The 72,089-nt window shown below is 43.9% G+C and overlaps 1 long non-coding RNA gene across 1 annotated transcript; it reads right to left on the reverse strand.

Annotated features, from left to right (window-relative positions):
- Positions 1-2,968: 2,968 nt before the first annotated feature.
- LOC119624880 (uncharacterized) lies at positions 2,969-41,290 on the reverse strand. The gene is made up of 3 exons (XR_005241009.2): positions 41,041-41,290; positions 31,200-31,530; positions 2,969-3,306 (listed from the first exon to the last, which is right to left on the reverse strand). It is a non-coding gene; the product is annotated as an uncharacterized lncRNA (long non-coding RNA).
- Between the last annotated feature and the right edge of the window lie 30,799 nt (positions 41,291-72,089).

Here is a 72,089-nt window from a genome sequence, read left to right on the forward strand (position 1 = left end):
AATCCGTAATCCCTTCCCTGCTGACAAAGACAGCAGTAATGAGGCCAGTACTGCCAAAAATGACTTCATTGACTTGAGAACAAAGGAAATGAAATAACAGGAATTGAACTCAAAGAGTTGTAGATGATCCTGGTAATTTTTTTTTTTTTGAGACGGAGTCTCGCTGTGTCACCCAGCCTGGAGTGCAGTGACGTGATCTCGTGATCTCAGCTCACTGCAACCTCTACCTCCCAGGTTCGAGCAATTCTCCTGCTCAACTTCCCAAGTAACTGGGATTACAGCCGCACGCCACCACACCCGGCTAATTTTCTTTCTTTCTTTTTTTTTTTTTGAGACAGAGTCTTGCTCTGTAGCCCAGGCTGGAGTGCAGTGGCCGGATCTCAGCTCACTGCAAGCTCCACCTCCCGGGTTTACACCATTCTCCTGCCTCAGCCTCCGGAGTAGCTGGGACTACAGGCGCCCGCCACCTCGCCCGGCTAGATTTTTGTATTTTTAGTAGAGAAGGGGTTTCACCGTGTTAGCCAGGATGGTCTCGATCTCCTGACCTCGTGATCCGCCCGTCTCGGCCTCCCAAAGTGGTGGGATTACAGGCTTGAGCCACCGCGCCCGGCCTAATTTTCATATTTTTAGTAAAGATGGGGGTTTCACCATACTGGTCAGGCTGATCTCAAATACACTTGCCTTGTGATACACCTGTCTCAGCCTTGACCTCGTGATACACCTGCCTCAGCCTCCCAGAGTGCTGGGATTACAGGCGTGAGCCACCGTGCCCAGCCTTTTCTTTCGTTTCTTTCTTTTTTTCAAGACGGAGTCTCGCTCTTGTTGCCCAGGCTGGAGTGCAGTGGTACAATCACAGCTCACTGCAATCTCTGCCTCCCAGGTTCAAGTGATTCTCTTGCCTCAGCTTCCTAAGTAGCTGGGATTACAGGCACCCACCACCATGCCCAGCTAATTTTTGTACTTTTAGTACAAAATTGGCCAGGCTGGTCTTGAACTCCTGACGTCAGGTGATCTGCCCACCTCGGCCTCCCACAGTGCTGGGATTACAGGCGTGAACCACCGCACCCAGCCTCCTGGCCTTTTCTTTTCTTTTTTTTTTTTGAGATAGAGTCTTGCTCTGTCACCCAGGCTGGTGCCATCTTGGCTTGCTGCAACCTCCACCTCCCGGGTTCAAGCAATTCTCCCACTTAGCCTCCTGAGTAGCCGGGATTACAGGTGCCTGTCACCACGCCCTGCTAAGTTTTGTATTTTTTAGTAGAGATGGGTTTTTACCATGTTGGCCAGGCTGGTCTTGAACTTCTGACCTCAGGTGATCTGCCTGCCTCGGTCTCTCAAAGTGCTGGGATTACAGGCGTGAGCCACCATGCCTGGCCAATCCTGGTGTTCTTGATCCCAGCCCATCCTCAACTGGTCACCGGACCACAGATTCCATTTACTAACACAGACCTTCATGAGGCAGGGTTTCAACACTCATTTCCATCAAAGCAAGACTTAAAATCAATTCTATGGTAATGAACATATTTGTCTTATTTTTTAAAAGATCACACAACTTATTAAGCCAAAGGGGCAGCATTGTTTTTGTTGAAATTACTTTTGAGCAGAATTAAAATTTACTTTTTGTTCTGTTTTTCTCTATGTGCACAACTTGTATTTATTTTAATTTTAATTAACATTAAAATTAATGTATTTTAATTTATTTACATTCATTTAATTTTTAAATTTATTTTAATTTTCAAAAAGTAGTCATTAGTTTTTACTTGAAAAACCAAATTAGAAAAGCAAAACTTTTTGAATAATTTTCTAAGAGAAGGAAAAACATTTCCAAGGCAATACAATTAATCATATGCAAAGTTTTATGTATGTATTTATATGCGTTTTTCTGGGAGTAAAATCTATAGCTTTCATTAGACTCTCAGAGTGGTTCGTAACTCAAGAAATGTTCATAACTCAAGAACCACAGACATAATTGGAAATGACATCTTAGTTTTCATAATGTAAGTAAGAATCAAGATTGATTTTTGGAAATCTTTGGGTGTGAACACATGCACCCATTGATATCTACTTTCACCAATGCCAAACATCCTTCATTTCCTCTCCTACTGTCTAGGTTTTAGTACGTTTGATTTTGTCTTTTATTAGCGATTAGGGAATTTAAGCCCATTTTGTTTAGATGATCTTAGGTTGCTTTCATCTTTTTTAATTTAAATGAGTGAGTAGCAGTAAGGATAACTTTTAGGCCGGCTCATGCCTGCAATTCCAGCACTTTGGGAGGCCAAGGTGGGAGGATTACCTGAGTCCAGGAGTTTAAGACTTGTCTGGGCAACACAGTGAGATCTCTATTAAAAAAAAAAAAAAAAAAAAACTAGCCAAGCATGGTGGTGTGTGCCTTTAGTAGTAGAGGCTGAGGTGGGAGGATCTCTCTCTTTCTTTTTTTTGAGACAGAGTCTCACTCTGTCGCCAGGCTGGAATGCAGTGGCACGATCTCGGCTCACTGCAACCTCAGCTTCCCGGGTTCAAGTGATTCTCCTGCCTCAGTCTCCTGAGTAGCTGGGATTATAGGTGTGCACCACCATGCCCAGCTAATTTTTGTATTTTTAGTAGAGACGGGGTTTTGCCATGTTGGCCAGGATGGTCTAATTCCTGACCTCGTGATCTGCCCACCTCTGCCTCCCAGAATGCTAGAATTACAAGTGTGAGCCACTGCGCCTGGCTTGAGGTGGGAGGATCTCTTGAGCCAGGAGTTCAAGGCTGCTGTGAGCTGTTTGCACCACAGCACTCCAGCCTGGGTGACAGAGGTATTTCCTGTCTCTAAATAAACCAATAAAAATGAAATATAAATTTTTCGAAGACCCTGTCTTATTAAAAACAAAAAGATAACTTAAGTGGAAGCAAAACACAGATATGATGTCCAGTTCTATTCATTTTGTGATGTATTTTTAATGGAGAGTGATGGACAGAAAGACTTCCAAAAAAGCATACGGTAAAGCTTATTTATTATACAGAAAATGACCAAACAATTTTGAAGCAAGCTCAATAAAAAATTACCTGACTCATCTATTAAAAACAACTTTATTATACAAAACAGTCTTTCACAGATGAAGGCACCACTACCCACGTACTATCAAGACATGTGCTTTGAGATATTATTTTAATTGTAGGAAAGACTATTTAGTGCTGATCTAGCAACAGCTATCAGTCTGTGATCTGCATAGGCAGCATTTATCCTTGGCTTAAAATACGAAAACCCACTGGTGCACATGAAGATTTCATCCACAATCACAGCATCATTAGCATAGCCTTGTCCAACTGAGAGAAAGAATAAGAAACTACTATTAATGACAATAATAAGATTTAATGTTTTTCTTATTTATTTATTTATTTATTTATTTATTTGAGACAGAGTCTTGCTCTTGTCACCCAGGCTGGAGTGCAGTGGCACAATCTTGGCTCACTGCAACCTCCGCCTCCCAGGTTCAAGCAATTCTCCTGCCTCAGTCTCCTGAGTAACTGGGATTACAAGTGCCCGACACCATGCCCAGCTAATTTTCATATTTTTAGTAGAGATGGGGTTTTGCCATGTTGGCCAGGCTGGTCTCAAACTCCTGACTTCAGGTGATCTGCCCACCTCGGCCTCCCAAAGTGCTGGGATTGCAGGCGTGAGCCACCATGCTCAGCCAAGATGTAATGTTTCTAATTCTCCGATTTCCTTAGTTGTCTGTCCCCAGCAGCCTATCTCTGATACCACTTTTTATAACATTGCATTTCACAGACATATCACTTCCAACAAGGAAGACTTCAAGGCTCCTTCTGTCTTGTGGTTCTGCTGCCTTTTAGAGCCTGGGAGAGCTCCACTGCACTGTTTGCATCTGGTGGCAGGAGATGATTGCACCAGAGGTTTTAGGGGCCTGCCTGATATAGTTCGGATATTTATTCCCTCCAAATCTTATGTTGAAATTTGATCCTCAAGGTTGGAGCTAGGGCTTGGCAGGAAGTGTTTGGGTCATTGAGCAGATCCCTCATGAATAACTCGGTGCTGTCCTCGAGAAAATGAGTGAGTCCTTGCTTTATTCGTTCACGGGAGATCTGGTTGTTAAAAAGAGTCTGGAGGCCGGGCGCGGTGGCTCACGCCTGTAATCCCAGCACTTTGGGAGGCAGAGACGGGCGGATCACGAGGTCAGGAGATCGAGACCACCCTGGCTAACATGGTGAAACCCCGTCTCTACTAAAAATACAAAAATTAGCCGGGCGTGGTGGCGGGCGCCTGTAGCCCCAGCTACTCCGGAGGCTGAGGCAGGAGAATGGCGTAAACCCGGCAGGCGGAGCTTGCAGTGAGTTGAGATCCGGCCACTGCACTCCAGCCTGGGAGACAGAGTGAGACTCCGTCTCAAAAAAAAAAAAAAAAAAAAAAAAAGGGTCTGGGGCCAGGCATGGTGGCTCATGACTATAATCCCAGCACTTTGGGAGGCCAAGGCGCAGGAGGATCAGAGCCCAGGAATTCGAGACTAGCCTAGGCAACATAGTGCGACCCATCTCATATATATTATATGTATTATGTATATATAGGCCGGGTGCGGTGGCTCACGCCTATAGTCCCAGCACTTTGGGAGGCCAAGGCGGGCAGATCACCTGAGGTCAGGAGTTTGAGACCAACCTGGCCAACAGAGTGAAATCCCGTCTCTACTGAAAATACAAAAACTTAGCTGAGCGTGGTGACATGTGCCTGTAATCCCAGCTACAGGGATTGGGAGGCTGAGGCAGAAGAATTGCTTGAACCCGGGAGGCGGAGGTTTCAGTGAGCCAAGATTGCACCACTGCACTCCAGCCTGAGTGACAGAGTGAGACTCTGCCTCAAAAAAACAAACAAACATATATATGTGTGTGTATGTGTGTGTGTGTATATATATATATGTAGCCAGGTGTGGTGTGGTGACATGCACCTGTAGATCCAACTACTCGAGAAGCTGGGATGGGAGGATTGCTTGACCCCAGAAGGTAGAGGCTGAAGTGAGCCATGATTGTGCCATTGCACTCTAGCCAGGATGACAAAGCGAGGCTCTGTCTCTAACAAACAAAATAAAACAAAAAAGAGTCTGGGACCTCCTTCCCATTGCTCTTTCTCCCTCTCTTGCCATGTGACTTACCTATTCCTCCTTTGCCTTCCACTATGATTGAAAGCTTCTTGAGGCCCTTACCAGAAGTTGATGCTGGTGCCATGCTGCTTGTATAGACTGCAGAACCATGAGTCAAATAATCCTTCTTTCTTTATAAACTGCCAAGCCTCGGATATTCCTTTATAGCAATGCAAAATGGACTAACACAAGGCCTAAAGTTGCATACTATTCTGTTGGACAGCATACATTCTACTGGACAGGACACAGTCACATTGCCCCACTTGGATGCAAAGGAACAAGGAAACATGGCCTACTGGTGTGCCAAGGAAGTGAAAGCATAGGTGTTGGAGAACAACCAATATTTGCTTCTGCTAACCAAATATTTGTTTCATTTTTCCTTCTACACATAGAATACTGCCCCTTCCACCTGTGAAGATGAACAGTTCAAAGTCCCAGCCAGTTACTACCTTCAGCTCAAAAAGGGAGACCTACAAGGTAGGTGTTGATGTGCGTCACCTACTGTCAGGTGTGGATGTGGCTCCTTCTGTGCCAAATCAGCACTTACACCAGCCTGAGAATGAATACCCCCTTACATTTTGTGCCCGAGCCATCTCACTTGCCTCATTCTAGTACTGGCCCTGCCTCTTGCCATACTAATATAAAATGATGGAACACAGAATTGCTGCCTTTATAACTCACGTTTGGAAGAGAAAATAGAAGACACACAGCAGTCATTGGTCAAGAGAAAATGTGAAATCCTCTAGGTGTTCATGCCTTCAATTAGGTTCTAATTTTTCTCTCTAGGAGGAACTTTCTATCGCTTTCTGTGGCTCCTGCAGCCACCCTCTAGCATGGTTTTCATTCATTGCACATCATCTTCCCCGGCCACAACTGAAGTGTATATCTGGGGAATGCCCTTCTTGAGCAAGATTGGGGGCTTAAAGCTTTGAACAGTTAAAAGCAAAAAACTTGGGATCCTGGATTCAAAAACTTTGTAGGCTTCCCATCTCTTTACCTCCAGTCAGTTCCATGTGCCAGTAACCCAAAGTTTCTTCCTAGACATAGTTTTTAAGCCTGCCTTATTTTCTTTAGTTCCCTTCTGCCTCCCTCTTCCCCCACACCTCTTTCAACTTAATGGTTGCCACCTCACACTACCATACCTGGCTTAGAAGGCCACTCCCTTAATTTGATCTTTGGCACAAAGCTCATCCACTTTGTTCAACTCATAAATTTTCTTGGAACTTTGTTACTCAAAGCCTTGTTCGTTCTCATATCTTCCAGTTCAGAGTCTAAAAAAAGTTGGGGTTTCCAACTCAGCAGGACACTGAATTTCTGGACTCTATTTGTTTTTTACTTCTGCTTTAAATTGGCCAGTTTTTCCGGTGATCATCACTTTCTTGTAATAGTCTGTCCAGTGCAGTCAATAACAACCAACGCACAGTACTAATGTGCTGTTTTCTAATTTCTTCCTACAGAGCTACAGGTTCAATAGGGACAGGTGACAATTTTATCAAATTTTTTGCCAGTCTTTTTTTAATATTTATTTTTATTTTTGACACAGCGTCTCACTTTGTCAACTAGGCTGGAATGCCGTGGCACGATCTCAGCTCACAGCAACCTCCGCCTCCCGGGCTCAAACAATTCTCCTGCCTCAGCCTCTCGGGTAGCTGGGATTACAGGCACCCACCACCATGCCCAGCTAATTTTTTGTATTTTTCTTTTTTTTTTTGAGATGGAGTCCCACTCTGTCACCCAGGCTAGAAGGCAGTGGTGCGATCTTGGCTTACTGCAACCTCCGTCTCCCGGGTTCAAGCATTTCTTCTGCCTCAACCTCCCGAGTAGCTGGGATTACAAGTGCACGCCACCATGCCCGGCTAATTTTTTGTATTTTTAGTAGAGATGGGGTTTCACCATGCTGGCCAGGCTGGTCTTGAATTCCTGACCTTGTGATCCACCCACCTTGGCCTCCCAAAGTGCTGGGATTACAGGTGTGAGCCACCGCACCTGGCCTTTTGTTTTTGAAAGAGAGTCTTACTCCTTCACCCAGGCTGGAGTGCAGTTGCATGATCTCTGCTCACTGCAACCTCCGCCTCCTGGTGCAAGCAATTCTCATGTCTCACCCTCCCAAGTATCTGGGATTACAGGTGTGTGCCACCACACCCGGCTAATTTTTGTATTTTAGTAGAGACGGGGGTCTCACCATGTTGGCCAGGCTGGTCTTGAACTCCTGACCTCAGATGATCCACCCACCTCGGCCTCCCAAAGTGCTGGGATTACAGGAATGAGGTACTGCCCACAGCTTGCCACTTTATAAAACAGATGTCCAGTCACCCACTCTGCCAAATCTGTTCCCTTGCTGCCTACTAACTGAGGCACAAGTCTGTGTGTGTGTGTGTGTGTGTGTGTTTTAACAGCACTTTTGGTACTAATTTCTGTATAAGTTGGGATGAGGAATTCTGGCTACTGTTTCAAACAACCCTGAAACCTCTCTACTTTAACCCAAAAAAGTATTTCTTGCTGGCTTCACAGTCCAGGGTGGGGCTGCAGAAGTGCTCTGGCCAGGCACGGTGGCTCACATCTGTAATCCCAGCACTTTGGGAGGCCGAGGCGGGCGGATCATGAGGTCAGGAGATAGAGACCATCCTGGCTAACACAGTGAAACCCTGTTTCTACTAAAAATACAAAAAAATTAGCCGGACGTGGTGGTGGGGGCCTGTAGTCCCAGCTACTCGGGAGGCTGAGGCAGGAGAATGGAGTGAACCTGGGAGGCGGAGCTTGCAGTGAGCCGAGATCGCGCCACTGCACTCCAGCCTGGGTGACAGAGCGAGACTCCAACTCAAAAAAAAAAAAAAAAAAAAGAAGTGCTCTGCACCCCGCCCGGCAGTCACTCAGGGACCAGCCTGCTATCTGGGCCTCCGGTATGTTCCAGGGCTTCAGACTCCATCTCAGAATCCTCTGGATTTGGGGACATGTGAGAGAGACAGAATGAAGTATTTTACAATAAATTTTAAAGACCATATCTGAATGCAGCACATTTTGTCTACATTCTGTTGGCCAGGATCCTAATATACTTGGAAATTGGAAGCTGGGTAACATGCTTATTAGAACTGTGTGCGGTACAGGATTACATGGGCTGTGAGTCAGAATCCAGTGGATATGCTTGGCTTCTTTAGGGAAAAAATGCACAGATGCTTATAAAATCACAGGCATCCCTCAGAGATATTGCAGGTTCAGTTCCGGACCACCACAATAAAGCAAATATTGTAGTAAAGTGAGTCATACAAATTTTTTTGTTTCTGAGTGCATATAAAAGTTATGTTTACACTATACTGTAACCTATTAAATGTGCAATAGCATTATATTTAAAAAACAGGCCAAGCGCGATGGCTCATGCCTGTAATTCCAGCACTTTGGGAGGCTGAAGTAGGTGGATTGCTTGAGCTCAAGACTTTGAGACCAACCTGGGCAACATGGTGATACCAAAAATATGAAAATTAGCTGAGCCTGGTGGCATGCGTCTGTGGTCCCAGCTACTCAAGAAGCTGAAATGGGAGGATCACCGGAGCCAGGGAAGTTGAGGTTGCAGTGAGCTGTGATCACACCACTGCGCTCCAGCCTGGGTGACAGAATGAGACCCTGTCTCAAAAAAATAAAAATAAAAATAAACAGAAAATAAAAAATGCTGTATTTAAAAAACCCCAATGTACGTAATTTAAAAGATTTTATTTTATTTATTTTTTTGAGACAAAGTCTCACTCTTGTCCCCTAGGCTGGAGTGCAATGGTACGATCTCGGCTCACTGCAACCTCCACCTCCCGGGGTTCAAGTGATTCTCCTGCCTCAGCCCTATAGAGTAGCTGGGATTATGGGCGCCTGCCACCACGCCTGGCTAATTTTTGTATTTTTAGGAGAGACGGGGTTTCACCATGTTGGCCAGGCTGGTCTCGAACTCCTGACCTCAGGTGATCCACCCGATTACAGGCGTGAGCCACTGCACCCAGCCTAAAATATTTTATTGTTAAAAATGCTAATGATCATCTGAGCCTTCAGTGAGTTGCAGTCGTTTCGTTGGTGAAGGGTCTTGCCTTGATGTTGATGGCTGCTGACAGATTAGGGTGGTGGTTGCTGAAGTTTGGGGTGGCTGGGGCAATTTCTTAAAATAAGACAATAATGAAGTCTGCCACATTGACTCTTCCTTTCACAAAGGATTTCTCTGTATCATGCGATACTGTTAGATAGCATTTTACCCACAGTAGAACTTCTTTCAAAATTGGAGTCAGTTGACTCTGGGCACACTGCCTGGGAGTTAGCTGTGCTCTGTAAGGAGCAGCCAAAAAAGAAAAACAAAAAAAAGGAAGCAATCCTCTCAAACCCTGCCCGTCCTTTATCAGCTCAGAAGGTGGAATATTCTAAATCGTTTGTTGCTGTTTCAACAATGTTCACAGCATCTTCACACCAGGAGTAGCTTCCATCTCAAGAAACCATTTTTTTTTTTTTTTTTTTTTTTTTTTGAGACAGACTCTTGCTCTTGTCACCCAGGCTGGAGTGCAGTGGCGCGATCTCGGCTCACTGCAAGCTCCGCCTCCCGGGTTCACGCCATTCTCCTGCCTCAGCCTCCCGAGTAGCTGGGACTACAGGCCCCCGCCACCACGCCTGGCTAATTTTTTGTATTTTTAGTAGAGACGGGTTTCGCCTTGTTAGCCAGGATGGTCTCGATCTACCAACCTCGTGATCCGCCCGCCTCAGCCTCCCAAAGTGCAGGGATTACAGGCGTGAGCCAGCGCACCTGGCCCCTTTCCAGAAGGTTTTCAATTTACTTTCCCAGAGTCATCAGAGGAATCACTCTATGGCAACTATAGCCTTATGAAATGTATTCCTTAAAGAGTAAGACTTGAAAGTCAAAATTACTCCTTGACCCATGGACTCTCAGAATGGACGTTATGCTAGCAGGCATGGAGACAACATTGATTTCCTTGTACATCTTCACTAGAGTTCTTGAGCAGTAACATTTTGAAAGGATTTTTTTTTTTTTTTTTTCCCCTAAACAGTACGTCTCAACAGTGGGCTTAAAATATTCAATAAACCATGCTGTAAACAGATATGCCATCCTGCAGGTTTTGTTGTTCCATTTATACAGCATAGGCAAAGTAGATTTAGCATAATTCTGAGGGGCCCTGGGATTTTTAGAACAGTCAATGAGCACCAGCTTCAAATTAAAGTCACCAGTGGCATTAGCCCTTAATAAGAGAGTAAGCCTGTCCTTTGAAGCTTTGAAGCCAGGCATTGCCTACTCTTCTCTAGCTATGAAAGTCCTAGATTGCATCTTCTTCTAATAGAAGGCTGTTTTGTATACACTGAAAATCTGTTGTTTAGTGTAGCCATCTTCATTAATGAGCTTAGCTAGATCTTCTGGATAACTTGCTGCAGCTTCTCCATCAGCACTTGCTGCTTCACCTTGTACTTTTAGGTTATGGAGATGGCTTCTTTCTTTAAACCTCAAGGACCAACCTCTGCTAGCTTCAAACATTTCTTCTACAGAGTCCTCACCTCTCAGCCTTCATAGGACTGAAGTGAGTTAAGGCCTTTATCCGGATTAGGTTTTGGCTTAAGGGAGTGTTGTGGCAAATTTGATCTTTTTTTTTTTTTTTTTTTTGAGACAGTTTCACTCCGTCACCCAGGCTGGAGTGCAGTGGCACTATCTTGGCTCACTGCAGCTTCTACCTCCCGGGTTGAAGTGATTCTCCTGTCTCAGCCTCCTGAATAGCTGGGATTACAGGCATGAGCCACTGTGCCTGGCTAGTTTTTTTATTTTTAGTAGAGACAGGGTTTTACCATGTTGGCCAGGCTTGTCTCGAACTCCTGATCTCAAGTGATCTACCTGCCTCAGCCTTCCAAAGTACTGGGATTATAGGCATGAGACACTGCACCTGGCCTGGATTTGTTCTTCCATTCAGACCACTCTTTCTCCGTATCAGCAATAAGTCTGTTTAGTTTTCATGCCACTCATGTGTTCACTGGAGTAGCACTTTTAATTTCCCTCAAGAACTTTCCCTGTGCATTCACAACTTGGTCAACTGTTTGGTATAAGAGACTCGGCTTTCATCCTACCTCGGCTTTCAACGTGGCTTCTTCACTAAGCCTAATCATTTCCAGCTTTTGATTTAAAATGAGAGACATGCAATTCTTCCTTTTACTTTAACACTTACAGGCCATTGTAGGATTATTCATTGACCTAATTTCAATATTGCTTTGTCTCAGTGAATAGGGAAGCCTAAGAAAAAAGACAGAGGTGGGGAATGGCAGGTCAGTGGAGCAGTCAGAACGCACATGTTATTAAGTTTTTCGTCTTATATGGGTACAGTTTGTAGTGCCCCAAAACAATTATTTAGGTTGGTGAAAAAATAATTGCAGTTCTTGCTATTACTTTTAATGTCAAAAACTGCAATTACTACAATTGTAACATTAAAGATCACTGATCCCAAATCACCATAACAGATATAATAATGAGAAAATCTGAAATATGAGAATTGCCAAAATGTGACACAGACATGAAGTGAGCACTTCTTGTTGGACAAATGGCACTGATAGACTTGCTTAAAGCAGGTTAGGAGGCTAAGGTGGGCAGATCACCAGACGTTAGGAGTTCGAGACTAGTCTGGCCAACATGGTGAAATCCCGTCTCTACAAAACATGAACAAACATTAGCCAGGCGATGTGGTGTGCACCTGTAATCCCAGCTACTCGTGAGAAGTGCAGTAAAGTGGCAGGCAATAAAATGATTTTCTCATAGACATGTGTGGTTCAGTTTTTTTTCTTAGCTGTGTTCCTGAGCAGCTGCAGATTGCTGAGCCTAGAGAAGTGAGAGGTTGTGAACTGGTAAACTTTTACTTTATTTTATTTTAAGATAGGCTCTTGCTCTTTTGCCCAGGCTGAAGTTCAGTGGTGCAATCATAGCTTACTGCAACCTCAAACTCCTGGGCTCAAGAGACCCTTCGGCCTCAGCCTCTGGAGTAGCTGGCTTTACAGGTGTGTGCCACCACACCTGGATAATATTTTAAAAATCTTTTTTAGAGATGGGGTCTTGCTAGATTGCCCAGGCTGGAGTAAACTTTTATTTTAAAGCAGAGAAGCCTCAGCAGACAATTTTTTATTTTGGTAAACTTAAGAGACAGCTACTTAGTTCTTAGTCCCTGGTGCCATGGCAAGTGGGTATTTGAAAATTCTGAACCTTTTAATGTTGTTTTTTCAGATGGGTTATCACACTGTATGCTTACAACTGACCCAGACTTTTTTTTTTTTTTTTTTTTTTTTTGAGACAGAGTCTTGCTCTGTCGCCCAGGCTGGAGTGCGGTGGTGCTATCTTGGCTCACTGTAACCTCCACCTCTCGGGTTCAAGTGATTCTTGTGCCTCAGCCTCCTGAGTAGCTGGGATCACAGGTGTGTACCACCATCCCTGGATAATTATTTGTATTTTTAGTAGAGACAGGGTTTCACTATGTTGGCCAGGCTGGTCTCAAACTCCTGACCTCAAGTGATCAGCCTGCCTTGGCCTCCCAAAGTGCTGGGATAACAGGAGTGAGCCACTGTGCCTGGCCCTGACTCAGATTTAAAATAAATCATCCTGTATTCATGGATTTATTTTTCCAATTTTGGAGGGAAATTATAAGAAGGGTGGATTAGTCACTCAAATCTCTGCTAAATTCAAGAAGACTGGAGCTTCCTACAGTTTAGATCTGGCTCCCTGGCAGATTGCCTGTGATTCGCTTTAACATTTATATTTCTCTTGCCAAGGGCATGCTATTTTCCTGGAATTGTGGTCTCTTTGCCATGATATTTATTCTGTATTTATCCCACAGACTCCATGGCCGAGTTAATCACTGATGTAGCCTGAACTGAACCCAAAGCCTGCCGGTGATTCTGATCACACACTTGGAGCCGCTAGAGAAGAAAAGCCATCCTTATGGGCTCTACTCTTATAGACAGATACAGTCATCAAATGGAAAAATCCTCAACGTCCTTGTTAATGGCAGCATGTGAAGGTAAATCAGGGGTTGGTCACCCATAGACTTCATTATGAATTCTTATTATTGTTAATCTCTGAGACAGAAATTATTTGCCTCCAGGCCAAGCACAGTGGCTTATGCCTGTAATCCCAGCATTTTGGGCGGCCAAAGTGGGAGGATTACTTCAGGCCAGGAGTTCAAAACCAGCCTGGGCAATAAATATAGTGAGAGCCTATTTCTACAAAATAATTTTAAAAATTAAAAAAAAAAAAAAAAAAAAAAAGAGGTCAGGTGCAGTGACTCACTCCTGTAATCCCAGCACTTTGGGAGGCCAAGGTGGGTGGATCACCTGAGTTCAGGAGTTCGAAACCAGCCTGGGCACATGGTGAAACCCCATCTCTACTAAAAATTAAAAAAACTTTAGCTGGGCATGGTGACACATGTCTGTGATCCCAGCTACTTGGGAGGCTAAAAGCAAGAAATTTGGAAGGGGTCTGGGTCCCTGATGAATCCAGAGCTCCCATTCCAGTTCTGAACTGCCCTTCCAGATTTTTATGTAATAGAGAAATGAATTACTATCCTGTTTAAGCCATCCTGTTTAAGCCACTGTCACTGTGATCTTCCTGTCACTTGCAGCTGAGTGGAATCCTAAATGATAAAGGCCTCCATCTTTAGAATGAATATTCTGGATCAAGTAATCTTTTCTCTTTCTCTTCCCTTCTTTTCTTTGTCTTTCTAAGTCTGAATGCACATGTGATTGGAATGAGGAGGTCAGGTCTTTCGATTGCTGACCTTTTGCTGGCTGAGATCTCCTTAAAACTCTGACTTCTTCTCTCACCACTTAGCCATTGTTGAGAATCAAAAATCAGTTCTACCCATAAAATGTCCTGGCAAACCTGGTAGACATTCTCCAAATATCTGTGTGGACAAAGCTTGAGGATGTGACTAAAATATCATCAAAATTAAAGTTAATTATACATTTCCCATCACCTAAGAAAAGTAGGAATTATAAATCCCAGTTGGTGGATGTGAATTTGGCTGCTAGCAATAGTGATGAGTGTAGATTCTGGGGATAGTTAGTGAAGACATAAAACTTGGCAACTAAAGTCGTGGAGACAAACTCCTGCTTGAGACATGGGCGACCCGCACTCAAAACAACAGCGACCACTCAGATCTTCCTCTGACTGGAAACTGGTAATTATCCCTTATTTTAAATAGTTGATTTAAAAAACATCAAGCAGCCAGGCGTGGTGGCTCACGCCTGTAATCCCAACACTTTGGAAGGCCAATGCAGGTGGATCACTTGAGGTCAGGAGTTCGAGACCAGCCTGGCCAACATGGTGAAACCCTGTCTCTACTAAAATACAAAAATTAGCCAGGCGTGGTATTGCATGCCTGTAATCTCAGCTACTTGGGAGGCCAAGGCAGGAGAATCGCTTGAACCTGGGAGGCGGAGGTTGCAGTGAGCCAAGATCATGCCACTGCACACCAGCTTGGGTGACAGAGCGAGACTTCATCTGAAATAAATAAATTAATTAATTTAATTAAATAAAAAACATCAAACCAAATAAATGGCTGCAGGAGATTCCTGGCCCCCAGAATTACCAAGAATAACACCCAGAAGAGTCAGCTCAAATGCTCAGCAACCTTGGATGGTTCTCTCTGGTTTGCCCCAGAGTATGGGTTTTGTCTGTTTTTCAAGATGGCCAACTAGGGACATCCGGTTCTGGGAAGATGAAATAGACATATTTCTCCCAGTTTTCCCACTGAGTATAACTAAAAACCCTGAAAATTATATAAAAACAAACATAAGAAACCTGGAGAGATGGAGAGAAGAAAACAGACCAACTAAGGACATTGAGTCCCAGGGAACAGCATGGTGGTGAATCCCTGGGTTTTCCTTTTGACTCTGGTCCTCACCCCTGCAAATGCTACCAAATGGTGAGTAGGAGGCTAGATGTCCCATCTCATGAGGCTGTAATGTAAACTGTGAATGTAAAATGCATATGTAGAACCTACTGCCAGGGTGGCATGAGAGACGGCAGAATAGAGGGCCAAGAATTTCATCCCTAATAGGAGATAATGACCCCCACCCCCACAACCCCACTTTATGGAATCTGTGGAGACCATGTGAGGGTCCTGGACTTCTACCACTAACTCACAGTAATGACCCCCCCCGCCAACAGCCTTTCCACTGGAGTGGTGGCAGAAGAGCCCTAGCGGAGGATCAGGACTTTCACCATTGCCTGGCAATAACAAGGTCACTCTGCACCTTGTGGCCTCAGTGGCCACACGTAGTGTAGTAACCAGGTGTCCCTACCTCTACCAGCCAGGAAAGTATCAGTGCAGGCCTATTGGAAGGCTGGAACTCTCATTCCCACCTAGCAATAATAATAAGCACCCTTTCCTCTATCAGATATAAACAGAGCCGACTGAGAGATCTAGATTTCTACCTCCATTTAGCAGTAATGAGGCAGCACTCCTTCTTCCCTTGCCAGAATAATGTCACAGAAAGCCACTAGAAACAGAAGGTATTGATAAGATCCAAAGTCTCATAACTCCGCCAAATTCCAAGTTTAAATAAAAAATCGTTCATTATGAATGATACCAAAACCATGAAGATCTCAAATTGAATGGAAAAAAAAATCAGTGGATGCCAACACCAAGATGACAGAGATGTTAGAATGACCTTGCAAGGATTTTAAAGTAGCCATTATAAAAATACCTCAATGAGCAATTAAGAACAAGCTTGAAACAAACAAAGCAGCAAACAAAAACACTCAGCAAAGAAATAGAAAGCCTCAGCAAAGAAGTGGAAGATATAAAGTAGAACCAAATTAAAACTTTAGATGTGAAAAATACAATAACAGAAATTATAAACTCAATGAATGAGCTCATCAGCAAAATAGAAGGCACAGAGGAACAAATCAGTAAACTTGAAGATGGAATGATAGACATTACCCAGTCTGAACAGAGAGATAACAGACTTTAAAAAAAATGAACAGAATTGCAAGGACTTGTGGGACTATAACGAAAGGGCTAATATTTGTGTCACTGAATTCCTGGAAGAAGAAAAGAAAGAGGGCAATGCTGAAAAGTATTGGAAGAAATAATGGTGAAAACTTTCCAAGTTTGGCAGAAGACATAAGCTACAGATTCCAGAAGATGAGTAAAACCCAAACAGAATAAAACAACAACAACAAAAAATCCAGGCCAACACACTTCATAATCAAATTTCTAAAAACCGAAGATGAAGAAAAAATCTTGAGAGCAGCAAGAAAAGAACAACATCTCACTTACAGAGGGAAAGAAATCAATGTTAATGACAGTGGATTTTCCATCAGAAACCATAGATGCTGGAAGGAAGTGGCACAACATTTTTCTAGTGCTGAAAGAAAAGAACTGCCAATCAAGAATCTTGTACACAGTGAAAATATCCTTCAGGAAACAAGGGGAAGTCAAGGCATCCTCAAATAAAGGAAAACTAAAACCGTGTCATCAACAGACATGTTTTAAATAAGGAAAGGGAGTTCTTGAAAAAAAAAAGAAAACGATAAAAGAAGTAATCTTGGAATATCTGGGAAGAAGAAAACACATGGTAATCAAAAATATGGGTAAATATAATAGACTTTTCTTTCCTAAATTGTGTTTGATGGTTGAAGCAGAAATTATAACACTGTTTGATGAGGTTCTAAATGTATGTATAGGAAAAACTTAAGACAATTATATTAGAAATAGGGAAAAGTAAAGGAGCATAAAAGGAGGTAAAGTTTCTACCCTTCATTCAAACTGGCAAAATGAAAACTGTAAGAAGTTATGTATATATAATAAAGAGCAACCGCTGAAAAAAGATTTGCAAGGAGATAGACTAGAAAACACTGGAAATAGGCTGGATGTGGTGGCTCATGCCTGTGATCCCAGCACTTTGAGAGGCCATGGTGAGAGGATCACCTGAGGCCAGGAGCTTGAGACAAGCCTGGGCAACACAGTGAGACTCCATATCTTAAAAAAAAAAAAAAAAAAAATTAGCTTGGTTTGGTGGTTTGCACTTGTGGTCCCAGCTATTCCGGAGGCTGAGGCAGGAGGATCACCAGAGCCAAATGAGAGAAGTTGAAGGTTACAGTGAGCCATGATCACACCACTGCACTCTAGTCTGGGTGACAGAGTGAGACCTTTTTTCTAAAACAAACAAACAAGATAAATCAAAATGGAATTCTAGTAAATATTTAAGTAACGCACAAGAAAGTAGGAAAAAGAAAACAGAGAAATAAATTTTAAAAACCAGAAAGAACAAACAGAAAACAAAAAGTAAAATGGCAAACTTAGGCCGGGTATGATGGCTCATGCTTGTAATCCCAGCACTTTGGGAGGCAGAGGTAGGTGGATTGCTTGACGTCAAGAGTTCAAGATCAGCCTTGCCAACATGACCTCTACTAAAAATACAAAAATTAGCCAGGCATGATGGTGCATGCCTGTAGTCCCAGCTACTCAGGAGGCTGAGGCAGGAGAATCGGTTGAACCCAGGAGGCGGAGGTTGCAGTGAACTGAGATTACATCACTGTACTCCAGCCTGGGCAACAGAGTGAGACTCCATCTCAAAAATAAATAAATAATAAAAATAAAAGAGCAAAAACGTGACCCAACTATATGCTGTATACAAGAACCTCTCTTCAAATATAACAACACAGGCAGGTGGAAAGTAAAAGGATGAAATATCAAAAAGATTAATCAAAGGAAAGCAGAAATGGCTATATTAATATTAGATAAAGTAGACTTTAGAGAAAAGAAAATTACTAGGGACATAGAAGGACATTATATAATAAAAGATTTAATCCTCCAATAACACACAGCAGTGTGTATGCACCAAACAACTGAGCTGCAAAAATATATGAGGCAAAAACTAATAGAACTGTGCTACACTTTGAACGTTTGTTCCTTACAAATCTCATGTTCATATTTAATCCCCATTGTTGGAGGTGGGACCTGGTGGGAGGTGTTTGATCATAGGGTAGGATTCCTCATGAATAGCTTAGCAGCATCCCCTTGGTGATGAGTGAGTTCTCACTCTGAGTTCATGCAAGATCTGGTGTTTAAAAGTGTGTGGCACCTTCCTCCCCATCCCTCTCTCCTGCTCCGTCTCTCACCATGTGATATGCCTGCTCCCTCTTGGCCTTCTACCATGACTGTAAGCCTCCTGAAGCCCTCACCAGAGGCAGATGCTGGCAGCATGCTTCCTATACAGCCTACAGAACTATGAGCCAACTAAACCTCTTTTCTTTATAAATTACCCAGTCTCAGATACTCCTTATAGCAATGCAAAAACAGCCTAACACAACTGAAAAGAGAAACAGACAAATTTATAATTATGGCTGGAGGTTTCTACACCTCGCTTTCAATAATTGCTTAGAACAAGTGGACAGAAAATCAGAAGATTGTAAGAAGGCTTAACATCATCATCAACCAACAGATTCTAATTAAACTTTATAGAGCACTCCACTTAACAGCAGCAGAATACACATTCTTTGCAAGTACCCATGGGACACGTACCAAGATAGATTACATCCTGGGCCATGAAACAAACTTCAGAAAATTTTAAATCATTGAAAACATAGAGTGTGTTCTCTGACCAGTGGAATCAAATTAGAAATCAATAAAAGAAAGATGATGAGTACAACTACAAACACTTGAAAAATAAACAACACACTTTGAAGTAATCTATGAGTCAGAGGAAGTCTCAAGGTGAATGAAAAATGCGTTGAACTGAATGAAAATAAATCAAAATTTGTGGGATACAGCTAAAGCAGTGCCAAGAAGGAAATCTAGAATTTTGGGGCTCAAGCGATCCTCTTGCTTCACCCTCCAAAGTAACCAAGCCAGCAGTTTGGCAGTTAAAACAACCAACCAACCATGCAGCTACCATGTGATGTAGCAATTGCACTTGTGGGCATTTAACTCAGAGAAATGGAAATTTATGTTCACAGAAAACTAACTATACATAAATATTTATAGAAGCTTTGTTCATTACTGCTAAAAATTGGAAACAACCTAGATGTCCTTCTATAGATGAATGATTAAACTTTGGTACATCTGTATCATGGAATACTACTCAGCAATAAAAGGAAGCCAACTACTGATACACATATTGATGACATGTGTGAAGCTCTAGAGGATCATGCTGAGTGAAAAAAGTCAATCCACAAAGGTTACATACTATATAATTCCATTTAGATAGCATTCCCCCCACATTTTTTTTTTTTTTTTTTTTTTTGACATAGAGTTTCGCTTTTATCGTCCAGGCTGGAGTACAATGGCATGATCTCAGCTCACCACAACCTCCGCCTCCTGGGTTCAAGCGATTCTCCTGCCTTAGCCTGCCTTGGCAGGCTGGTCTTGAACTCCAACTCCCAATCTCAGGTGATCCTCCCACTTCAGCCTCCCAAAGTGCTGGGATTACAGGCGTGAGCCACCGTGCCTGGCTTTTTTTTTTTTTTCGAAATGGCGTCTTGCTGTCGCCCAGGCTGGAGTACAGTGGCCTCTCAGCTCACTGCAACCTCCACCTCCAGAGTTCAAGCAAGTCTTGTGCTTCAGCCACCAAGTAGCTGGGACGACAGGCAGACCACCACGCCCGGCTAATTTTTGTATTTTTAGTAGAGACAAGGTTTTGCCATGTTGGCCAGGCTGGTCTCGAACTCCTGGCCTCAGGTGATCCACCCACCTCGGCCTCCCAAAGTGCTGGGATTACAGGAGTGAGCCACCATTTCCAGTATACTCTTGAAATGACAAAGTTATAGAAACGGAGAATAGATTAGTGGTTGCCAGGGATTACGGAATGATAGGAAGAAAGGCCCATCGCTATGAAAGGGCTTCATGATAATCCTTGTGATGGAAATGTTCTGTATCTTGACTGTATCAATGTCAATATCCTGGTTGTGATCCAGTTTTGCAACATGTTACCACTGAGGGAAACTGGATAAAAGATACACAGGATTTCTCTATCCTTCTTTCCCTTCCTTCCCTTCCTTCCCTCCTTCCTTTTTTTCCACACCCAGGAAAGACCTGAGCATCTATTTCTTTCTTTCTTTTTTTTTTTTGAGTCAGGGTCTCGCTGGGTTGCCCAGCCTGGAGTGCAGTGGTGCAGTCTTGGCTCACTACAGCCTCCCCAATTCTGGGCTCAAATGATTCTCCCACCTCAACCTCAGGAGTACTTGGAATTACAGGTATGCGCCACCACATCCGGCTTACTTTTTTGTTTTTAATTTTCTTTCAGTTTAGTTTTGTATTTTTTGTAGAGACAGGGTTTCGCCATGTTGCCCAGGCTGGTCTCAGACTTCTGAACTCAAGCCATCTGCCTGCCTCACCTCCCAAAGTTTTGGGATTATAGGCATGAGCCACCGCACCTGCCCTGAGAATATATTTCTTTTAATTGCATATGAGTCTACAGTTATCCCAAAACAAAATTATTTATTTATTTATTTTTTACTTTTTTTGAGATGGAGTCTTGCTCTGTCAACCAGGCTAGAGTATAGTGGGATGATCTCAGCTCACTGCAACCTCTGCCTCCTGGGTTCAAGTGATTCTCCTGAGTAGCTGGGATTACAGCTGCGCGCCATCACGCCTGGCTAATTTTTGTATTTTTAGTAGAGACCGGGTTTCACCACGTTGGCCAGGCTGGTCTTGAACTTCTGACCTCAGGTGATCCACCCTCCTCGGCCTCCCAAAGTGCTAGGATTATAGGCATGAGTCACTGTGTCCAGCCCAAAACATATTTTTTTTTTCTTTTTAGACGGAGTCTCTATCACCCAGGCTGGAGTGCAGTGGCACGATCTCGGCTTACCGCAACCTCTGCCTGCCAGGTTCAGGTGATTCTCCTGTCTTAGCGTCCGGAGTAGCTGGGACTACAGGCACATGCCGCCACACCCAGCTAATTTTTGTATTTTTAGCAGAGATGAGATTTCTCCATGTTGGCCAGGCTGGTCTTGATCTCCAATCTCAGGTAATCGGCTCTTCTCGGCCTCTCAAAGTGCTAGGATTACAGGCTTGAGCCACCACTCCTGGCCCAAAACATAAATTTAATTAAGCACAGTGGCTTACGCCTGTAATCCTAGCACTTTGGGAGACCAAGACAGGCAGATCACCTGAGGTCGGGAGTTCAAGACCAGCCTGGCCAACATGGAGAAACCCCGTCTCTACTAAAAATACAAAATTAGCCAGGTATGGTGGTGCATGCCTGTAATCCCAGATACTCGGAAGGCTGAGGCACAAGAATCACTTGAAATCAGGAGGAGAGGTTACAGGGAGCCGAGATTACGCCATTGCACTCCAGCTTAGGTGACAAGGGTGAAACTCCATCTCAAACAAAAAAGAAAAAACAAACCAAAAAACACCTGAAAACTTGAGGCCGGGCGCAGTGGATCAAACCTGTAATCCCAGCACTGTGGGAGGCCAAGGTGGGTGGATCACCTGAGGTCAGGAGTTTGAGACCAGCCTGGCCAACATGGTGAAACCACTTCTCTACTAAAAATACAAAAATTAGCCAGCCGTGGTGCTGCGAGCCTGTCGTCCCAGCTACTTGGGAGACTGAGTCAGGAGAATCGCTTGAATCTGGGAGGCAGAGGTTGCAGTGAGCTGAGATCGCACAACTGAACTCCAGCTTGGGTGACAGAACGAGACTTCACCTCAAAAAAGGAATTAAAAAAAAAAAAAAAAAAAACTTGAAAACTTGGACCAGCCCAATTGCTCACACCTATAATCCCAGCATTTTAGGAAGTGGAGGCAGGAAGATCCCTTGAGCCCAAGAGTTTGAGACCAGCCTGGGCAACATACAGAGACCTTGTCTCTATAAAAAATGAACAAAATTAGCCAGACTTGGTGGTATGTGCCTGTAGTCCCAGCTACTCAGGAGGCTGAGGTGGGAGGATGGCTTAAGCCCGGGAGACAGAGGTTGCAGTGAGCCGAGATGGTGCCACTGCACTCCAGCTTAGGTGACAGAGGGAGACCCTGTCTCAAAAATGACAACAACAACAAATAAAACAACAACAGCAACAAAACAAAACAAAAAACCCAGAAAAGTCCTTATCTGATTACAGATGTATTAATTTATTAGATGTTCTATGCAAAAGGCAGCCAGGTTTTACTTAGATTTATAAAAAAATCGAAGTCTGGGGTTTTCAGGTCAGTACTTAATATGAGGAACCAGAGGTCTTAGGTATAACTATTTCACTATAAGCCACTCCATACACACATAAAGTGGTGGTCTTAAAAGCTTTTTCTTGGGCCGTGACTCAATTAGGTCCAAGTTAAGTTGCATGAGCCCTGACGAGTTATTCTCATAAGCACTGACACCATAACCCACCTTGAGAGGCGGGGGGGTTCTCTTCAGAATTTGTTAATAATATCTAGTCAGCAAAAAATGGTTTTGTTTTGGCCTCCCCTCCTTTAGCTTGACTTAGAGTATAATGTTATCTTTCTTATTCTGGCTCAACTAGATGCATAACTTTCTAGTGTGAAAGAATGAAAAGATAAGCATTGTTTTCTATGCAGACTACACATGAACATTTGTTACCATATAGGAGTAGCCATAACAGGCATTTTTATGACCCAAAAGAACAACTTCAGGTCAACTATTCAAAAGCCAAGTTCACTGTTTTTGTTTTGTTTTGTTTTTGTTTTTGTTTTGAGACTGAGTCTCTCTCTGTCGCCCAGGCTGGAGTGCATTGGCATGATCTTGGCTCACTGCGACCTCTACCTCCTGGGTTCAAGCGATTCTCTTGCCTCACTGCCTGAGTAGCTGGGATTACAGGGACCTGCCACCATGCCTGGCTAATTTTTTATGTTTTTGGTAGAGATGGGGTTTCACCATGTTGGCCAGGCTGGTCTCAAACTCCTGACCTCAAGTGATCTGCTCACCTCAGCCTCCCAAAGTGCTGGGATTATAGGTGTGAGTCACTGCATCCGGCCGCAGTTTCACTGTTTTGAGCAGATATCCCATAATATTTTCCTAGTTTGCCCCAAATAAGCCCCTAAGACCAGTAAACTCACTCATGGTCTGTGACTTGGGTAGAAAATGAAGAGGGGCATGCACTGTCCACCTGGAGACAAGGGGGTGTGCCTCTCCAGGGAAGGCAGGCAGACTGGTTCTCAGGGGGCCTCAGGCGGCACCTGTCACCTTCAGCAATTTTCCATCGTCCGCTGGGTGGTCTTTGGTCTTACAGGCTAAGAAACCTAGTTTTGCCAGTTATACTCACCAGGCATGTGAGATTAGATAGAAAAGCAAAACTTGATACATTAATTTACTGAGAGGCACTTCCCATATTTGCTTTCATCAATGCTTTGAGACTACAAAGAAGTCTCTAAGAACCAGAAAATGAGGGTGCCCACTGAGACTTAAGCTACAAAATCAAAACATAATGGATGCCGTAGACTGAGATACCTGCATGGCCACAGGCAGCCCATTCTCTCCCTGTAGTCAAGTTGTGTGGGAAGCAAAATCATAAACTGAATAACAATTAAATTCATTTACAATGTCAAAGATAATTGTTATGAAGATGGGAATACATGGCATCCATATTCTCCATACAGAATTTCTCTGCAGGGAGACTGACATGAGGAGCCAGAGTAATCAGGAGATTGCTTATCAACATGGAATGAAAACAAGAAGAGTCAGATTAATTGAATTTTTTTTTTTTTTTTTTTGGCAGTGAGTTGTTACACACTTGTTAGCAGACTGCCACCATCCTGCTAGATTAATTGAATCTGTAATGGTATCAGGCACACATAGTGTGATACACGCTGCTCACATTAGGGAAAGTCTTGTCTACGGGATCTAAACATTAATATTCCCTTGGTGACAATCTCCTGTTTCTAGCCCCACATTGGGAATGGCCTTTCTAGGCAAAAAAACAGTCAAGATTCAAAAGCTGTTGGCTGAAATTTCTGCTCCCCTAGGCAGTGCTTGGCTGTGCTTTGCACAGTTTTCCTCCAGGCTCTTTCTAGGTAGCCAAGTCCTGCCTGGGTGTCATTCTCTTTCTTTAAAGGCGATTTTGCATGTTTGTACTTTAACCCACTGTGGGTTTTTGTTTGTTTTTTGAGAAGGGGTCTCACTCTGTCACATCAGCTGGAGTGCAGTGGCGGGATCTTGGCTCAATGCAATCTCCACCTCCCCAGCTCAAGCACTCTTCCCACTTAGCCTCCAGAGTAGATGCGACTACAGGCATGCACCATCATGCCCAGCTAGTTTTTGTATTTTTTGTAGAGATGGGGTTTTGCCATGTTGGCCAGGCTGGTCTTGAACTTCTGGGCTTAAAGTGATTCGCCTGTCTTGGCCTCCCAAATTGCTGGGATTATAGGCCACTGCGCCTGGCCAACCCATTATTTTTGATTTTATAGTTTAGTTCTCAGAGGATCATCTCATTCTAATCTCTTGGGATGCTGCTTGGTAGCCTACAAACAATGACAAGCAAATATCTTGCAACTTATTTATCTTGGAAGCCGGCCCAAGAAGCTGTGCAGCTGAAATCAATAAAGATTTTTTCTTTTATTGACCCACGTAGTCATTGGTATACCTGCTCTAAAACCTTCAAGGTCAAAATGACTTCTGTATTGTTACAGGGGTGGAGGCTTTGGGCTTTCTTCCATAGTCCATGTCAGATGAGGCTCCTACTCTCAGTACGGTGTAAATAAACAAAATAACACAACATTGAGCCTGCACATGTCAGTAGCTCACTAAACTGAATGTTACTTCAAACAGATTGACATGTAGTATTTATTTATTTATTTAGAGACAGGATCTTGCTGTGTCACTCAGGCTGGAGTGCAGTGGCACAAACATGGCTTACTGCAGCCTCAACCTCCTGGGCTCAAGTAATCCTTCAGCTGTAGCCTCCCAAGGTGCTGAGACTACAGGTATGTACCACCACACCTGGCTAGTTTTTATTTTATAAGAACTGATATATGTATATGAAAATAGTTTTTATTTGCCCCTTTGAAGAATCTGTATTTGTCTCTTTTCTACCAGTTGATTTTGAATGTTATACTTTTGCCATAGGGTGACATGGGGTGACAAAGCATTCATCTACCAGAAAGAAGTATGAACTCCTTTCTTGTGGCTTGGTTCATAAGCGTAATCTGTTTATGCTGCTGACAAGAATTCCCCTTTTTAGCTTTGACATTGCTAGTGAAAAGTGCCCACATTTACTATGGAATTTTAAGCACTAAAGCATTAAACCTCTCTAAGTGGCATGATGATGGATCTTTGCTTGTTTTACATCTTTAGTGAGCAGACAGCCTTGTTCAGGGGCTTATCTTTGGTGGTGATAAGGATATACACTGGTTTCTTCACCTGGGTTCCCTAGTTCGAGTCAGGTTGAATGATGACTTACATTTGCTGCCACACCCTTTATTAGTTGTCATCAGATGAAGGAATCTGAACCAGGAATTCAAGTCTAGGCACCTTCATTGCCAGCAGGCAGGCGAGCCTGGAACTGAATTAGGGAGAGCCTCAGAGCAAGTGTTTCCCGAACAGGACTGGCCTCCTGGGGCACAACCATTTTGAGAGCATGGAGTCCTGAACTGTATACATTTACAACATACACATGCCAGGCAGAGACCCGTGCTGCAAATAAAATCCAAGGCTTTGATATATGCAACACCATTCCCACTCACCCACTCCCATCCCTCCCAGATGCTTTTTTTTTTTTTTTCTTTTTTAGGGTCTCACTCTGTTGCCCAGGCTGGAGTGCAGCCTTGAACTCCTGGGCTCAGGATCTTCCTGCTTTAGCCCCTTGTGTAGCTGGGACTACAAGTGTCAGCCACCGCACCTGGCTAATTTTTTTATCTTGAATTTTTTTAGAGACAGGGTTTTGCTCTGTTGCCCAGGCTGGCCTTGAACTCCTAGGCTAAAACAATCCTCCTGCCTCAGCCTCCCAGAGTGCTGGGATTCCAGGTATGACCCACTGTGCCCAGCCTCCCAGATTCTCATTTATGGGTCTCTGCTGAGACAACAGACTGTTACTGTTACAATATATTGTAAAGGCAATGCATATAGAATTTCTTATCTCGTTATGACCTTTATATATTTCTTTGAAATTCATCAATCTAAAAATCACTGCATTTCCTGGAAAGTTATCTCTTGGAAAGTTACCTCACTATAGTAGCCAATGAATCGTCAGTTTACCTAATATATTAGACCAGTTGGCTCTCAGTAGAAAGGTATCAATGCAGTTATGATGTCTTTCTTTTCAACTATCACTAATCTATCTCATGGCCTTGCAAAAATAATTTGGCTTTTTTGTTCTGAGGAATTTCCCTCCTGCCTACATCACTGCATGATGTGGAGTTATGATAAAAGTAATACCAACCGCCATCATCATCACCACAATCATAGTTGATGTTTAATTTTATGTGTCAACTTGACTGGGCTGAGGAGTACCCAGACTGCTAGTAAAACATGATTTCTATCAGGCGCTGTGGCTCATGCCTGTAATCCCAGCACTTTGGGAGGCCGAGGCAGGTGGATCACCTGAGGTCAGGAGTTTGAGACAAGCCTGGCCAACATGGAGAAACCTCGTCTCTACTAAAAATACAAAATTAGTTGGGCATGGTGGTGCAAGCCTGTAATCCCAGCTACTCAGGAGGTTGAGGCGGGAGAATTGCTTGAACCTGGGAGGCAGAGGTTGTGGTGAGCCAAGATCGTACCATTGCACTCCAGCCTGGGCAACAAGAGCAAAACTCTGTCTCAAAAACAAACAAACAAACAAAAACCATGATTTCTGAACATGTCTATGAGGGTGTTTCCAGAAGAGATTAGCATTTGAATTGGTGGCCTGAGTAAAGATCTGCCCTCCCGAATTGGGTGAGCATCATCCAATTCATTGAGGACCTGAATAGAATAAAAAGGCAGAGGAAGGGTGAATATGCTCTCTGTTTGATCTGGGATTTCAGTTCTCCTGGTTTTGGGGCCTTTGGACTCAGACCAATACTTAAACCATCCCTGGGCTCAAGCCTTCTGATTGGTTTTGCTGGTTCTCCAACTTGCAGATGGCAAATTGTGGGACTTCATTCTATAGTTCTGTGAGCCAATTCCTGTAATTAATCTCTCTCTCTCTCTCTCTCTTTCTCTCTCCACATACATATATATCTCCTGGAAAATTACATCACTGAGTCATTTTTACTCCTGGGCTTTTAGCTGTAGTAGCCAACTAATTGTCAGTTACATATATGGTCAGATATCTATTTATCACTTATCAATATTCTATTGGTTCTAGTTCCCTGTAAAACTCTAATACAAATACATTTCAATGTTTTAAGCACTGTTCTAAGTACTTTACATATATTAATACATTTAATCCTCACAGTCTCATGAAGTAGAAACTATTGTTATCTCCATTTTATAATGAGGAAACTGAGGGACAGAGAGGTTAGCTAACTTGCCTAAGGTTATACGTGTATCAAAAGATAGGTATATAACTGCTTTTAAAAAATAGTTTGTTTTTAGACTATAAAAATGATACATATAGTTTTTATAGAGTTCTTATTATACAGATAATTATAATTCTTCCAAACATCTCTTTATGTATCTAGGGATATGTTGATTCATTATTATCACTTAACATAAATGAAATTAAGCACACAATACTTTTCTATAATCTGCCTTTCTCTCTTTTCTTTCTTTCTCTCTCTCCTCCCTCCCTTCCTTCCTTCTTTCCTTCCTTTTGACTTTGTTTTCTAAGCTGATCTCTTTTCTTTTCTTTTTTTCTTTTTTTTTTTTTAAGATGGAGTCTTGCTCTGTTGCCCAGGCTGGAGTACAGCGGTACAATCTCGGCTCATTGCAACCTCCACCTCCTGGGTTCAAACAATTCTCCTGCCTTGGCCTCCCGAGTACCTGGAATTACAGGTGCATGGCACCACACTCAGCTAATTTTTGTATGTTTAGTAGAGATGGGGTTTCACCATGTTGGCCAGGCTGGTCTTGAACTCCTGACCTCAAGTGATCCACCGTATTGGCCTCCCAAAATGCTGGGATTACAGGCGTAAACCACTGTGCCTGGCCCAGGCTGGTCTTGAACTCCTGGCATTAAGCGATCTTCCCACCTCAGTTTCCCAAAGTGCTAGGATTACTGGCATGAGCCACAATGCCCAGCCTGCAATCTACTTTTTCTCCTCCATTAGATGATCCAGTATAGGTAGACATCAACAGCCCTTTTAACACTCTCTGGTTATTAGAATGACTAGGGCTGAGGGGAACCTCCCAGCTGCATCAGAAGGGTGGACTTGAGATCAGTGTTTCTAGTCCATGACGGATTCTTTATAGCAAGTTTGATTTTAGTCTGATTTTTAATGTAGCTCTCCTTGAGAATGCCACAAAAATCTTTTCTGGAATGCAAGCCAGGAAGGGCTGCTGGTCACCGATTCTGAACTGAGAGCCTGATCTTCTTCTCCAGCTCTCTGGAGAACTGGCACCAAGCTCTGGGCTGACCACTGGTTTGGTGACATCTGAGGTCATGTGCTAGCTGGCACCAGGGAAACCCAGCATGCAGACATATACCCTCAGAGGTGAAGCTGAGCCAAGAGCTATCCCTGGGCTGTTATTTCAGCAGTACCATGGCATGTGATGAGCTAGTGAGGAAAGAAGTTGAAACCACTCCAGGAAACCAGATAAGTTTTGTGATGAGGGCTCCCATGCACCACACTAGGCAACACTACTCACACCACTGTCTATATGGATGATACCTCTGAGTTGTGCAGTACACAGCATGAGTAGTCCTAAGTGATGTGCCCATGGTGGATCAGCTGAGGCTGGGCCTGCAGGGCAGAGTTACATCCTGTGGCCAGTTGATAGAAGATAAATAATGCTCATAATAATGACTATGAGTAGCAACGGAACCTCCAATGTGCCACACACTCTATTTTTTAGAGATGGGGTCTTACTCTGTTGCCCAGGTTGGTCTTAGACTCAACCCTTGAATTCGAGCAATCCTCCTGCCTCAGCCTCCTGGGGTAGTTGGGATTACAGGCATGCGCTACCATGCCCAGCTGAAACATTCTACAGCTCTAGGTGTTTGATATGTATCATCTCATTGGGGTTTTCCAGCAACCCATGAGGGAAGTATTAGTATTATCATCTCATCATCCCATTTTACAGATTAGAAGCAGCCAACAGAAAATGTCATTAACTTGTTCAAAGTTTCAGAGATAGTAACTGGCAGAGCAAGGGCCTGCACCCTGGCACTCTGAGTTGAAGTTCTGTATGTCTACCCACTTTCCATGCTGCCTCCAGGGAAATGAGGCAGATATTTAAGACTCCCAACATGTATCTTTTCTTTTCTGGTGAAATCCTCCTGGCTTATTCAAGCTAAGGAAAATGGTAGAGTATAGTGGTTCAGACCCAGATATGTCCCTTGAAAACGGTGTGGCTGCAGCAAGTAACTTACCTTACCTGAGCCCTGGTTCCCTCCTCTGTCTCATGAAGCTAGTGCTTCTTCCCTCGTGGTGTGTGGTGAGGAGTTACAGTGGGCTGGCACACACACAGGAAACACTCAATATGTGATAGTTATGGAGAGGTATAAGGGTAGGGCAATAAACCCTAAGGGGCCAATCGGTTTTCAACAGCAGTCTCTTACTGGGGCAAAAACAACTATGGACTGAACCACACTTTTTTTTTTCTTTTTTCTTTTCTTTTCTTTTTCTTTTTTTTTTTTTTTGAGACCAAGTTTCACTCTTGCTACCCAGGCTGGAGTGCAATAGTGCGATCTCGGCTCACTGCAACCTCCGCCTCCTGGGTTCAAGAGATTCTCCTGCCTCAGCCTCCCGCATAGCTGGGATTACAGGCACGCACCACTGCACCCGGCTAATTTTTGTATTTTTAGTAGAGAGGGTGTTTCGCCATGTTGGCCAGCCTCGTCTCAAACTCCTGACCTCAAGTGATCTGCCTGCCTCAGCCTCCCAAAGTGCTGGGATTACAGGCATGAGCCACCGTGCCCAGCCCGAACCACACTTTAATCCCTGAAGTGTAACAGTTACAGGAAACCAAAAAGCAGCTAAGCCATAGAAAGAGGAGGGAATAAAGACATTAAAATTGAATCACAGCTCTTAACGTTTGTTTTTGTTTTGTTTTGTTTTGTTTTGAGACAGGGTCTCGCTCCATCTCACTCCTGGGTAGCTGGGATTACATTCAGGCATACGCCTGTAAAGATGGGTCTTCATCTTTAAAATGAGGACCCTGATTTTTTTTTTTTTTTTTTTTTGAGATGGAGTTTCGCTCTTGTTGCCCGGGCTGGAGTGGAATGGCACAATCTCGGCTCACTGCAACCTCCGCCTCGTGGATTCAAGTGATTCTCCTGCCTCAGCCTCCCAAGTAGCTGGGATTACAGGCATGCACCACCACACCCGTCTAATTTTGTATTTTTAGTAGAGATGGGCTTTCTCCATGTTGGTCAGGCTGGTCTCAAACTCCTGACCTCAGGTGATCCACCCACCTTGGCCTCCCAAAGTGCTGGGATTATAGGTGTGAGCCACGACGCCCGGCCGAGGACCCTGATTTTAAGAGGGTCAGCAGCAGATCAGCTCCACCAGGAAGAGAGGGAATGGGGACTAGCACCTATTGAGCTGCTGATATGTCCCACACTCTTTTTTTAAAAATGTAGTGTAATTTTTTTTAGAGGATAATTTTGTTTTTAGTTGCCCAGGCTGTAGTGCGGTGGCACAATCACAGTTTACTGCAGCCTTGACCTCCTGTGCTCAAGCAATCCTCCCACCTCAGCCTACTGAGTAACTGGGACTACTGGCATGCACCACCATGCCAGGCTAATTTTTTGATATTTTGTAGAGACAGTGTCTCACTATGATGCCCAGGCTTGTCTCAAACTCCTGGGCTTAAGCAATCCTCCCACTTCGGCCTCCCAAAGTGCTAGGATTACAGGCATGAGCCACCACACCAGGCTCTTAAGGTTTCTAACCAAAGTGTACCTGTAACTGGTACACTTCAGAGATTAAGAGCGTGGCTTTGACCAACAAATCCTGTTGTCTGTGACATGCCTCCCGCAGGCCCCGTCAGCCCGGGCATCTGGTTCGGGCTGCCTGTGCTCCTTACCTGTGTGGGTACTCTGGCTCCAGCCTGCTAGCTACTTCCAGGGCCTCACCCCAGCCTGGGGCGCTGGCCTCAACCCTGGTGTGTGGCTCCTGCTTGGCATTCTTGAAACTGAGCAGGATTTGACTTCAGTAATCCAGTGACTGAGCTTAGCAAATAGGCTCTAGGTCTCCGCTCTCCTTGAACCTCCAGCTTCTGTGTATTCCTGGATCTGGATCGGCCCTTCCACTTGCTTTCTCATTTAATTGTTAGTCTTTGCCTTGGTTGAAGCCTGGTCTTGCTCCCTAGTCCTGAAGGAGCTCTTTTCTAGGGCGCTTGTGGTAGCCTGAGTACTCTAGAAAAAAGCAGAGGTAAAACTTACGCACGAATTCTTTATTGAGGGACATAATCCTAGGGCAGCAGGAATGAGCAGAGGGACTGGAGGCCAGGAAGGAAGGAAAGCAAGCACAGAGTAGGGTATTTCTTTTTCTTTTAAACGTTTTTTTTTTTTTAAGATAGAATTTTTGCTGTACTGCCCAGGCTGGAGTGTAATGGTGCCATCTCAGCTTACTGTAACCTCTGCCTCCTGGGTTCAAGTGATTCTCCTGCCTCAGCCTCCCGAGTAGCTGGAATTAACAGGCGTCTGCCACCACACCTGGCTAATTTTTGTATTTTGGGTAGAGACGAGGTTTTGCCATGCTGCCCAGGCTGGTCTCAAACTCCTGACCTCAGGTGATCCACCTGCCTCAGCCTCCCAAAGTGCTAGGATTACAGGTGTGAGCCACTAGGCCCGGCTTATTTTAAATTTTTTTTTAGAGATGGGTTTCCCCCTGTCACCCAGGCTGGAGGGCAGTGGTGCAATCAGAGCTTACTGCAGCCTGGAACTGCTGGGCTCAAGTGATCCTCCCGCTTCAACCTTCTGAGTAAGTGAAACTATAGCCTTGGACTCAGGCCTTGGACTCAAGCAATCCTCCCAGGTGCAGGCCACCACAACTGGCTTTTTAAAAAAAATTTGTAGCTGGGTATGGTGGCTCACACCTGTAATCCCAGCCTTTGGGAGGCTGAGTTGGGTGGATCATGAGGTCAGGCTAGCTTGGCCAAGATGGTGAAACTCTGTCTCTACTAAAAATTAGCTGGGCATGGTGGTGGGTACTTGTAATCCCAGCTACTTGGGAGGCTCAGGAGGAGAACTGTTTGAACCCAGGAGGCGGAGGTTGCAGTGAGCCGAGATCAGGCCACTGCACTCCAGCCTGGGCGACAGAGTGAGACTCTATCTCAAAAAATAATAATAATATATTTTTTTTTTGTAGAGATGGGGTCTCGCTCTGTCGCCCAGGCTGGTCTCGAACTCCCAGCCTCAAGTGATCCTCCCACCTCAGCCTCCCAAAGCACTGGGATTACCGGCACAAGCCACTGCACCCTGCCAACCCTACCTTCCTGAGAAACCCAGCAAGCCATTTGGTCAGACAGGACATCCTGGGCCAAACTGTTGAAGGGAGAAATAAGAAGGAATGTTTCTGCCAGCTCTGTCTTGTCTCTTGGATCTCACTGGTTAAAATTCCCCCTTACCCTGGGTCAGGTCTCATGCCTCATAGGACTTCCTCTGAGTCCAGGTTTTAGGAGTTCAGGCCTGATACAGGCAGCTCCGGAGCAAGCCCTCCCCTTAGGGAAGGCACAGACAGCTTGTGCAGTCAGAGATGATGTGATGGTGGCAGCAGGCAAGACTGTCCATGCAGGAAGCAGCCCTGGGCCCAGGAGGCAGTTGGAGCTGGGAAGAATGGGAGAGGCCCATCAATCAGGTCTCTGACAGCCCCTACCTCCAACAACTCTGGCCTGAGCAGTATGTCACATAAGCCTAAGCCTCAGATCTGGCCCTCCCAACTGTGCTAGGCTGACCAATGTCCCCCAAAGTTCACGTCCACCCAGAAACTCAGGATGTGACCTTATTTGGAAATAGGGTCTTTGTAGACATAGTTAGTTGAAAGGGGATTATACTAGATTAGGGTGGGCCCTATGTCCAATATGACTGGTGTCCTCATAAGAAGAGAGGACACAGGTCGGGCGTGGTGACTCATGCCTGTAATCCCAGCACTTTGGGAGGCCGAGTGGGGCGAATCATGAGGTCAGGAGATGGAGACCATCCTGGCTAATGTAGTGAAACTCCATCTCTACTAAAAATATAAAAACAAAATTAGCTGGGCATGGTGGCGGGCGCCTGTAGTCCCAGCTACTCAGGAGGCTGAGGTGGGAGGATAGCATGAACCCAGGAAGCGGAGCTTGCAGTAAGCTGAGATTGCACCACCGCACTTCAGCCTGGGCGACAGAGTGAGACTCCATCTCAAAAAAAAAAAAAAAGAAAAAGAAAAGACAGAGAGAGACACACAAACACACACACACAGACACATACACATACACAATCGCACACACAGATACACAAACACGCACAGGGAAGATGGCCATATGATGATGGAAGGGGAATTTGGAGTGATGTATCTACAAGCTAAGGAATGCCAGCGATTTCCAGAAGCCACCAGAAGTTGGAAGAGGCAAGGCAGGCTTCTTCCTTAGAACTTTCAGGGGGAGCATGGACCTGCCGACACTTTGATCTTAGACTTCTGACCTCCGGAATTATGAAGGAATAGACTTCTGTTACTTTAAGGTACCCAGTTTGTGGTAGTTTGTTACAGCAGTCCAAGGAAACGAATGCTTTTCCAAGTATAAAAGCTGATCCCTTGCAGAAAACTTGTAGCTCTTAGTATCATAGTTGATAATAACAGTAAGAGCACTGGTTGAGCACTTACACAGCAGCCTCTGTTCTTAGTATTTACAGGTAGCAACTGATCCTGTCCTTACAGTAACACCCCAGGGTCCTCATTTTAAAGATAAAGACTCAGAGGGATGGTGTGTACAACCACGCCAGCTGACTCCACCAAGAAGGGAAAGGATGGGGACTAAAGTTTATTGAGTTGCTATGTCCCAGCCTCTCTTCTTTTTAAAATTTAATTTAATATAAATTTATTTTCTTTTTTTTTTTTTAGGCTCAGGGTCTCATTCTGTCACCCAGGCTGAAGTGCAGTGGTGAAATTATGGCTCATCGTAACCCTGAACTCTGGGGCTCAAGTGATCCTCTCGCTTCAGCCTCCCAAGTAGCTAGGGCTACAGATGGGCACCACCATGCCCAGCTAATTTATTTTTATTTTTTTGTAGAGATGGGGGGGTACTGCTATGTTGCCCAGGCTGGTCTTGAACTACTGGCCTCAAGTGATCCTCCTTTCTCAGCCTCCTGTGTAGCTGGGACTACAGGCACATACCACCATGCATGGCTAATTTTAAAACTGTTTCTTTGTAGAGATGGGGTCTTGCTATGTTGCCCAGTCTAGTCTCAAACTCCTGGGGTCAAGCAATCCTCTTGCCTTGGCCTCCCAAAGCACTGGGATTACAGGTATAAGCCACTGTGCCCGACCGCAGGCTCCTAACATTTCACTTACATTGATGGTAGGGAGAAAAAAGTTGTTTTACTGAAAGCTGGAGACAGAATTCCTCTTGGGGAGATGTTATATTGGGATTGAGCCTTTGGGAAGAAAGGTGCAGCTCCTCTTCTCCCTTCACTCCCCTTGCTTGAACAGCGGGAGGAGTGGATTTGGGTTGTGAGGGGCAGATGTCTTGACAGAGAAGGGATGGCAACTGAGAGGCAGAGGGAACTTGGCGGCTTGAGGGAAGGCTACTGTCCGCTTGAAGAGAAGGGTAGAATGTGCTGGCAATGACTGAGGAATTGTGAAGAACAAGGATATAACATATTGATTCTGATATTTCTCTTTGTGCTCCCCTGAATTATAATTTTCCTCCATAGTCCTGAACCCTCAGAAGACATCTGAGCCACCACGCCTGGCCATTTTGGGGAGGGCAGGCATGGGACCGTGGCCTCAGCAGGGCAGAGAGTTCTTGAAAGTGGGCAGCTCAGAGAAGATCTGAGATGAAAGCAGTGATCCCTGGAAGAATAGATGTTGTCAGAGGAGACAAGGAGAAATGGTGGCCCTGTGAGAACCCTTAAGATAAGAGGAGGCTGCTGGATTTCTCCCTGCAAGAGGAATGGGAGTTTGCTTAACTTTTATTTAATGGTAAAGGACTGGGTGACCCTAGCAGCTTGGAGGATTTGGGGTTAAACAGACATCTGAATCAGATTAAGACATCTGATTCTTCAGTTACACATTTCCTCCTTTGATCTTTACAACAATCACATGAGAGAGGCCTCACTCCCCACTCAGCACTCCGTGGGGACACGGTCTTTGTCTCTCTCATCACTGTTGTGTTCTCAGCACCTAGAACACGCCATGACTCAGAGAAGGTGCTCGGTAAATATTTGTTACATTAATGAAAGAATTATCCCTATTTTACAAATGAGGAAACTGAAGGATGGGAATGCAAATAACTTTCCCATAGTCACACAGAGCAAGGTGGTTGTGACCTCGAAATGCACACTTTCTCCTACATAGGACCCCTTGTACCTCTGGGGTTCTCAATGGAGGTTTGAAAAATTTTGTTGATTCTTCAGCAAAATCTTGTTGAAGCATCAAGTTAGGGAAAGTGGTAAAGAGTAGAAGTGCCTACATGAGAAAATGGATTCCTAGGCTGATTTTTTTTTTTTTTTGAAACGGAGTTTCATTTTTGTTGCCCAGTCTGGAGTGCAGTGGCGCAACCTCAGTTCACTGCAACTTCCGCCTCCCACATTCAAGTGATTCTCCTTCCTCAGCCTCCCAAGTAGCTGGGATTACAGGCATGCACCACCACACCCGGTTAGTTTTTGTAGTTTCAGTAGAGACAGGGTTTCGCTGTGTTGGGTAGGCTAGTCTCAAACTCCTGACCTCAGCTGATCCACCCGCCTCGGCTTCCCAAAGTGTTGGGATTACAGGCGTGAGCCACCGCGTCCGGCCCTAGGCTGATTTTTGAAGGAGAAAAATCTCTGAGGCACACACACTCATTATGTGACTAAATGTCTTCTGGGTCTGTCAGTGTTTGTTAGTGTGGGTAAAACTGCAGCACTTCTAGCACATTTTAAGAAATGTTTTAAATGTCATCTTCTGACTTAAATTAAAAAAAGTACAACCCCCCCATTATCCATCATTCTTTCCACCTTCACCCAAAATAATCATGGTTAATATTTAGGTATATTTTCTTATAGTTTTTTCTATTTAGTATTCTTTTAAGAGAAGTGGTTATCTATATAGATAAGTTCACAATATTTATCATAAACATATTTCCCAGTATCATTAAAAAATTCTCAACAAATGTAAAGTTTAATGGCTTTATAATAGTTCACTATATGGTTATTTCCAAAGTTATATAGTCACTGCTATGGTCTCAATGTCTGTGTGTGCCCAAAATTTATATATTTAAAACTACTCTGCAATGCGATAGTATTAGAAGGTGGGGCCTTTGGGGGATAATTAGGTCGTGAGAGTGGAGCTAGTATGGAATTTGTGCTCTCAAAGAGACTCCTTTCCCTTTCCCCCACGTGAGGACACAGTGGAGAAGGCGTCATCTATGAACCAGAGAGTTAGCTCTTGCCAGATGCTCTGTCTGCCATGCCCTTGATCTTGGACTTCCCAGACTTCAGAGCTGTGAGCAGTAGATTTCTATGGTTTATAAGCTACCCAGTTTGTGATATTTTTGCTATAGCAGCCTGAAAAGACTAAGCTATCACAATAGTCTCTTAAAGCAATTAAAGAGATTGTCTGGGACAGCCTGGGCAACATAGTGAAACCCCACCTTTACAAAAAATATTTTAAAAATAGCTGGGTATGGTAGGGTGGACCTGGAATCCCAGCTACTCGGCAGATTGAGGTAGGAGGATCACCTGAGCTTGGGAGGTCAAGGCTTTAGTGAGCCCTGATCGTGCCACTGCACTCCAGGCTGGGTGACGGAGTGAGACCCTGTCTTTAAAAAAATAGTTTGTCTGGGAACCAATGAATAGATTTCTTCCAAAAGTTCAAGTAGCCCCTGCAGTATGCGGTGATGGCATTAATAAAAGGACATTCCTTTTTTTTTTTTTTTTTTTTTTTGAGATATGGGCCTCATTCTGTCACCTAGGCTGGAGTGCAGTGGCACAAGCATGGCTTACAGCAGCCTTGACCTCCCAGCGTCAAGCAATCCTCCCACCTCAGCCCCCCAGTAACTGGGACTACATGTATGTACCACCACTCCTGGCTAATTCTGATTTTTTTTTTTGGTAGAGACAGGATATCCCTATGTTGCCCAGGCTAGTCTTGAACTCCTGGGCTCAAGTGATCCTCCAGCCTCTGCCTCCCAAAGTGCTGGGATTACGGGCATGAGCTGCTGTATCCTGCCCAGAACATCCCTCTTGTTTTCATTTTAAATTTAACTATTTTAAATTAATTCCTGCCTTTGGTAACAAATAAACAAAACAACTAGCAAACTTCAAAGTATTAAAATATATATATACACACATATATATACACACATATACATATATATATGTATGTATAAAAGAAAAAGGTCATTCCTCTCTCCCCAAATTTCCCTCCCTAGAGGTGACACTACTGCCAGTTTCTTGGGCATTCTTCCAAAGATGTTCTGTGCATACGCAAACATGTATGTCATAGTCATCCCCAGTTTCTTTTCCCACAATGATACCGTACTTGGTACACTGCTTTCATCTTGCTTTGAGCACTTAATGGAGATAGATAGAGAGCGTGGTCTAGTGGTTAAGAGCACAAGGCTTGGGAACCAGACTTCCTGGGTTTAAATTCAAGTACCACTATTTTTTTTTTTTTTTTTTTTTTTTTGAGGCGGAGTCTTGCTCTGTCGCCCAGGCTGGAGTGCAGTGGCACTATCTCGGCTCACTGCAAGCTCCGCCTCCTGGGTTCACGCCATTCTCCTGCCTCAGCCTCCCGAGTAGCTGGGACTACAGGCGCCTGCCACCACGCCCGGCTAATTTTTTTGTATTTTTAGTAGAGATGGGGTTTCACCGTGTTAGTCAGGATGGTCTCGATCTCCTGACCTCGTGATCCACCCACCTCGGCCTCCCAAAGTGCTGGGATTACAGGCTTGAGCCACCGCGCCCGGCCAAGTACCACTATTAACTAGCCATGCATTTTTGGTCAAATGACCTCATTTCTTTGTGCTGCAATTTCCTTTTCTTGCATGGTGTTTTCTGTCTCCCAAAAAAGATATGTTAAAGTCCTTATCTTCTGTATCTTAGAAGGTGACTTTATTTGGAAATAGGGTCTTTGCAGAAGTAATCAAATTAAAATGAGGTCATTAGGGTGAGCCCTAATCCAATATGACTGGTGTCCTTAGAAAAAGGGGAATTTGTACCAGATACACAGACATGCACACTGGGAGAATACCATGTGAATGCTGGATTTATGCTGCCACAAGACAAGGAATGTCTGCGGCTACTCAAAGCTAGATGAAGCAAGAAAGGATCCTTTGCCTACAGGTTGGAGTGGGCGTGAGCCTGCCAACACCTTCATTTCTGACTCTAGCCTGTAGAACTGTGAGACAATACCATTCTGTTGTTCTAAGCCACCCAGTTACCCAGTGTATTGTACTTTGTGACAGCAATCCTAGGAAACCAATATACACACATTAAATGAACTAGAATAGGCCCAGAATCTAAGACTATGCCTGATAGTCATGAAATACTATGTAAGTGTTAGCTGTTATTATTACATAGATATACATAATCCTTTTTTTTTTTTTTTTTTTTTTTTTTTTTTTTTTTGAGATAGGGTCTTGCTCTGTCACCCAGGCTGCAGGGCAGTGATGTGATCTCAGTTCACTGCAACTTCCACCTCGTGGGTTCAAGCAGTCCTCCCATTTCAGCTTCCTGATTAGCTGGGGCTACAGGTGTGAGCCATCATGCCTGGCTAATTTTTCTATTTTTTGTAGAGAGGGGTTTTGCCACATTGCCCAAGCTGGTCTCGAACTCCTGGGCTCAGGTGATCTGCTTGCCTCAGGCTCCCAAAGTGCTGGTATTACAGGCATGAGCCACTGCGCTGGACTTGCCTCGTTCTCTGTAACAACTGCATAATATTTTCTTTGTGGCTTTGGCAAAATTTATCACTTAGTTTTATTATTATCAAAATAATACATTGTTAAAAAATTTAATACTACTAAAAGGCTTGCAATGAAAAATAGCAGCATCTTCCCCCATTCTTGTTCAACCCCCCAGTCTCACTTCCCAAAGGCAAATGTTTTCAGTTACTCAGGTCCTCCTTCTGCTATTTGTCTCTATCTTTCTAAATGCTGTACTTATGCTGCCACGTCCTGATTTATCAGTTTCACAAACTCTCTTCTCTCTCCCTATTATGATAGATGAGGATTTTGGTTTATGACACCCCACATCCTGCACACACACACAGACACACACACCCTTTTGTCATCTTCACAGTATGATTATATAACTATTTTTAGTTATGTAATAGGTTGTTAAAATAGAATTTTAAGTCTTTGAGATCCAACTGAGCCTCTAAAGCTGAGAACAATAGGTGCAAAGGGCCCTACATTCTACACAGAAATTCTAGACAATCCAGGCAGGGCTTGCAAATGAGGTGTCCCCAGAGTGGCTCTTCCAGCCTTGGCCACTGACTACCTCTAGTCTATAAAAAAGAAGGCCAAGAATTAAGCAGGGGGCTGAAGGGCCAGAACGGGGGACTGCTCTGGAGAGAGTTATCAGAGTACTGCGTTTCCTACCCCATCCTCGACATGCGGTGAGAGAAAGACTCCTCACATTCATCCTAAACTAGCGGGGGTTTAGGGGGGTTTCAAGAGCATCCTCAGAGAGTCAGATAGGCATTTCCTGAAGTTTGGGAAGACTCAATATACTCAGTGACTGACTCACACCTGAAAAAAAAAATGGTGTGTGAAGGCCAGGAGCTGGCTGGAGCAGACCACCTCCCAGCAGAACAGAGAGTCAAGGTTGACCAGCTTTTCCAGGGGCTGCCGGGGTTTTCTATGGGTCAGATTGGATTCTGTGGAAAAGAGCTGCTAATGGGTTGCTTTTGAAATTCTCCACTAGGCCAGGCGGGTTCCGTGGCTCACGCCTGTAATCCCAGCACTTTGGGAGGTCAAATGGATCACTTGAGGTCAGGAGTTCGAGAGCAGCCTGGCCAACAGGATGAAACCCCGTCTCTACTAAAAATACAAAAATTAGGCCGGGGGCGGTGGCTCGCACCTGTAATCCCAGCACTTTGGGAGGCTGAGGCGGGTGGATCACAAGGTGAAGAAATCAAGACCCTCCTGGCCAACATGGTGAAGCCCTGTCTCTACTAAAAATACAAAAATTAGCTGGTGCTAATCACAGAGGTGTGGTGGCGGGCCCCTATAGTCCCAGCTACTCCAGAGGCTGAGGCAGGAGAATCGCTTGAACCTGGGAGGCAGAGGTTGCAGTGAGCTGAGATGGTGCCACTGCACTCCAGCCTGGTGACAGAGCAAGACTCCATCTCAAAAACCAACCAAACAAACAAACAAACAAAAACAAAAACAAAAATTAGCTGGGCGTGGTGGAACATGCCTGTAATCCCAGCTACTCAAGAGGCTGAGGCAAGAGAATCGCTTGAACCTTGGACACAGAGGTTGCAGTGAGCCAAGATTGCGCCACTGCACTCCAGCCTGGGTACACAGAGAGACCCTGTCTCAAACAACAACAACAACAACGACAACAACAAAAACCCACCCAACTGTACCATCTGGAAGGGCGGAAAGTGACCCCAACCAAGAGTGAGCCACCAGAAGCCAGGTGCCAAGGGGACAGTTGTCAGTGGCCAGCCCAATGAGGCATCTCCCAGGTCAAGGGAAGTACATCTAAAACATCCCCAGTGACGGGGCTGGTCCCATGACTCACCCTTGGACAGCTGATACACCAAGAGGGCACACATGCAGATGACAACCATGCAGGCCAAGAGCTCTCCTCCTCCTCACGGCTATCTTTTTCATGTCTGCCTCTAACCCTAGAGGAGCCAGAGGCAACACAGTGAGCAAGATGGGACATAGTGACATTGGCCCTGAACTGAGGGTTGCCAGATTTAGCACATAAAAATAACTCGATGCCTAGTTTAATTTGAATTTTAGATACACAATAAATGCTTTTTGAGTATAAGTATATCCCATGCCATATTTGGGACATAATTGTATTAAAAGTACTTGTTGCTTTCTTGAATTCAGGTTTAACTGAGCATCCTATATTTTATTTGGCTGCTCTGCTCACTCTTCTTGCCCACTGCAAACTTCAAGCCTGTGTCAGGCCCAAGCTGCAGGAGAAAGCTATACATTGGATAAGAGCTTGGTATGCTGATATTAGACTAAATTGGACTTTGGGTTACCTTGGGGGAAAAAGAGACTATTCATTTAATAACCCAAGAGTACTCAGAAAAGCTACAAAGATTGCTGTTTCATCCATGGAGCTGAAAAGGTGAGATGAAAAGGTTTGTGCTGGAACATCTCAAGTCCATTTTGTTCAGAAAGCCAGTGATAGGTATATTAAGTTCAGCACTTAGGGTATTAATATCACATAAATATTATTTGTTGCTGAGCCAAGTTGGGAATCAGATTGCATTCCTTATACAACTTTTTATTTTTTCTGAGTTAACAATTGCCTGGTTTAAGCATTTTCCATTTTTAAAAGCCATTTGTGTTTCTTTTTCTGTGAACTGCTTATTCATGTCCTCTGTGGGGTTGTGGAGCTTTCTCTTACTAATTTATAAAAGTTTATTTATACACTAAAAATTAATGTAAAAGAAAGCTCTTTTATTAGGGAACTGGAAATTGCAAGTAAGATAGGATAAGTGGATCTTTTCTGACACGTGTGTTGGGAAACTTAGATTTCACTGTGCCCAGCTGTTAATATCTAGAACTGCTCTTCTAAAACAAACTTTCTCAAATCTATAGTTTCTTTAAATATTCCTTTAATGCTTATATGCTCATTTCTTGGTTAAAAATTTCCCAAGAAGAATGTGTACAATTAAGACACAGCTCGTCAGCATTTTTCTCATTTAAACATGATCATTCATCGTTGGGACTTATTTCCATGAAATTAACCCATACCAGGAAAATAGCTGCAATTATCACCTCACTGATATGGTGAGAAATTTCTCTTGAGAAACTACTGCTATGTGGTAATAATATTGTTACAGCAAGGGTCACAAAGATTAAAATCATGAATCTTTTTTCTTACTCTGTTTGTGGTTTTGTAATTCTGATCTAATAACAAATGTTATTGTAATGTTCAGGCTCTGATTAGAATATCAGGACCTTTTAATTGTTGGTGAGATTTAGTCTCTAAGGTTTCTCTGAAGTAACGGGAATCATATGATAAGGTAAATGTAACATTTTGGATTACTGCCACTGCATGTAAATTTTCATTGTAAACGATGGCAAACCACTCAGCTAATTTTTGCATATAATTCTTTTTAAAGAATCCCTTCATTGTGAAGGGAAAGAAAACATTCCCAAAACAAATACACTAAAATATGAATTCAGAAATGAATTGAGGAGAACAATAGACAGGAAAATTGCATTTCAGATGAGCTGTCAGTCAAATCTCATATTTGTTGATAATTTCTCAGAAGAGTCCAGGGTGGGCTTCATTTCTAATTTTTATTTATAAATTCAGTTTTAAGATTGCAACGAGGCATGGTGATTCTCCTGTTTCATTATCTAATTATTTTTCTAGAATGAACAACATGTAGGAAGGGCTAGATTCCAGAATCCCATGGTCCTAGAATAAAAAATCTTTGCATGTCTTGCAGATGCCAGCTCTGTTTAGTCTTGGCGAAATCACCCTCAGCATATGTAACATCTTGCACTCCTGTTCTCATTTTATCTCTATTCAGTGGGAAACTAGCTTTTTGGGCACCTCTGTCTTGAAAATTGACAGATGTTTCCTCCCTTTATTCCTCTGCAGGACACAAGTTTATCTATCAGGCCCAGCGTTTCTTTAGCAGAGTGGTGGTGAGATAAAAATCTGATCAGTATACCAATCAGTCAATCAATCAAATGTACTCCAGGATATCCAAGGCATTGTGGAGGGAGAATGTGGCTGTTTACTGAGGGACAGTCATATTCCTGGCACAACGTTAGGTGTTTTCACTGTGTAGCTTATCGTTTTAGTGATGGGGTCTCACTCTGTCACCCAGGCTGGAGTGCAGGGGCACAAGCATAATAGCTCACTGAAAGCTAGAAACCCTGGGCTCAAGTGATCCACCTGCTCCAGCCTTCTGAGTAGCTGGGACTATGGGTGTGCACCACCACACCTGGCTAATTAAAAACAAATTTTTAAGAGATAAGGTCTCTCTATGTTGCCCAGGCTGGTCTCTAATACATGGCCTCAAGTGATTCTCCCACTTCAGCCTCCAAGTCACTGGGATTATAGATACAAGCCACTGCACCGGCCATGTGTGCAGTTTACTTGAACTCTTGCAATAATTTCCTCAAGGTAGATGAGGAATCTGAAGGTCAGAAAGTTGGAGTTACTTTGTGAAGGCCTCTAGCTGGTAAATGTCAGCATTTGTCCACTGCTCCCTGCCTCACACTCTCATATTCAGCTGTAGGCAGTTCTTCAGCTGGTTTCATCCAAGTGTCTCTGGTTAGTTTGAGACACAAAAGTAATCATACTTTGAATAACCTTTGTGCAAGTTTCATGGAGCTGATGAAAGTGATGTCGTAGAATTGCTAGAATCATAAGCAAACATGGAGTTAATCAGATAACAATTAAAGAGGAAGAAATTGACAAGAATGAGAACATAATAGGATCTTCAAAAGAGAAGCATTTGACAACTGTAGGTTAAGGGAGGTCATTGAGAAAAAACTAAGTACTTCAACATATTTGTCAACTGTGCTACTGGACAAGTTTTTAGAAAAAGTAGACCTCAAATCCTAAATCAACACTAACTTTGGTTTTTGTTCTAAATATTAAAGCAGACTTACAGTTGCAACCTAAATTTTATTATATATATAACAACATAGAATGTTGTTGTTATTATTATTATTATTGAGATGGAGTCTTGCTCTGTTGCCCAGGTTGGAGTGCAGTGGCACCATCTCGGCTCACTGCAACCTCTGCCTACCGGGTTCAAGTGATTCTGGTGCCTCAGTCTCCTGAGTAACTGGGACTAAAGGCACCTGCTACCACGCCCAGGTAATTTTTGTATTTTTAGTAGAGACAAAGTTTCACCATTTTGGCCAGGCTGGTCTGGAACTTGTGACCTCAAGTGATCTGCCTGCCTCGGCCTCCCAAAGTGGTGGGATTACAGGCATGAGCCACCATGCCCAGCCTACATAGAATATTATTCTGATCAATTTTTTCCCTATCTTATATGAAATTTTTGTGTGAGAATCTCTTTGTCTCTTTCTGAAGTCAAACAGTGACTGAGAGACCTCCTATTCTTTGTCATGCTGTTTCGTGCTTCTGAACCCGTGTCTGTGGTGTTCTGATTGCCTGCGGGAACTTCTCTCGTTCTGCAGGAAAACACCTCTTGGCTGCTCTCAGCCTTCAATATCACCTCTTACATGAGAGTTTCCTTTAACCTTTCCTGCCCATTAGCTGTTCTCCTACTGTGTTCCTGTAACACTTGGCACACATCTCCGTAGCTGCTCCCTGCTGCATGTAATGATTAGTTGACATGCATCTTTCCCTCTGGGCTATAACCACCTCTTCAAAAGCAAGCTCATCTCTCATCCACTCTGTCACCCAGGCTGAGTTCAGTGGTGCAATCACGGCTCACTGCAGCCATGACCCCCAGCTCAAGCCATCCTCCCACCTTAGCCTCCTCAGTAGCTGGGACTACCGGTGTGCCACCACACCTGCCTTATTTTTTGTACTTTTTGTAAAGATGGTGTTCTGCCATGTTGCCCAGGCTTATCTAAAACATCTGGACTCAAGAAATCCACCCACCTCAGCTTCTTTGCTGAAATTACGGGAGTGAGACACTGTACCCAGCCTGTTTTTATTTTTTAAATTAAAAAAAATTTTTTTTAGAGACAGGGTCTCACTCTGTCACTCAGATTAGACTGCAGTGGCACAATCATGGCTTATCACAAAACCTTGAACTCCTGGGCTCAATTTATAACAATAATTATATTATTGTTTAATAATCTTTTAAGTTCCAATGGAAGTGGTACATATTCCACCCAGCCTTCCCATTTTCCTGAAGCTGCAACAAATCACTCAGAATGCTCAACCTTCATGTCTCAGGACCTTTTTTTTTTTTTTTTTGACAGAGGGTCTTGCTCTGTTGCCAAGTACATTTTATTGATTGAATGACTGGTACACTGATCAGATTTTTATCTTATCAAAGCTCTATGTTGGAGTGCAGTGGCACAATCTCGGCTCACTGCAGCCTCCACCTTCCAGGATCAAGAGATCCTCCCACTTCAGCCTCCTGAGTAGGTGGGACCACAGGCATGCACCACCACACCTGGCTAATTTTTTGTATTTTTTTTTTTTTTTGTAGAGATGGGGGTCTGATGGGGTGGGGGTTTCACTTTGTTGCCTGGGCTGGTGTCGAACCCCTGGGCTCAAGGGATCCTCCCACCTCAGCTTCCCAAAGTGCTGAGATTACAGGTGTGAGCCTCTGCACCCAGCCGGCTTCTCATGCCTTTTAACTGTGGTTTTTACCTCCTGTCTAGATGACTGCTTCTTGAGTTCAGAGACATATTTTGTTCATCTTTATGTCTTTCAGTGCCTTGTGTGTAGAAAGTGCTCAAGAGACTTAACACATTGTTGGTCAGCTTTGGTTGTCTTAATGACCAATCCATCACCTTACAATTTACTGCCAAAGTTATATGTTTGATTCTGACATCTCTGATTTGGTTGGAGTTTCCAGTGCCACAGCTTCTGCTTTTTTCACTGCAATGTCTGTGCATGCTGATGACAGATTAATAAAATTGGATGTCCCAGCCATTGAAATTCCCTTTTGCCTCCCTCCCAACCCTCTTCCAGAGTCTTATTCCCATTCAGTCTCATGACAGAATTTCACAGGTAACTCTGCTGTCTGCAGCTCAAAGAAGCCACTCTTAGTGACAATGAGCTGACCATTAAAATGGGTTGCAATTCAGAAAGGATTGCACAGCTATCCCAATTGCTGGGGATTTTAGAATTCTGCTTAGGTTATTGATAGGTTTATGTCCAAATGCACTCTAATTGAGGAATCTCTGATGAATTCATTCAACATTCTTTTAGCAAATATTTAGCACCTAGTGTCTGCCACCTGCCATGCCACAAGCTAGAGATGGACCAGGAGACGGGACAGACACAGTTCCTGTCATCTTAAAGCTTAGTTTAGTGGGGATGAGAAGATGCAGAATGTAGGTGCTGGGAGTTATAACCGAAAAGGGCAGGGTGCTCTGGGAGGATGTTGGAGGGGTCTTTACCAGTGACAGAGGCGAGATAAGGAAATGATCGTGAAGCTAAGGCTAGAGTAGGAATTAACTAGATGTGTGTGTTTGGGGCATGGGGCTGGGGACTGGTTTGACAAGAGAGTCCCAGGAAGAGTGACCGTGAGTGGGGATAACATGAAGGGGCACACAGGATGCTCTGGAAGAAGTATACCATGCCCTGAGATGGCTCTAATTCTGCAAAGAAATTCATGATTATTTGCATTGCGCCTGTATGGAAAAACAAAAGAATATAATCTAAATGTGAATTAAGCATCAGAGGAAATAACCTCTTCTGATTATACTAGGTCAGGATAATGAGAAGAGATGATGTGTCCACAGGTTTCGTATTAATTTCTTATTTTCAGTATTTATTCATTTCACACTTATCACATGTCAAGTGGTGGTAAGAATTCTATTAAGAAACCCATTGAGTGCCCCAAATAGACTAGAAATGGTACATAATGAATGGAAGTTCATGATCTTTCTATCTTCAGAAGATTTTTGTTCCAACAGAACTCACAACTTATTGATAGACATAGTAATTATGAGTAGAGTATCAGATTTTGGTTTCCAGGGCAGTGTGTCCAAAATGTGACATTTCAGAAGCCCTAGTAGTTCGTATTAAAAATGTATATCCATTACCCCCCTTCAGCTACCCAGTCATGGGAGGCGAAGACTTGGGTGCATTTAAGATTCTGCTGCCGTGGCTGAGGGAGACGTTGCTGTTGGAGGCGTCATGGGCATTAATGCTGCTTTACAAGAGGTGCTGACCACTCTCATCACAATGGCCTAGCACATGTAATTCTGAAAGCTGCCAGTCTTAGACAAGTGCCACGTCCACCTCTGTGTGCTTGCATCCCATCGTGATGGCCTGTGGATATCAAGTTGGTGGAGGCCCTCCGTGCTGAACACCAAATCCACCTAAATAAGCTGGTGACATCAAAAAACTGAGACTGGGTGGGCCTCGGTGAAATTGACAGAGAGGGAAAGCCCAGTAATGTGGTTGGTTGCAGTTCTGGGGTAGTTAAGGGCTACAGCAAAGAATCTAAGGCCAAGAATGTCATCAAGGAGTACTGTACTTCCAAGGCAAGAGATGAACAAATAAAAAACTCGGCTCTTGTTTTTGTTTTTTTTTTAAAAGCAGGCTGGGCGCAAGTGGTTCACCCCTATAACCCTAGCACTTTGGGAAGGCCAGGTGGGCAGATCACTTGAGTTTAGGAGTTGGAAACCAGCCTGACCAACACGGTGAAACCCCATCTTTACCAAAAAAGTACAAAAAGAATTAGTCGGGCATGGTGGTGTGTGCCTGTAGTCCTAGCTACTTGGGAGGCTGAGGTGGGAGGATAGATTGAGCCCAGGAGGCGAAGGATGCAGTGAGCTGAGATTGTGCCACTGCATTCCAGGCTGGGTGACAGAATGAGACCTTGTCTTTAAAATAATAGTAATAATAAAGCATATTCACAAGCCTGCCATGGACCTACTTAATCGGAATGCCCACCATGGGATCTACAGGACTAGCAACTCTCTGGGGGTTCTATTGCACACTTAACTTTGAGAACCTCCATCCTATTGAAGGGCCTCTGAGTGCTTCATGGCAGCCTGGAGCCGAGCTGGCTACATAAGAACTGCCTGGAGTTTTGTTTCTAATTATTAACTAAACTTTACACTTTATTTGGGTTTCACTAGTTTTTCTACTAATATTCTTTTCTTGTTCCAGTGTCCCATCTGGAGTACCATAACACATTTAGTCATCATGTTCCTTTGGTCTCCTCTGATCTGTGACAGTTTCATGGATTTTTTTTTGTTTTTCATAACCTTGATAGTTTTTGTTTTGTTTTGTTTTTTGAGATGGAGTTTCACTCTTGTCACCCAAGCTGAAGTACAATGGAGCGTTCTTGGCTCATTGCAATCTCTGCCTCCCAGGTTCAAGCGATTCTCCTGCCTCAGCCTTCTCAGTAGCTGGGACTACAGGCGTGCGCCACCATGCCCAGCTAATTTTTTGTATTTTTAGTAGAGATGGGGTTTTGCCATGTTGACCAGGCTGGTCTCGAACTCCCGACCTCCGGTGATGCACCTGGTTTGGCCTCCCAAAGTGCTGGGATTACAGGCGTGAGCCACTGTACCTGGCCCTTGATAGTTTTGAAAAGTACTTTTTGAGCCAGGCGCAGTGGCTCACGCCTGTAATCCCAGCACTTTGGGAGGCCAAGGCGGGCGGATCACCTGAGGTTGGGAGTTCGAGACCACCCTGACCAACATGGAGAAGCCCTGTCTCTACTAAAAATACAAAATTAGCCAGGTGTGATGGCACATGCCTGTAATCCCAGCTGCTCGGGAGGCTGAGGCAGGAGAATTGCTTGAACCCAGGAGGCTGAGGCCTTGCTGTGAGCCGGATATTGTGCCACTGCACTCCAGCCTGGGCAACAAGAGCGAAACTCTGTCTCAAAAAATAAAAATAAAAAAAAGAAAAAGAAAAGTACTTTTTGGGTATCTTGTACAATGTCCTTCCATTTGAGTTTATCTGATATCTTTCTCATGATCAGACTGAGGTTATGGATTTAGGGAAGAATACTGCAGAGGTGGAGGTGAAGTAGCCTTCTTATCACATCATATCAAAGGTGGACACTATCAACATAACTTATCAACTTTGATTGCCAATCTTTGGCTAACTGGCCAGGGAAAAGATTGCCAGTTTTCTCCATTCTAAAATTATTCCCCTAGCAATCCCTTCCCACAACACTGTATTCTTTGGAAGAGAGTCACAGAGTGAAACCCACAGTCAAGGTGGAGGTGAGAATTAAGCCTTCCCTTCTGGAGAAGGGAATATCTACATAAAGTATTTGGAATTCTTGGAATTCTTCTGTAAGGGAGATGTGCCTCTTCTTCCCCCTTTATTTATTCAATGATTTACGTATACCAATATGGGCTCACAGATATTTATTTTATATTCTGGGTTATAATTCACCACTATGTTATTTATTTTATTGCTCAAAATGTCCAGCTTTGGCCATGGAAAGCTCTTTCAGATTGGCTCCTGTGTCCCTCGAACATGCCGCGTCCTTTTGGTTTTGTGATGCTTCGTTCTTTTTGGCACTATAAGATGCTCTGGGATCAACTTGTATATTCCCTTCCCAGTCCTAGAATCAACCATTTCCCCAAGTGGAGTTTTTTGTTCGTTTTTTTAACAAACATATATTTTTGCCTCCTACTCCCAAATGGTCTAGAAAAATCCAAGAATATGATTTTTAAATTATTATTATTCAATGAAATAACACATGCTCATGGTAAAAATAAATTCAAACAATGCAAAGGGACTATCAATGCTAAAAGTAAGAGCATGTCAGTCTTCCTGCTTAAAGGCAACCTATTGCCATAAATGGTCTACACATATTTCTGAATACATATATATGTACATATGTCCATATCACCCATATTTTCACAGAAATGAAAGTACACTACCAACACTGTATTGAACCTTATTTTCACTTAACAACACATCTTGGAGATTGTTACATGATCACAGATCAACATTGTCTTTGTCTGTTTGTGCTGCTATAACAAAATACTCAAGACTGTAATTTTTGTTTTGTTTTTTTTTTTTTTTTTTTTTTTTGAGATGGAGTCTCACTCTGTTGCCCAGGTTGGAGTGCAGTGTCATGATCTTGGCTCACTGCAACCTCTGCCTCCCGGGTTCAAGTGATTCTCCTGCCTCAGTGTCCTGAGTAGCTGGGACTACAGGCATGCGCCACCACACCCAGCTAATTTTTGTATTTTTAGTAGAGATGGGGTTTCACCATGTTGGCCAGGATGACCATGATCTCTTGACTTCGTGACCCACCTGCCTTAGCCTCTGAAAGTGCTAAGATTACAGGCATGAGCCACCACACCCGGCCATGGCCCCACTTTTTAATACTATTACATGAGCCCTTAAATTTCAACACATGAATTTTAGGGAATACATTTAGACCATAGCAGACATCATCCTTTTCTGCAGTGGCATAGAGATTCAGTGGCTAGCCATGGTGTAGTTTATTTCACCCCTTGCTTATTCATACACATTTAGGTTGCCTATGGGTTGTGCCATTATGAGCAATGCTGCTATGAACTTCCTGTAGATGCATTTTTATACATGCATTAGGATATCACTGCAGTGAACTCAGATCAGCAAAATCATTGGGTCAAATGGAATATGTCTGCAGCATTTTTTGTGTTTTATTGTTTTTAGTCCTTTAGCTTTCTCTGACCAAGGAATATGCCTGTAGTACTTTTTGTTTTGTTTTGTTGCTTTTATTTCTTTAGCTATCTCTGACCAAGGAAGATGCCTGTAGCATTTTGATAGATATTGATGAACTGCCATGCAAAAAGGTTATGTCAACATCTACTCCCACGTGAAGCGTGTCCTTTCTCCACATTCTTCACAACACAGTGCATAGCTGAATTTATTTTAACTTTTGTCTGGGAGGTGAAAAATGGTACCTCAACATTTTAAATGTCTGTGACTTTAATGATGAGTGATAACTATTATATTTTTATCTGTTTATGAATAATTTGAACCTTTATGAGTATGTAAACTGCCTATTCATACCTTTTGTCCTTTTTCTTTATTGGATTAACAGACTATTCTTGTGGATTTTGTAAGCACTCTTTATGTATTAAGGAAACATATATACCCTTGCCTTCTGCGTTGTACATATTTTTTCAGAATATGCATTTTAAAAATGCTTCTCATAGAGAGTGAAATAATAGACATTGGAGACTTGAAAAGTTGGGAATGGGGGGGCAGAATGAGAAATTATATAATGGATACAATGTACATTATTAGGGTGATGGTTACACAAAAGCCCAGACTTCACCACTATGCAATATATCCATGTCACAAAACTCGTGCCCCCTAAATCTATTTTAAAAAATAAATACATTTTAAAAAGTGTTTCCCAGGTGACTCTAATGACAGCCAGGTTGAGGAACCACTGCTAGGGAATTGCATGTTAATCAGGGTTAATATGTCCCATGTGTGGGCCACCTCCAGCTGTAGGTAAAGGGAACAGCTACTGAGCAGGTGTGGTCTGAAGATTACAAAACTCCCTGTCTGAAATCTTCACAGCTACTTGAGTAGAGATTCCCAGCATTAAACCCACCTTTGAGGGGTGAGGCAGTGCTACCAGAGAGGTTAGCAGCACTGACCCATGATTGTGCAGTGGCAGGACTGCCTCTTCTCCCATGTCCTTGAGTTTAGGTACAGAAGACTAGGATGACAGAGGGAGACTTTTGGCATAATACCATAAGACATAGCCACAGCCTTGTTAACGAAGCTGAGCGAAAGTTCCGATTCTCTTGTAAGCACCACATCCTTAGGGCAGACAAGGCAGAGGCCTCTCTTCCCCTTCTCTGTCTTTCACACCCCAGGTCCTGAAGCTTCATACTATCAAGATGGAAAGGAACAATGCACAGCTCAGCAGAAGACAGGAACCAAAAGAGAGGCTGTGTGGGGGAAAGGGACAGGACAGAATGTCCAGGGGAAAAGGCTCTTCCTCCAAAGGGAAGGAGCTGCCACCTGGATGCTGGAGGGTCACAGTGAAGCCCTTGTTAGTGAGAAACCCAAGAAGGGTAAGCTGCTGAGAGAGGAGCAGATGAGCAACTCCAGACTCTTGGCCCCTTTGTGGTCTATCGGGTGGGAATATTCAACTGAACGTGAAAGGGCTGTTTTATACATAACTCTGGACTCCATGTATGTTTCACTGGCTAACTATAGGACCATCTGCTCCATCCCCTTCCTCCCATGATGATTGTGTAGAGAGGGTTGTGTTTGAGCCTACATTCTGGGATCAGACCCAAACTGAGGAATGAGGACATTTTAGATGAAATGCATAGACCAGTGGTTTTCCAAGTGTGGTCTTAGGACCAGCAGCATCAGCATCACCTGGGAACTCATTAGAGATGCAAATTCTGGGCCGTCACACCAGAGTGACAGAATTAGAAACTCAGGGTGGGGGTGCTAGCAGTCCAGGTTTTAATAAACCCTCCAGGTGATTCTAAAGCTCAAGTTTGAGAACCACAGCTCTAGAAAGGAGTCACTGACGTCTGCCATGGCTTCCAAATTTAACAGAATGCAGCCTGTAAGCAAAATGAAGGCAAGAGGAGCATATCCACTCTGGATAGTCTCTTTGGGGTAGAGATGTTTTCACCAGAGAGCTGGCACCCGAGTGCTGTGTGCATTTGCCGCAAAGGTTTCCGAACAAGAACTCCTGCAGGAGATTCCAGGGGAGGCCCAGGAGCCAAAGCCTGTCTACAGACAAGAAATTTTTAAAGATCCACCCCCATCTGCAGAGGTGGAATTTTTAAAGAGAGTTACATTGCTATAGGAATGGAGGCGTTAATTTTTCTTATTTTGCCTGGCGCAGTGGCTCATGCTTGTAATCTCAGCATTTTGTGAGGCTGAGGTGGGAGGATTGCTTGAGCCCAGGAGTTTGAGACCAGCCTGGGCAACATAGCGAGATCCCATCTCTACAAAAAATAAAAAAAAAAAAATTAGCAGGGCATGGTGGTGCACACCTGCAGTCCCAGTTACTTGGGAGGCTGAGGCGGGAGGATTGCTTGAGCCTGGGAGTTCTAGGCCACAGTGAGCTGTGATTGTGCCAGTACATTTGAGACTGGGTGACAAAGCAAGACTCTGTCTCAAAAAAATTTTTTTAATTGTTTCAACATAAGTGGAGTGAGGCCCTGTGTTAGTGTCCCATGGCCCCTCACTTCTCTGGATTTGAATTGAGCTCATTGTGCTTTAACACCACTCTGGTTACCCAATCCCCACACAATTCCCCCTGGCAAAGTTTAACAGGTTAAAAACAACAACAACAATAATTATCTATATCTATATCTTGACAACTGGATCATTATTTCAACTTTAATGAGTCAGCAAGTAACCTTAATGAGTACCATGCTGTGATTTATTGCCAAGTCACTTTTTTTCAAATATTTTTTGTATAAAATATTTCATATTGTATAAATCTTGTATAAATATTGTATTATATTGTGTAAATATTGTATAAAACATTTAAGGCTACATCTGACTTTGGGTCTTTGGAAGTGATTAAGTTTCCTCTAAATGTCAAATGCATCCCCTAGTGTTTTGGTCACAGCCCTGACAACAAGCATGCTTGACAAGAAGCTCGGTGCTCTGGGGATGCTGGCAGTTCATCACTCCAACTCAACAGATTTTTGCATCAACTAGAAAAGATGCAGCAGACCTAAATATTATCAGAATTGTTTTAAAATTTAAAATTAAGGCCGGGCACTGTGACTCATGCCTGTAATCCCAGCACTTTGGGAGGCCGAGATGGGCAGATCATCTGAGGTCAGGAGTTCAAGACCAGTCTGGTCAACATAGTAAAACCCCTTCTCTACTAAAAATACAAAAATTAACTTGGCATGGTGGCGTGCAACTATAATCTCAGCTGCTTCGGAGGCTGAGGTAGGAGAATTGCTTGAACCCAGGAGGTGGAGGTTGCAGTGAGTTGAGATTGCGCCACTGCACTCCAGCCTGGGCCACAGAGTGAGATTCCATATAAAAAAAATTAAATGTTCTCTATTTTTCTTTATTTGACAGAAAGAAATTAGCAAACTCCAAATACCAAAATGGTTTTTCAAATGACATATCCTGTCTCCAGACCAAAATGATTAAAAAAAAAAAAATGTTTAGAGCCAGGAATGCTGGCTCACACCTGTAATCTCAGCATTTTGGGAGGCTGAGGTGGGAGGATTGCTTGAGGTTAGGAGTTTGAGACCAGTTTGGCCAACATAGTGACATGCCCCCCTTTTTTTTTTTTGAGACTGTGTCTGGCTCTGTCGCCCAGGTTGGAGTGCAGTGGCAACATCTCGGCTCACTGCAACCTCTTCCTCCAGGTTCAAGCGATTCTCCTGCCTCAGCCTCCCAAGTAGCTGGGATTACAGGCACCGCCCACCAGGCCCAGATAATTTTTGTATTTTTAGGAGAGACAGGGTTTCACCATGTTGGCCAGGCTGGTCTCGAACTTCTGTCCTCAGGTGATCTGCCCGCCTCGGCCTCCCAAAGTGCTGGGATTACAGGTGTGAGTCACCGCGCCTGGCCAAGACTCTCATCTTTACAAAAAAAAATGATCCGGGTATGGTGGTGCATGCCTGTAGAGCTAGCTACTGGGGAGGCTTAGGCAGGAGGATTGCTTGAGTCAAGGAGTTTGAGGTTGCAGTGAGCTATAATTATACTACTGTACTCCAGCCTGGCTGACAGAGTGAGACACTGTCTCTAAATAAATAAATAAATAAGTAAAATTTAGTTTAAAAAACTATCTTAATCCCAGCCTAAATTTGGCAGGGAAAAGAGGACTGCTTGGGCGCTAGATGGGGAGACTCTGTCCCCATTAGGGGGGTTGGGTGAATCCCCAAGGCCTTCCAGCAAGGAATGTTGGAGGCTGGCCGTGCCCTGAACAAGCGGCTCATCCTGACCAAAGTCTGCCCACCGCATGGTCCCTGCAGGGAGAGCAAACAGAGCAGTCCTTCTGCAAGACCAAACATGTTTCTCTAAATTTCCTGCTCCAGGCTGAGGGAAGCTCATTCCAAGGACCCGAATGCTGGCATTTACACTGGCAGAAGCTGGGCTTCCTAAGTCTCAAGTTTCCCAGAATGATCTGACTTGTTTACATTACAGTTCAGGAGGCAAACTGAGAGCTCGTGAGAAGCTGTGCTTATTTTTTTAGGGCTTCAGCAGTTACACACACACATGTGCACGTGCACACACACACACACACACAGATTGAGAGTCCGAACCTTCTTTCTTCCAAGATAATGTTGTATTTATGTTTTATTTTAACAAGCCTTCTTGGTCTCTCTGTTATGCATTTCTACTTAACTGTTCTAAAGGTCAGAACAAGCCAACCACATGATATTCTGCAGCAATGCATACTCTTCACCTAAGGGCTACAACACCCCTGAAATTATATGCCAAACTGCGTATGTGCATTTCCCCCCCTTAGAGTCGAGAGGACACAGCTTCCATCAAAGGGTCAAAAAGGGCTGTAGGTGTTTAAAAGCCTCAGCCAACTGTTGGAATTTCAATGCCATGGCAATGATTAATTTCTGTTGTCAGCCAGAGGATGTTGCTAAAGGATCACAGCCAAAGCTTTTCACCAGTCCCTTCCTGCCCAGCACAACATACACATGTATCCCAAACCAGATCACAGAAGCCATATTTTTGTTTTCCGAGAAAATACTACTTTTTAAGATAGAAAAGTGTCCTTATACCCCAACCATCATCCTGAATTCAATTATTAATATATGTCCTTCAAAACTCTAAACTTGTTTGTATTTGAAAGAAAGAAAAATTACGGATAAAAATTAAGTCCTCTTGGTTCCCAAATTCCCCTTCCCAAAAGTAACTGCAATGAATTTAGCATGTATCCCTTCAGCCCGTTGCTCAAAACTTGTACAGACATGTAGTTCTGAATAACATTACAGTATTGCTTTTACATCTTATTTATTTATTTTTGAGATGGAGTCTTGCTCTGTCGCCCAGGCTGGAGTGCAGTGGCATAATATCGGCTCACTGTAGCCTCTGTTTGCTTGATTCCAGTGATTCTTCTGCCTCAGTCTCCCAAGTAGCTGGGATTACAGGCATGTGCCACCACGCCCAGTTAATTTTTGTATTTTCAGTAGAGACGGGGTTTCACCATGTTGGCCAGGCTGGTCTCAAACTCCTGACCTCAAGTGATCCACCCACCTTGGCCTCCCAAAGTGCTGAAATTATAGGCGTGAGCCACTGTGCCCTGTCGCTTTTATATTAAATGGTATCATATTGATTGCATTTTTCTTCATTCAATATTATACTTTTGAAATCTGTCCATATTGATACACAAAAATCTTGCTCATGCCTTTGCATTTGCCAATTTGCATTTTAACATTTAAATGCATCAAATTTTATTTATTCACCATTAATGGATACTCAGGTTGCTTTAATTTCTTGATTTTGTAAATAATGCAGCAATGCATTTCTTTGGACATATCTCCTTATGAGACACAAGGAGACACATCTCCTTGTCCAGAGTAGAGACCTAGAGGTGCTGGGCCACAGGGCATATGCACCTTCTGCCAAATGGGTCTCCAAGGTAGACTGTAGCAATTTTCACTGCTTCAGCATCACATGGAATTCTGTCCAATCAGGCTAAGATGGGAAATTACCTAGTCCGAGACCTCCTGCCTCCTTCCACCTTTCTGTGTTCAGGAGCCTACTTCTCTGAACGCAGAGATGAGAGCTCTCCAAATAAAAGCTTTTGTGGGGAATCTAAACTGGGTTTGATCCATGAAACATGCTCGCTTGCTGTGGTCTGCACCGTGGGGTTGTGCCGCAGCCCAACCCTTAAGCCTCTTAGCTTCTATTTTCTCCTGACTTGATAAACCAAGTGGAAACGCTTCACCCGCTCATACCTGTGTCCTAAGCTAACCCCTGAGCAGGGGGCCCAGTATTACATTGGTTTGATTTTAGATTCCCTAAGGTCGATGTTGCTGCTTGGTTTGGCTTGTCCGTTTATTACTTGAGTATTTATTGAGCACCTGGGTGAGGGGTTCAAAGGCGAACAAAACAATACTCATGGAGTCGTTACCATCTGTAGAGGCAGGCACTGGCAGCTGATCTCAACCAGTCCTTCCAACCTGCCTACGAAATAGGTACCATTATTAGCCCCATTTTACAGAAAGGGACACTGAGGCTTTGAGTTCAGAAAGATCTCACTCGCCTAGGCTTAGCTAGGATTCTAGCCCACATCTGTCCACAGATGCAGTCTGAATAACTGCCTTACTCTGCCACATTGTGTTAGAAGTTAGCTGGGGTGACAGGTCACTTTGGTTAAGAGGATCAAAGGAGAAAGGAAGGGATATTTGAAATGGGCCTAGAAGGCCGTTTTCCATTTTAAGGGAAATGAGGATGAGAAGACAGAAGATGCACATGGGCATCAGGTCGGAAAGAGCAGAATACATTTGGGGAGTGGTGGGGGAATGGATGGAGTTGAGAAAATTGTAGAAGTGGAGTAGGACATACACCAGAAAAACAAGCTGGGGTCTAATCACAGAGGGCCTTGAATGACAGATAGGGAAATGGTGAGTTATCTGAGGCTTTTGAGCTGGGGAGTGATGTGATTAGAGTCAGCAGCAAGAAAGAATGGAATTGTCGGGGAGAGCAGGGAAGCTGAGAGGCAGGGCTGGGAGGGGAGGGAGACGTGGAGGCCAGGCATGCTCAGCATCCATTCCAGCCTATGCTGGTAGCGTCAGAAACCTGAAGACTGCAGTTCATACATTTCTTTGTAGCTAGAGTTCTGGACAAGGATTCATGTAGCCCGCATGGGTGATACAGAGGCTGCTTGGTGCTGGGGTCATTTGCTTCTTCATTCAAGGACTTCCGCATGACAATGGTGGCTTTCCAGTTTTGTTTTGTTTTTTTTTTACAGAGGTAATAGGATTCCAAGAGTTAGGTGTTGTTCCTGGAAGCTCTGCTTCAAATATCTTCCCCAGATTTTTCAACAATGTGTTAGTTACCTGAACCTGAGTTCTCCTGAAACTAGCTTGAGTGGCTGTTTCTGCAAATGAACTGAGACCATTGCAACAGAACTAGTAAGGACTTCAACTTGGATGAAAAGCATCAGGGCTGGAAAACAGGAGGAATGGAAGAGCACATTTTGGAGGTAGAAATGGGCAGGTTGAGGTAGATCTTTGAATGTGGGATGGAGGAAATCATCAGAGATGATGCTGAGGCTTTACACAGGGACAATGCAAGGAGTGACAGAGTCATTAATGGGTACAAACAGTAGATTTTGAGAAGCTGCCCTTAATCTAAAGCTCTGGGGAATCAATTGCCTGCCCAGAAGCCTTTGTGTCCTGGAAGCTAAAGCTCGATGAGGACAGCTCTTTGCCAACTTATTCACCATCATAATCACTTTGGCTTGTGCTTGGCTTGTGGTAGACACTCAAGACATATTTGTTGAGGAATGAAGTTAGGGTCCAACATGCAAAAGGAATTATGGAAGCAAAATGTTTTTAGAGCAAGGGGATAGGAAATTGTGTAGGAAGGATAAAAGGGGTTGAGAAGTCAGAAAAAGACTACTAGAGGCCAGGCATGGTGGCTCATGCCTGTAATCCCAGCACTTTGGGAGGCTGAAGTGGGAGGATCGCTTGAGGCCAGGAGTTCAAGACCAACCTGGGCAACACAGTGTGACCCCATCTCTACAAAATGTATTAATACAAATGTTTTTCCAATTTTTTAAAAAGAAAAAGACTACAAGATATAACACTTAGTGACAGATAAAACAGAACTTTCTTCTTGAGACAGAGTATTACTCTATCGCCCAGGCTGGAGTGCAATGGCATAATCTCGGCTTTCTGCAACCTCTACCTCATGGGTTCAAGCAATTCTCCTGCCTCAGCATCTCGAGTACCTGGGACTACAGGCGTGCGCCACCACACCTGGCTAATTTTTGTATTTTCAGTAGACATGGGGTTTCAACATGTTGGCCAGGCTGGTTGAACTCCTGACCTCAAGTGATCTGCCCACATCAGCCTCCCAAAGTGCTGGGGTTACAGGTGTGAGCCACTGTCCTTGGCAAGACAGAACATTTTAAATGCTTTTCTAAAAATAACTTTTTAAAAACAGTTGAAGTAAACATACATACAGAAAGCATATATCATACATGTATAGCATAAAGAATAATCACAGTCAAGTAACCACCTTTCTGATTAAAGAAACCAGAATATCCCTAGCATAGCTGGAACCTCTTGAATAACCCCTCTTAGCCATTAACTACCACCACCTAAAAGAAACCACTGTTCTGTTTCTAACAGCATAGATTAGTTTTGCCTATTTTGAACTTTATATAGTTATATAGCACGTATTCATCTATATCTGACTTCTTTTACTCAAAATTATGCTTGTGAAATTCATCCATGTTGTTGCATGTAGCAGTAATTTATTCATTTTTCATTGCTGTATAGCATTCTGTAGTATGAAAGTACCAAATTTATTTATCTATTCTACTGTTGATGGAAATTTAGCTTGCTTCCTGGCTTTGAGTTTAATAAAGTTGCCATGGGCCAGGTGTGGTGACTCATGCCTGTAATCCCAGCACTTTGGGAGGCCAAGGAAGGCGGATCACCTGAGGTCAGGAATTCAAGAGCAGCTTGGCCAACATGGCAAAACCCCATCTCTACTAAAAATCCAAAATTAACCAGGCATGGTGGTGCACGCCTGTAATCCCAGCTACTCAGGAGACTGAGGCAGGAGAATCGCTTGAACCCAGGAGGTAGAGGTTGCAGTGAGCCAAGATTGCACCACTGCACTCCAGCCTGCACGACAGAGCAAGACTCCATTTCAAAATAATAATAATAAAGCTGCCATGAACATTTTTATTCAAGTGTTTGGTGTACCTATGTACACATTTATATTGGGTACATATCTAGAAGTGAAATAGCTGGAATATAAGGTGTGGAAATATTCAACTTTAGTAAATACTGTCACACTTTTCCAAAGTAGTTGAATTAATTTATATTCCACTCAACAAACATTTTACAATTATCCTACATCTTCTACAAAAAGGCTTAGTGGTTTCTGTAATCTGTTTAGCAAACCTTATCAAACCTTAAAGTCATGGAGATCATGTCACATTTTATCTTTTAAAAGATTTATTGTTTTATTTTTCACATTTGGGTCTATAAGGTCCATGATGTTCATATTTATATATGTTGTGGGGTAGGGTTCATGTTTATATATGTTGAGGTAGGATTCATGTTTATATATGTTGTAATTAGTGTATGTTCCATTTGTACATCCAGTTAGGTCAGCCACTGTTTATTTGAAATAACTTTTCTTTCTCCATTGTTCAGCAGAACCATTTCTAATATATATTACGTATCCTCATAAATGTGAATCTGATTATGGACTCTCTGTTCTGAAATTTTGACCCTACCATTTACCCAGATCCTATAACTTTTCCCTCTTAATATTCTTTATTCCTTGTTCTAAGAAATAGATATTAATGATCAGTCATTTATACAATGTGCAATGAATACTGAGATTTATAATGAATGTCATGCTGGATTATTCCATTGGGAACTGTTTCCTAGAATTTCTTTCTCTGTATGATTCTGGGTCGAGTTGGAAAAAAGTGAAGTTGTGTGAGATTTAGGAAGCAGAGATGAAGCAGGCACCATTGCGATCTAAAGATTGATGCTGATGAGAGGTGATAAGACACAGACACAGACATGCCAGCAGCTTCGTTTGCCCTGGTTCTTCCCACTCTGGGTCCAACTGTCCTTTCTCCCTGCTAACTCTGCCAACAGCAGCAACCCCAGGACTACCAGCAGATGCTGTGCTGTGAACTCAGAGGCTGCAGTCATGAAGCGCCAACAGCCTTTTGTATACTGAAGTTTGAAGCATGAGTTCCAGGCTTCCCTGCAAGCTGGGGTTAGTAAGTAACTTTTCTCAAATTCTTCATCTCCTCTTTCCAGACCTTTACCTCCCAGTTCTTCCCCAAATTGTGCAAAGTCCACTTCCTATAATAAATTCCTTATTTCATAACATATAGTGGTCCTGCTTCCCTGAATGAACCCTGACTGATACACTCATGCCGAAATGAAATAGTCAACAAATGTAAAAGTGGCAAGCCCTAAAACTGCATATGGTAAAATCTGCAATTGATGAAAAATTGACAGAAGAACTGCATATGGATATTCTTGGCTGACAACATTAGCAACATCATCACGTTGTTGTTTTGAATTTAAGATCTTGAAGCAGGCTAATTTGCTTCTGTTCTAGACTCCTTCCTCTACCCCATCCCTAGCTTCCTGGGATCTTTACCTTGTCTCTACCCCCTTGTGTATATTTCCCTCCAGGTTAGGGGTTTGTCTTGTCCTATTTGTCTTTGCACTCTTTGCCAGAAGGGAAGTAAACCCTGTGCTGTAAGTACTCAAGGAAGGACTGATTAGTTCTGGTCAGGAGAGCTCCCAAACGTCTCCATGGGGGTGCTGGCATGTGACCTGGGCCTAAGTGGGCAGGAAGAGGGAAGAAGTAACAGTAGGTAACATTTATCTCTGCGTTGTGTGCCAAATACAGTGCTAAGGGCTTTACACATTAACTTATTATCACATCAATTATGTGAAGCAAGCACTATTATATCCTCATTTTATATATGGGGAAACTGGGAATCAGAGTAATTAGAAAACTAAACCGTCATCACATTCCCCTACTAATATGCAAGCAAAGTCCAGGGGTGGGGGTTGGTTTGTCCTGGAATTTAACAGCCCTTTCTTAAGAGTGGTACTTTCAAAACTGCAATATAGGGAACTAAACTATGAGGATGCAAAGGCATACGAATGATACAATGGACTTTAGGCACTGGGGGAAAGGGTGGGAATGGGGCGAAGGATAAAAGACTACACACTGAGTACAGTGTACACTGCTTGAGTGATGGGTACACCGGAATCTCAGAAATCACCACTAAAGAACTTACCCATGTAACTAAACACCACCTGTTCCCCAAAAACCTATAGAAAAACAAATCAATCAATCAATCAATCAATAAAGGCTGGTTTGGTGGCTCATGCCTGTAATCCCAGCACTTTGGGAGGCTGAGGTGGGTAGATCACTTGAGGTCAGGAGTTCGAGACCAGCCTGGCCAACATGGTGAAACCCTGTCTCTACTAAAAATACAAAAATTAGCTGGGCATGGGGGCAGGCACCTGTAATCTCAGCTATTTGTGAGGCTGAGGCAGGAGGATTGCTTGAACCTGGGAGGTGAGGTTGCAGTAAGCTGAGATTGTACCACTGCACTCTAGCCTGGATGACAGACTGAGGCTCCATCTCAAAACAAAAAAACCAAACAAACAAAAAAGTAAAAAACAAACAAACAAAAACAAAGATGTTTTCCCAGACATGAAAAACAAACAAACAAACTGCAATATAGTCCTTGAATATGTAAGGGATGCCTGGAAAATGGGAGGAGTGTGTGCGTGTGTGTGTGTGTGTGTGTGTCGGCGGTGGTACTGATGTTTTGTGTTGTTTTCTCCTGGGAGAACGGAAAAGAGGTAAGAAGAGAAAAGGAAAAAATAGGCGATTCTGTAACCTCATAAAAGGTGGTAGAAATGGCTGAGGGATGTTTTTAAGAACACGACCAAGGAGATTATAAAGTATGACTAATGTTCACTTTTAAGTTGCCTGACTTTTGCTGGGTGTGGTAGCTCACGCTTATAGTGCCAGCTACTGGAGCGGCTGAGGAGGGAGGATCACTCGAGACCAGGAGTTTCAGATCAGCCTGGGCAACACAGCAAAACTGTCTCTAAAAAGTTGCCTGATTTTCTGCAGTGTAAAGCCCTCCATCTTCCTGAATTTTTAGTAAAAATAGAGTCTGCTGCACACGCAAAGACGTGTCAGTGTGAATTTATGGAAAATGAGGAAATGGCTGAGGCTTGCATTTGAGTTATACAAAATAGCAAGATGAGCCCTATGCTGAACTAATTCACAGAAGCAGAAGGTCAGGAACGAGAGGCAACCAGACCTCAGGTCCCCTGGGAACTTGCAGAAGTCTTACAGGAGGCACTGGGCTTTCTAGTCTGTAGAATGGTGTACTCCAGAAAATCTTCTCTGGATCCTAAGGGGCAAGAAGGCTCCAGCTGACTCTTATATTATTTAAGAAACTGGGTGTGTGTACCCAGTCTGGAGGCAGGGTCTGTGAGCTTGGAGACAGGCTAGTAGCAGATGTGACTAGAGGATGGGGGCCAAAATTGAGTGCTGTGGGGAGTTGAGAGGGGACAGATGTAGCCCTTATGCTCATGGAATTCAACAACTATTAGGAGACTCAAAAATATACAGATGAAAGGATGGGAAAGCAATGCAAGAAGGTATCTAGCTCGGCGAGGTGGCTCACACTTGTAATCCCAACACTCTGGGAAGCCGAGGTAGGAGCATTGCTTGAGCCCAGGAGTATGAGACCATCGGGGCAATATAGTGAGATCCTATCTCTAAAAAAAAAAAAAAAAAGGCCAGGTGTAGTGGCACACCTGTAGTCCCAGCTACATGGCAGAGTGAGGTGGGAGGATCACTTGAGCCCAGGAGGCTGAGGCTGCAGTAAGCCGTGATTGCACCACTGCACTCCAGCCTGAGTGAAAAAGCAAGACACTGTCTTAGGAAAAAAAAAAAAAAAAGGTATTTAATTCAAAGGGAAAGATTCATGTGGCCTCCTACTTTTGTTTTTATTTTTTAAATAAAAAACTTTTTTTAGAGACAGAGTCTTACTCTGTTGCCCAGGCTGGAGTGTAGTGGTGCAATCATAGCTCACTTCAGCCTAGAACTCTCAGACTCAGGCAATCCTCCCACCTGAGCCTCCTGAGTAGCTGTGGTGTGCCACTACAATGGGTTTTTTTTTGTTTTTTTTCAACAGAGTCAGAGTAGAGTCTCTCTATGTCGCCCAGGCTTAAACTCCTGACCTCAGGCAATCCTCCTGCTTTGGCCTCCCAAAGTTCTGGGATTACAGGTGTGAGCCACCTCACCCAGCCTAGATTCCTTCCAAAATCGACTCAACATTTAGTTATTTCGAATGGCCTTTGGGAATGAAAGCTTTTGAAAATAGTCAACAGGCTGCCTAAAAACACCAACCTTCTGAGATTAGATGATATCAGGCGCATTCAGGGTTGTATGGTGTAGACTAAAAACACCAGCCTTAACGTGCGTATACAGCATGGACAAATACACCAGCCACCTGCCATCTTCCCCCACATCCCCCCAAACCCTGCCCTGGGAACTTCCCTCTTTCAAATCCTGATCAAAATTAGTAAGGAACAAGGAAATTCAGGCCCTTTTGATCAGGAACTTCATTGTGACTTCCAAAATGTTTTGACCTTTGGAAATATTCTAGAACAAGATCCTAACTTCTCTCTCAGTGTTAATGGTCTCCTACGAATGCCCAAGTCGACAAATGTTTATTGAGCACAGACCATGTCAGGCACTGGGAGTTACAGACAGAACCAAGACCCAGCCCCACCCTTGAAGAGCACAATGACTTACTAAAATCCAGAAAAGACTTTTAAATACACAATGCCCTGGCCTCTAAACAGTCTTGAAGAAACATTCAACATTTAAGCCAAAATACTCTTTCTGGCCAGGCGCGGTGGTTCATAATCCCAGCACTTTGGGAGGCCGAGGCAGGCGGATCACCTGAGGTCAGGAGTTTGAGACCAGCCTGGCCAACATGGTGAAACCCTGTCTCTACTAAAATACAAAAATTAGCTGGGCATGGTGGTGGGCACCTGTAATCCCAGCTACTTGGGAGGCTGAGTCAGGAGAATCGCTTGAACCCGGGAGGCAGAGGTTGCAGTGAGCTGAGATTGCACCATTGCACTCCAGCCTGGGAAACAGTGAGACTCCGTCTCAAAAGAGAAGAGAAGAGAAGAGAAGAGAAGAGAAGAGAAGAGAAGAGAAGAGAAGAGAAGAGAAGAGGACTCTTCCCAGACTTAACCTTCTTTCTTTTAGTACCTTACCTTGCCAAAAGCGGGTTTTTTTGTTGTTGTTGTTGTGTTGTTAAATATTAAAATGTCAGGGATGTTCTTTCTTTTAAGAGATTGCTCAACAGGGCCTCATGTTTCTCAAAAGAGCACTTACGTACAAATTCAGTAACTTCGTGGAATAGAATGAGAGGGACTATCAAGCAGGCTTGAAGTTGACTGACGTTAAATCTACTTTTCAGACTTAATTAAGCCTGAAGCCCACAAATACCCTTACTCTCCAACCACCGTTTATTATGGAAGATAAAAGCAAATGACTTAAAATAAAGAAGAAAACCTGCAAAACAACATCCTAGCGTTTTCTCAGAAAACAGAGTCCTCCAAGGACAGTTAACAACAGAATTAATGCCAAAGAGCTAATACTCACCCTCTGTACTGCGGTAGAGTAGCTAATCACAATTTCCTCTCGCCTGAAGCCTGTTTCTGGAAAGAACGACAGGCCCTGCCCTTCCCAGGTGAGCACTCTCAGGTGGGTTGGGACTGCTGCTAGGCCACTGTTTCTTAAGATTGCCTCCTTTTCCAGGCTCAGGGAAACACCATTGCCTTTTCCTAGATAGCTGAGAATTTCCAGGGGCCTCAGGGCTGAAGCATCTTCTTCTGTGGCATAGGTAAGTTCATGGATCGCTTGCTGCCCTCAAGTGTGGTCGCTGCTCAGCACTCTGTGAACCCAGAACTAAACCTTAACTCCTTAGAGTGACCATTAAAAGCCTCTCGCACAAGGAATCTGTGTATCTGTGTGTGTGTGTGTGTGTAGAGAGAGGGAGAGAGAGCATGTGTAGCAAGCTTGATTGATGGCTTCGTAAAATGGAGGAGTCTTATAGTCCAGCAACACAACATTAAATGTTTTAGCAAGCCCTGTTCTTACAAATCTTTCTGCCACCCCACTTGTGGCCAGAAAGGTTTGATCCTACTCTCCCTCCTTGAAACTGCCTTTGCAAAAGGCAGTGAGAAACAACAGTGAGAAAATTATGACAGTGAAAGAGATCTGATCTAACCAACTCCCTCTTGCCGCTAACCTTCAAACCGCACTTGGTCATTCCTGGGTGTGGCCCAAGCTAACTTTGGGAGAAATTTAATTTGTAGCCTAAATAATAGTCCTTCCTAAAACTAAACTGCGTTTGTAAAAGTAATGAAAGACTACTAGGTTTGGAGGATGAGAGGGGTCTGCATTCTGCTGAAATGTAGGCACAGTTGAACAATTACCAGCCATTGTTCTGGAGGTCATAACATTTGTGACTTCCTCAATTACTTCTGTAAATAACATTACTATTGTAGAACTTAAGATTGACCTTTTGAGATGTCTTTTCAGACTTTTGCATTTCTGATGACCAGGTGACTCCACTGGGACCAGAGACTCAACCCTCAACAGGTCCCTTGGCCCCCACCTAGAAGTGGACTCATCATACAAGGACCGTTTCCACACCCCTATGACTGCATCCCCAACCAGTCAGGAGCAGCCACTCCCTAGCCCCTCATGCCAAACTATCTTTAGAAAATTCTAGCCTCCAGTTTTTGGGACGACCGATTTGAATAACAATAAAATTCCAGTCTCCTGTCTAGCCAGCTTTACGTGCATTAAACTCTATTACAATTCTCCTGTCTTGATCAACTGGCTGTATCTGGGCAGCAGGCAAAATGAACCAATCATGCAGTTACATCCTCTCTCCTCACTCCCCTTTTTATCTTCTTCTCTTCTTTTGACCTCAAATTCAAATTCTTCCCGTTGGATTACAACACCTTGGAACAACTTAGCACTCCTCAGCCCCTGCTCCTAAACCCAGTTCCAGCCTCCCTCTGCACCACTCATAGTGGCTTGGCTAAAGAGCCTGATTCTGTTCCTAGACAAAGGCCATCTCTCCCCCATGGGTAGTGTGGTAGTTTTTAAATATGTCTACAGATTCTTTGATACTTCTTTCAAAGGGTGACACCTATGTCTCCTCCCCTTTAGTAGGGGCTATCCTTACTGACTAAATTCCAATCGATAAAGGGCCACAGAAGTGACATGTGACTTTCCAGATGAGGGCAACAAAGACATTGTGACTCCCTCCTTAGATCACTCACCCTGGGGCAAGTCAGATGCCTTCACAAGGACTCAGAGAAGCTTCTCTCTCTCTTCCTATCCTCCATTGCTAATTCTTCCCAATAAACACCACCACACATAACTCTGGGTCAATGTGCAAAATGTGGAAGGGGTAGAGGGTGAGGTGCTGGGTCACAGCAGAGAAGTAGAGAGATAAGTCCAAGGCAATTGAGTGCAGCAGAGCAGTGCATGGGCTCCAAGCCACAACAACCTGTGTGGGAGCCCCAGTTCTGGCACAGATAGGCTTGGTATGAGGCTTGGCCCAATGTAAGTATTCTTGTGGTGATAGCAGTTATGGTGATTATTATTGGTTAAGCACATACGGTGTATCAAGCTCTATGCTAGCTGCATTACACATATTACCATATCATTTTCTTTTTTTCTTTTTGAGAAGTATTCTCACCCTGTTGCCCAGGCTGGAGTGCAGTAGTACAATCTTGGCTCACTGCAACCTCTGGCTACCAGGTTCAAGCAATTCTCCTTCCTCAGCCTTCTGAGTAGCTGGGATTACAGGCACTTGCCACCATGCCCAGCTAATTTTTGTACTCTTAGTAGAGACGGGGTTTCACCATGTTGGCCAGGCTGGTCTTGAACTCCTGACCTCAGGTGATCCACCCGCCTTGGCCTCCCTAAGTGTTGGGATGACAGGCGTAAGCCACCGAGCCGGCTGGCTGGCTTTCTTTCTTTCTCTTTCTTTCCCTTCCTTTCTTCCCTCTTTCCCTCCTTCCCTCCCTCCCTCCCTCCCTCCTTCCTTCCTTCCTTCTTTCCTTCTTTTTGAGACGGAGTATCGCTGTGTTGCCCAGGTTGGAGTACAGTGGTGCAATCTCGGCTCACTGCAAGTTCCGCCTCCTGGGTTCACACCATTCTCCTGCCTCAGCCTCCCGAGTAGCTGGGACTACAGGCACCCACCACCACGCCCAGCTAATTTTTTTGTATTTTTAGTAGAGATGGGGTTTCACCATGTTAGCCAGGATAGTCTTGATCTCCTGACCTCATGATCCACCCACCTCAGCCTCCCAAAGTGCTGGGATTACAGGCGTGAGCCACAGCCACAGCACCCAGCCTCTTTAAAAAAGAAAAAAAAAAAGAAAGAGACAGGGTCTTGCTCTGTCACTTAGGCTGGAATGCAGTGGTACAATCATAGCTCACTGCAGCCTTGATCTCTCAGGCTCAAGTGATCCTCTCGACAGCCTCCCAAGTAGCTGGGACTATGGGCATGCACTACCATGCACAGCTAATTAAAAAAAATTTTTGTAGAGATGGGGTTTCACTATGTTACCCAGGCTGGTCTCAAACTCCTGCCCTCAAGCAGTCCTTCCACCTTGGCCTCCCAAAGCACTGGGATTGCAGGTATTGTCCACCATGACCGGCCTGGCATTTCATGTTAATATTCACAGAGCAACTCAATAAGATTCATATGTTGTAGTGATAGAATAGTGTTTCCCCAAAATATATGTCCAAATTGTGACTCTAGATACCTGTGAATGTGACCTTATTTGAAAATAGGGTCTTTGCAGATATAACTGAGTTATTTATTTGGGGATGAAATTATCCTGGATTTATAGTAAATCCAATGGCTGGTATCCTTACAAGACAGAGGAAAAAAAGATTTGAGACAGGAGAGACACAGGAAAGAAGGCCACGTGAGGATAGAAGCAGAAGGTGAGATCTTTGTTGCCACAAGCTAGAGAAGGCCAGAGCTGGAAGGATCCTCCCCTTCCAGGAATCTCTTTGGAGGGAGCTTGACCTTGCTGACATCTCAGTTCTGAGCTTCTGGCCTCTAAAACTATAAGATAATACATTTCTATTGTTTTAAGCCACCCAGTTTGAGGTCATTTGTTATAGCATCCCAGGAAACAAATACGTACACATGTATATTTTTTTAGATGGCGTCTCACTCTATTGCCCAGGCTGCGGTGCACTGGTGCAATCTCAGCTCACCCCCTGGGTTTAAGCGATTCTCCTGCTTCAGCCTGGGCCTACAGGCATGCGCTACAACACCTGGCTAATTTGTGTATTTTTAGTAGAGATAGGGTTTCGTCATGTCGGTCAGGTTGGTCTCGAACTCCTGACCTCAAGTGATCCACCCGCCTTGGCCTCCTCAGGTGTTGGGATTATAGGCATGAGCCACTACATCTGGCCTGAATACGTATGTTTTTGTCCCCACTTTACAGATGAGGAAATGAAGGCTCAGAAAGACAAATTTGCCGAGTATGTTTTTATGCAAAGAGTCAATTTATGCTAGATACACATTAAGCTAGAGTGCTCATAAGATAAATGATCAGGAACCCAAACAGGAAAATTAGGACAAATGTGTAGCTTTAGGTCTCCACTGAAGAAAGGAAAATAGGTTCACATCATTTCAATGGGCAAATTCACGCAAATACCAGAACTCATTTAATTAGGTCAGGAGAAACCCTCTTGGAAGGAGAAAACTAGCAAAATAGAAGATAGAGGTAACATGTAAAACATCTCAGCAAAACTGTCTATGGAGGAGACCAGTCCAGACCAGACAGTCAGCCCCAAAGGCCGATGACCTAGACTCTTGGGAGACTTTGAGCAGATTAAATTAATAGAGCAATTAGGGGCAGAAGCAAGCTAAGCCTCTTAAAATCTGGGAATCCAAGGGGAAATTTTCAGAACAATTTGGCTTGTAGGAAGGAATCAAGTCATGCACTTTTAATTTCTCTTTGTTTGGTTTCTTTTCAACATGCTGAAATGGCAAGTCTGAAGAGCAATAAATAAACACAGGTTTCTTCTGAGATGCGAACAGCAGGGAATCATTCATTTTTAAGGTCCACCCATTTCCCAAAGAGCCCTGCCTGGTGTTTGAGCTTTAATCAACTCACGGGAACAAGTTTCTCCTAACCTACACCATTATCATCCCAGGAGGCTTCTCTTGCCTTTTGGGGGGAAGGAAAATGGGCATTTTCCATAGTTGCAAAAATAACAAATGCTCAATATACAAAATTTGGAAAATTTGAAAGGGCACCAAAAAAAGAAAAGAAAAAAATAAGCACCATAATCCCATCTCCTACTTTTGTTTTCTTTGAGACAGGGTCTCACTCTGTCACACAGGCTGAAGTGCGACCGCGCAATCACAGCTCACTGCAGATCCTCCCATCTCAGCCTCCTGAGTAGCTGGGTGCACACCACCATGTGCGGCTAATTATTTTTTGTGTTTTTTGTAGAGACAGGGTTTCACCATGTTTCCCAGCCTGGTGTTGAACTCCTGGACTCAAGTGATCCACCCCCCTCAGCTTCCCAAAGTGCTGGGATTACAGGTGTGAGAGCCACCTCGCCCAGCCCCATCTCCTACATTTTGAAATACATTCTTCTGGTAGTTTAGATACAAGGATAAACATGTAATTCAAAACCAAACTGCCTTTAGCTGCTCCTGCATGTTCATGGGAGGGCTGGTGAAACGGCCTTTGTAAAATCATGACTGAGACAGTGGAAGAGATTGAACTTAACTGACTCCATCTTGCTTCTAACCCCCAAGCTGTCCTTGTTCATTCCTGGGCATAGGCTGAACTAACTTTGGGAGATACTTAGTTTTTCTAATTTAAATAAAGACAGTAACAGCCCTTTCCCAAAGCAGACCTCCTTCTTGCCTGGGGAGTAGATTGCCTTTGTAGGACTAACATTAGCCACAAGATTAAAAATTATGGTTTAGAAGTCATGCAGCTGGAGGCTACAGGATTCTGACCCTCCCTGAACTCCTCCTAAGATCAGTGCTTTAGATATTTTGCAGACCCTGCACTTGATGGATCAGCTGGTGCCACCCAGATCAATAAACTGGCTCATCTGATCTTGTACCCCTGGCCCCCCAGGAACTGACTCAGCACAAGACAACAGCTTCGACTTCCTATGATTTCATCCTTGACCAATCGGCACTCCTGGCTCACTGGCTTCCCCCCACCCACCAAGTTATCCTTAAAAACTCGGCTCCCTGAATGCTTGGGGAGACCGATTTGAGTAACAACAACAACAAAAAAATTCCGGTCTCCTGCACAGTCGGCTCTGCGTAAATTACTCTTTCTCTATTGCAATTCCCCTGTCTTGATGAATCTGCTCAGTCTAGGCAGCGGCAAGGTGAACCCCTTGGGTGGTTACAGTGGCTGAGGACATAATTCATATTTGTGGAGAAAAACATAACATTGAATATTATTTACTATGTACCAAACACTAAGCACTTCATACATATTAACTCTAAGAAACTTCTCTACTGCCTGCAAAGTTCAAAGATATTCTTCTATATTTAACTCATTTAATTTTCAGCAACCCTACTAAATATTAGTGCTATCCCATTCTGTAGATAAATAAACTAAGGCAGGGAAAGAACTGTGCCCCAAATCGCACAGCTGGTAAGTGGTGGAGTCAGGACTTTCTCCAGAATCTGTTTCAGAAGCCTGCGCTGTGCTGTGCTCTCCGTGCGCTGTGTGCTCCGTGCTCACTGTGCGCTGTGCTGTGCGCTGTGTGCTCTGTGCTGTGCATGCTGTGTACTGTGCTGTGCGCTGTGTGCTGTGCGTGTGTGTTCTGTGCTGTGCTCCGTGCGCTGTGTGCTTTGTTGTGTGCTGTGCGCTGTGCTGTGTGCTGAGCTGTGCTGGCATCGTTCTCACTCCTCCTGGTGGCTGTGGGAGGATGGACTGGTAAGGCTTTCTCCTTGTTATCTTCTATCCCAGACCCGGACGTCTGTCACAGTCATCAAGGGGTCTTGTCTGTAATGCCAGGAGGTGTAGCACAAGATGGGAAGGTGGGGGACACACTGAAGCGAGGGAATCCTAGAGGGAAGGCCAGCCTGAGGGGCGCAAACACCGCCGCCCCCAGGCCCCGCCCCACCCCGACAGCCGGAGTCCTGCAACCAGCGGGGGCTT

This window comes from Chlorocebus sabaeus, chromosome 8 (genome assembly GCF_047675955.1).
Source record: "Chlorocebus sabaeus isolate Y175 chromosome 8, mChlSab1.0.hap1, whole genome shotgun sequence".
NCBI lineage: Eukaryota > Metazoa > Chordata > Mammalia > Primates > Cercopithecidae > Chlorocebus > Chlorocebus sabaeus.